Genomic DNA, 72,089 nt, shown 5'->3' with positions numbered 1-72,089 from the left:
TAATTGTGGTGATGCACAGCTGTATGATGGCACTGTGGGCAATTCATTGTACGCTTTGGATCTTTGGATCATTTTATGGTATGTGAACAATCTCAACTAAAAACAGAAAAAAATATATTCTACACATAACTTGGTGAATATGTAAAATATATTTCTTGCAATGAATGACAGTTAAAAAATGAACACCAGGACACTGGATGATGCAAAGTTAGATAACCTCAAGAAAGCAGGACTCCACACAAAATCACACTGCTCAGCTTTTATCATTTTTCAAAACAAAACCCTCTGAAGTCTAAGACCGCCTGGTGCAGACACCTCACGGGAAGGTGTTTGTGTTCTTGGACAGTCCCCACCTGTCACGAGCAGGGGAGCTCCCCCTCTAGCATCCAGGCTGCAACCCAGAGACATTGTCTGCAAGGCTCCCTGGATGCAAACACCCAGAGCAGGCAGGGGCAGGGGGAGTCTGCCAGGGAACATGGAATCAAGGAGACAGGAACCAAGCTAAAGACCTGCATGAGTGAGCACTGAGGTGTCACCCACCCAGCTCCCCTGCTGTCGGCCCTGGGAGACCCCACCCCCACCCCAGTCTGAGGGGTCAGGACTTCACCTGAAGGGAGACTCAGGTCTCAGAGGGAGGGGACAGGGAGGATTCGGGGGGGGGGCTGAGTGAGGATTGAAGGACCACCCACCCAGAAAAGAGGGACCCCAGGATCCAGCTCCCCTGCTGTCGGCCCTGGGAGACCCCACCCCCACCCCAGTCTCAGGGGTGAGGACTTGACCTGGGGGGAGACTCAGGTCTCAGAGAGAGGGGACAGGGAGGAGTCTGGGGGGGGAGACCCTGAGTGAGGACTGAAGGACCACCCACCCAGAACAGAGGGACCCCAGGATCCAGCTCCCCTGCTGTCGGCCCTGGGAGACCCCACCCCCACCCCAGTCTCAGGGGTGAGGACTTGACCTGGGGGGAGACTCAGGTCTCAGAGGGAGGGGACAGGGAGGAGTCTGGGGGGGGGGACCCTGAGTGAGGACTGAGGGACCACCCACCCAGAACAGAGGGACCCCAGGATCCAGCTCCCCTGCTGTCGGCCCTGGGAGACCCCACGCCCACCCCAGTCTCAGGGGCTCGGAGGTGAGGACTTGACCTGAAGAGAGACTCAGGTCTCAGAGGGAGGGGACAGGGAGGAGTCGGGGGGGGGGACCCTGAGTGAGGACTGAAGGACCACCCACCCAGAACAGAGGGACCCCAGGATCCAGCTCCCCTGCTGTCGGCCCTGGGAGACCCCACCCCCACCCCAGTCTCAGGGGCTCAGGGGTGAGGACTTGACCTGGGGGGAGACTCAGGTCTCAGAGGGAGGGGACAGGGAGGAGTCTGGGGGGGGGGGACCCTGAGTGAGGACTGAGGGACCACCCACCCAGAACAGAGGGACCCCAGGATCCAGCTCCCCTGCTGTCGGCCCTGGGAGACCCCACCCCCACCCCAGTCTCAGGGGCTCAGGGGTGAGGACTTGACCTGAGGGGAGACTCAGGTCTCAGAGGGAGGGGACAGGGAGGAGTCGGGGGGGGGGGGACCCTGAGTGAGGACTGAAGGACCACCCACCCAGAACAGAGGGACCCCAGGATCCAGCTCCCCTGCTGTCGGCCCTGGGAGACCCCACCCCCACCCCAGTCTCAGGGGTGAGGACTTGACCTGAAGGGAGAATCAGGCCACAGAGGGAGGGGACAGGGAGGAGTCGGGGGGGACCCTGAGTGAGGACTGAGGGACCACACACCCAGAACAGAGGGACCCCAGGATCCAGCTCCCCTGCTGTCGGCCCTGGGAGACCGCACCCCCACCGCAGTCTCAGGGGCTCAGAGGTGAGGACTTGACCTGAAGGAAGAAACAGGCCACAGAGGGAGGGGACAGGGAGGAGTCGGGGAGGGGGGGGACCCTGAGTGAGGACTGAGGGACCACCCACCCAGAACAGAGGGACCCCAGGATCCAGCTCCCCTGCTGTCGGCCCTGGGAGACCCCACCCCCACCCCAGTCTCAGGGGTGAGGACTTGACCTGAAGGGAGAATCAGGCCACAGAGGGAGGGGACAGGGAGGAGTCGGGGGGGACCCTGAGTGAGGACTGAGGGACCACACACCCAGAACAGAGGGACCCCAGGATCCAGCTCCCCTGCTGTCGGCCCTGGGAGACCGCACCCCCACCGCAGTCTCAGGGGCTCAGAGGTGAGGACTTGACCTGAAGGAAGAAACAGGCCACAGAGGGAGGGGACAGGGAGGAGTCGGGGCGGACTCTGAATGAGGACTGAGGGACCACCCACCCAGAACAGAGGGACCCCAGGATCCAGCTCCCCTGCTGTCGGCCCTGGGAGACCCCACCCCCACCCCAGTCTCAGGGGCTCAGGGGTGAGGACTTGACCTGGGGGGAGACTCAGGTCTCAGAGGGAGGGGACAGGGAGGAGTCGGGGGGGGGGGGACCCTGAGTGAGGACTGAGGGACCACCCACCCAGAACAGAGGGACCCCAGGATCCAGCTCCCCTGCTGTCGGCCCTGGGAGACCCCACGCCCACCCCAGTCTCAGGGGCTCAGAGGTGAGGACTTGACCTGAAGAGAGACTCAGGTCTCAGAGGGAGGGGACAGGGAGGAGTCGGGGGGGGGGGACCCTGAGTGAGGACTGAAGGACCACCCACCCAGAACAGAGGGACCCCAGGATCCAGCTCCCCTGCTGTCGGCCCTGGGAGACCCCACCCCCACCCCAGTCTCAGGGGCTCAGGGGTGAGGACTTGACCTGGGGGGAGACTCAGGTCTCAGAGGGAGGGGACCGGGAGGAGTCTGGGGGGGGGGACCCTGAGTGAGGACTGAGGGACCACCCACCCAGAACAGAGGGACCCCAGGATCCAGCTCCCCTGCTGTCGGCCCTGGGAGACCCCACCCCCACCCCAGTCTCAGGGGTGAGGACTTGACCTGAAGGGAGAATCAGGCCACAGAGGGAGGGGACAGGGAGGAGTCGGGGGGGACCCTGAGTGAGGACTGAGGGACCACACACCCAGAACAGAGGGACCCCAGGATCCAGCTCCCCTGCTGTCGGCCCTGGGAGACCGCACCCCCACCGCAGTCTCAGGGGCTCAGAGGTGAGGACTTGACCTGAAGGAAGAAACAGGCCACAGAGGGAGGGGACAGGGAGGAGTCGGGGAGGGGGGGGACCCTGAGTGAGGACTGAGGGACCACCCACCCAGAACAGAGGGACCCCAGGATCCAGCTCCCCTGCTGTCGGCCCTGGGAGACCCCACCCCCACCCCAGTCTCAGGGGTGAGGACTTGACCTGGGGGGAGACTCAGGTCTCAGAGGGAGGGGACAGGGAGGAGTCTGGGGGGGGGGACCCTGAGTGAGGACTGAGGGACCACCCACCCAGAACAGAGGGACCCCAGGATCCAGCTCCCCTGCTGTCGGCCCTGGGAGACCCCACGCCCACCCCAGTCTCAGGGGCTCAGAGGTGAGGACTTGACCTGAAGAGAGACTCAGGTCTCAGAGGGAGGGGACAGGGAGGAGTCGGGGGGGGGGGGACCCTGAGTGAGGACTGAAGGACCACCCACCCAGAACAGAGGGACCCCAGGATCCAGCTCCCCTGCTGTCGGCCCTGGGAGACCCCACCCCCACCCCAGTCTCAGGGGCTCAGGGGTGAGGACTTGACCTGAGGGGAGACTCAGGTCTCAGAGGGAGGGGACAGGGAGGAGTCGGGGGGGGGGGGACCCTGAGTGAGGACTGAAGGACCACCCACCCAGAACAGAGGGACCCCAGGATCCAGCTCCCCTGCTGTCGGCCCTGGGAGACCCCACCCCCACCCCAGTCTCAGGGGTGAGGACTTGACCTGAAGGGAGAATCAGGCCACAGAGGGAGGGGACAGGGAGGAGTCGGGGGGGACCCTGAGTGAGGACTGAGGGACCACACACCCAGAACAGAGGGACCCCAGGATCCAGCTCCCCTGCTGTCGGCCCTGGGAGACCGCACCCCCACCGCAGTCTCAGGGGCTCAGAGGTGAGGACTTGACCTGAAGGAAGAAACAGGCCACAGAGGGAGGGGACAGGGAGGAGTCGGGGAGGGGGGGGACCCTGAGTGAGGACTGAGGGACCACCCACCCAGAACAGAGGGACCCCAGGATCCAGCTCCCCTGCTGTCGGCCCTGGGAGACCCCACCCCCACCCCAGTCTCAGGGGTGAGGACTTGACCTGAAGGGAGAATCAGGCCACAGAGGGAGGGGACAGGGAGGAGTCGGGGGGGGACCCTGAGTGAGGACTGAGGGACCACACACCCAGAACAGAGGGACCCCAGGATCCAGCTCCCCTGCTGTCGGCCCTGGGAGACCGCACCCCCACCGCAGTCTCAGGGGCTCAGAGGTGAGGACTTGACCTGAAGGAAGAAACAGGCCACAGAGGGAGGGGACAGGGAGGAGTCGGGGGGGGGGGGGACCCTGAGTGAGGACTGAGGGACCACCCACCCAGAACAGAGGGACCCCAGGATCCAGCTCCCCTGCTGTCGGCCCTGGGAGACCCCACCCCCACCCCAGTCTCAGGGGTGAGGACTTGACCTGAAGGGAGAATCAGGCCACAGAGGGAGGGGACAGGGAGGAGTCGGGGGGGACCCTGAGTGAGGACTGAGGGACCACACACCCAGAACAGAGGGACCCCAGGATCCAGCTCCCCTGCTGTCGGCCCTGGGAGACCGCACCCCCACCGCAGTCTCAGGGGCTCAGAGGTGAGGACTTGACCTGAAGGAAGAAACAGGCCACAGAGGGAGGGGACAGGGAGGAGTCGGGGCGGACTCTGAGTGAGGACTGAGGGACCACCCACCCAGAACAGAGGGACCCCAGGATCCAGCTCCCCTGCTGTCGGCCCTGGGAGACCCCACCCCCACCCCAGTCTCAGGGGCTCAGGGGTGAGGACTTGACCTGGGGGGAGACTCAGGTCTCAGAGGGAGGGGACAGGGAGGAGTCTGGGGGGGGGGACCCTGAGTGAGGACTGAGGGACCACCCACCCAGAACAGAGGGACCCCAGGATCCAGCTCCCCTGCTGTCGGCCCTGGGAGACCCCACGCCCACCCCAGTCTCAGGGGCTCAGAGGTGAGGACTTGACCTGAAGAGAGACTCAGGTCTCAGAGGGAGGGGACAGGGAGGAGTCGGGGGGGGGGGGACCCTGAGTGAGGACTGAAGGACCACCCACCCAGAACAGAGGGACCCCAGGATCCAGCTCCCCTGCTGTCGGCCCTGGGAGACCCCACCCCCACCCCAGTCTCAGGGGCTCAGGGGTGAGGACTTGACCTGGGGGGAGACTCAGGTCTCAGAGGGAGGGGACAGGGAGGAGTCTGGGGGGGGGGACCCTGAGTGAGGACTGAGGGACCACCCACCCAGAACAGAGGGACCCCAGGATCCAGCTCCCCTGCTGTCGGCCCTGGGAGACCCCACCCCCACCCCAGTCTCAGGGGCTCAGGGGTGAGGACTTGACCTGAGGGGAGACTCAGGTCTCAGAGGGAGGGGACAGGGAGGAGTCGGGGGGGGGGACCCTGAGTGAGGACTGAAGGACCACCCACCCAGAACAGAGGGACCCCAGGATCCAGCTCCCCTGCTGTCGGCCCTGGGAGACCCCACCCCCACCCCAGTCTCAGGGGTGAGGACTTGACCTGAAGGGAGAATCAGGCCACAGAGGGAGGGGACAGGGAGGAGTCGGGGGGGACCCTGAGTGAGGACTGAGGGACCACACACCCAGAACAGAGGGACCCCAGGATCCAGCTCCCCTGCTGTCGGCCCTGGGAGACCCCACCCCCACCCCAGTCTCAGGGGCTCAGGGGTGAGGACTTGACCTGGGGGGAGACTCAGGTCTCAGAGGGAGGGGACAGGGAGGAGTCTGGGGGGGGGACCCTGAGTGAGGACTGAGGGACCACCCACCCAGAACAGAGGGACCCCAGGATCCAGCTCCCCTGCTGTCGGCCCTGGGAGACCCCACCCCCACCCCAGTCTCAGGGGCTCAGGGGTGAGGACTTGACCTGAGGGGAGACTCAGGTCTCAGAGGGAGGGGACAGGGAGGAGTCGGGGGGGGGGACCCTGAGTGAGGACTGAAGGACCACCCACCCAGAACAGAGGGACCCCAGGATCCAGCTCCCCTGCTGTCGGCCCTGGGAGACCCCACCCCCACCGCAGTCTCAGGGGCTCAGAGGTGAGGACTTGACCTGAAGGGAGAATCAGGCCACAGAGGGAGGGGACAGGGAGGAGTCGGGGGGGACCCTGAGTGAGGACTGAGGGACCACCCACCCAGAACAGAGGGACCCCAGGATCCAGCTCCCCTGCTGTCGGCCCTGGGAGACCCCACCCCCACCCCAGTCTCAGGGGTGAGGACTTGACCTGAAGGGAGAATCAGGCCACAGAGGGAGGGGACAGGGAGGAGTCGGGGGGGACCCTGAGTGAGGACTGAGGGACCACACACCCAGAACAGAGGGACCCCAGGATCCAGCTCCCCTGCTGTCGGCCCTGGGAGACCGCACCCCCACCGCAGTCTCAGGGGCTCAGAGGTGAGGACTTGACCTGAAGGAAGAAACAGGCCACAGAGGGAGGGGACAGGGAGGAGTCGGGGCGGACTCTGAGTGAGGACTGAGGGACCACCCACCCAGAACAGAGGGACCCCAGGATCCAGCTCCCCTGCTGTCGGCCCTGGGAGACCCCACGCCCACCCCAGTCTCAGGGGCTCAGAGGTGAGGACTTGACCTGAAGAGAGACTCAGGTCTCAGAGGGAGGGGACAGGGAGGAGTCGGGGGGGGGGACCCTGAGTGAGGACTGAAGGACCACCCACCCAGAACAGAGGGACCCCAGGATCCAGCTCCCCTGCTGTCGGCCCTGGGAGACCCCACCCCCCACCCCAGTCTCAGGGGTGAGGACTTGACCTGAAGGGAGAATCAGGCCACAGAGGGAGGGGACAGGGAGGAGTCGGGGGGGACCCTGAGTGAGGACTGAGGGACCACACACCCAGAACAGAGGGACCCCAGGATCCAGCTCCCCTGCTGTCGGCCCTGGGAGACCCCACCCCCACCCCAGTCTCAGGGGCTCAGGGGTGAGGACTTGACCTGGGGGGAGACTCAGGTCTCAGAGGGAGGGGACAGGGAGGAGTCTGGGGGGGGGACCCTGAGTGAGGACTGAGGGACCACCCACCCAGAACAGAGGGACCCCAGGATCCAGCTCCCCTGCTGTCGGCCCTGGGAGACCCCACCCCCACCCCAGTCTCAGGGGCTCAGGGGTGAGGACTTGACCTGAGGGGAGACTCAGGTCTCAGATGGAGGGGACAGGGAGGAGTCGGGGGGGGGGACCCTGAGTGAGGACTGAAGGACCACCCACCCAGAACAGAGGGACCCCAGGATCCAGCTCCCCTGCTGTCGGCCCTGGGAGACCCCACCCCCCACCGCAGTCTCAGGGGCTCAGAGGTGAGGACTTGACCTGAAGGGAGAATCAGGCCACAGAGGGAGGGGACAGGGAGGAGTCGGGGGGGACCCTGAGTGAGGACTGAGGGACCACCCACCCAGAACAGAGGGACCCCAGGATCCAGCTCCCCTGCTGTCGGCCCTGGGAGACCCCACCCCCACCCCAGTCTCAGGGGTGAGGACTTGACCTGAAGGGAGAATCAGGCCACAGAGGGAGGGGACAGGGAGGAGTCGGGGGGGACCCTGAGTGAGGACTGAGGGACCACACACCCAGAACAGAGGGACCCCAGGATCCAGCTCCCCTGCTGTCGGCCCTGGGAGACCGCACCCCCACCGCAGTCTCAGGGGCTCAGAGGTGAGGACTTGACCTGAAGGAAGAAACAGGCCACAGAGGGAGGGGACAGGGAGGAGTCGGGGCGGACTCTGAGTGAGGACTGAGGGACCACCCACCCAGAACAGAGGGACCCCAGGATCCAGCTCCCCTGCTGTCGGCCCTGGGAGACCCCACCCCCACCCCAGTCTCAGGGGCTCAGAGGTGAGGACTTGACCTGAGGGGAGACTCAGGTCTCAGAGGGAGGGGACAGGGAGGAGTCGGGGGGGACCCTGAGTGAGGACTGAGGGACCACACACCCAGAACAGAGGGACCCCAGGATCCAGCTCCCCTGCTGTCGGCCCTGGGAGACCGCACCCCCACCGCAGTCTCAGGGGCTCAGAGGTGAGGACTTGACCTGAAGGAAGAAACAGGCCACAGAGGGAGGGGACAGGGAGGAGTCGGGGCGGACTCTGAGTGAGGACTGAGGGACCACCCACCCAGAACAGAGGGACCCCAGGATCCAGCTCCCCTGCTGTCGGCCCTGGGAGACCCCACCCCCACCCCAGTCTCAGGGGCTCAGGGGTGAGGACTTGACCTGAGGGGAGACTCAGGTCTCAGAGGGAGGGGACAGGGAGGAGTCACGGGAGGAAAATAGAGGGCAGAGGGCCCACCCACTCCGGAACTGAGGGACACGCGGGATCCATTTCCGCCCCTGCCATCAGCCTTGGGAGACCCCGGGCATGGGACCGGAAGTGCGCCCTCTGACTTCCGTCCGGAGCTTTCTCAGGGAGCTGAGGCCGCCATGTGAAGGCTGCAAGGGTAAGCACAGGACAGAGTCCCAGCCCCGGTCCGGAGTCCAGGTGGGATCCGAGGGAGCCGTGAGCCGCGCCCACAGCCTGGGAGAGTCGGGCTTGGCCCCGCCCGGCTCTGCGATTGGCCCCGGGAGGCCCGGGACAGTGTGGACACGTGGCGCCTCCTGCCTTCGATCTTGGCAGCCGGAGGGCGGGGAGGTTCAGTCTCAGAGGTCGGCCTAGGCTGGGCAGTGGTTAGAGTCTGAGGCCCAGGCAGGCATCAAGGAGAGGACGAGTGAAGATCCCCTACCCCCTGGTCCAGAGCTCAGCCAGCCCTTGCTGCCCCCTTAGGAGGCCCTGGGCAGGGGTGGCCGGTCATGGGGCCCCTTCCCCTCACACTCGTCAGGGTCAGGGATGTGGGCACCTGTGGGAGACCCCAGCCCTGCCAGGGGAAGGGGAGGACCCTGAGGGAGCACCAGAGCAGCATCCACCGAGGAACAGTGGGGACCCCCCCAGAGTCTGCTCTTCCCTCCTGTCAGCAAGTGGAGGAGAGGGTCCAGGCCTGGGCTGGCAGTCTATAGCCCGAGGTGCCTCAGTTCCCCTTACAGGGGCTGTGGGATCTGGGAGGGGAGCAGGGACAGAGGGGACCCCATACCCCCTGAACGGGAGCAGGGACAGAGAGGACTGACACCCCCTGAAGGGGAGCAGGGACAGAGGGGACCCCACACCCCCTGAAGGGGAGCAGGGGCACAGGGAGGGGACCTCACACCCCTCTGAAGAGGAGCAGGGACAGAGGGAGGGGCCCCCACCTGCCCTTCTCTCAGCCCTGGAAGTCCTGGGCTGTGCTGGGGAGCGGAACCGTAAGGAGTCACCTCACTTCTTCTCTCAGACTCTTCAGGGACAGACATGCCAGGAGGACTAGAGCCCTGAGGCCCTTGAGTGCACACACCGTAAGGAGAAGACCCGTAAGTTGGCCGTGGTCAGTGCCGCCACCCTGAGTTTCTCAGCTGAGGCCACTCACCCGCTCCCTCTCCCCTCAGGCATCCGGACCCCTCGCCCACCCTCCGGCTCCCACACCTGCCTGCTGCACCCACTCGCCTTGGACAAGGGTCATCATGCCTCGTGACTAGAAGAGTCAGTGCTGCCAGCTTGAGGAAGGCCTTCAGGCCCAAAGTGAGACCAGGGCCCCTTGGGTGCAGGTTCCAGGGGCTGAGGGGAAGGCTCCTCTCCTTCTCCTCTTTTTCCTCCTCTTGTTCTTTTCTTGTCCCAGGCAACACGGAGGAGGTTCCTGCTGCTGGGACACCGTGTCCCCCCCAGAGTCTTCAGGGAGCCCGCTCCTCCCCCGCTGCCCTGGCAGCTGCTCCGTCAAGCCCATCAGGTGAGGGATCCAGCCGCCCAGAAGAGAAGGGCCCAAGCACGTCACAGGCCCAGCCCGATGCTGAGTCCTTGCTCAGAGATGCCATCAAAGATAAGATGGTTGATTTGGTGAAGTTCTTGCTTCTCAAGTTTCGAATAAAGGCGCCCATCACCAGCAATGCTGAGCATCCTCATGGAAAACTACAAGGAGCACTTCCCCGTCATCTTCAGGGAAGCCTCTGAGTGCCTGCAGCTGGTCTTTGGCATAGACTTGAAGGAACTGGACCCCGACGGCCAGTGCTATGTCCTCGTCAGTGCACTGGGCCTCACCCATGACAGGATGATGAGTGACAGCCAGAGCATGCCCAAGACTGGACTCCTGGTTACCATCCTGGGCGTGATCTTCATGGAGAACAACTGCACCCCTGAGGAGGAGATCTGGAAAGCCCTGAATGTGATGGGGGTGCATGTGGGAAGGGAGCACCTCATCTACGGGGAGCCCAGGAAGCTTCTCACCAGAGAGTGGGTGCGGGCAAAGAACCTGGAGTACTGCAGGGTACCCGGCAGTGATCCTGTGTGCCATGAATTCCTGTGGGGTCCCAGGGCCCACGTGGAAACCAGCAAGATGAGGGTCCTGGAGTTTTGGGCCAATGTCAGTGGCAGTGACCCCAGGTCCTTCCAGTCTGCTATGCAGAGGCGCTGAGAGACGAGGAAGAGAGAGCCTGGGCCAGGCTGAGCACCACCAGAAATGGCAGTGCTGCTGGGGCCAGGGGGAGGACCAGGGCCTCGTCCAGCTTTCTCCCATCCTGAGTGAAGCCTCAGGCCGAGTCGTCTCCCAGGGTTGAAGGGGGCGTTCGGCCATCGAAGTCGTGGAGGGCCAGGCTGGGGCTTGGGCTCACGGTGTGTAACATCTTCCAGATCCTGTTCTCTCGGGGCAACTTGGAGCTTTATCTTTCATTTTCTCACTGGTGTTCTTCAAAAGTTCCATTTAAGACACAGTTTAATTAGCTTCGAAAGCTAAGTTTACAAATGACATTGATCCCTCATTTATTGCTGGTTATCCAGTGTAAGAACAAGAGTTTTGATATTTTGGAAAACTGATTGGGACTCTTTCCACCTTGTGTTGTGATCTGCAACGAGATAACAGGCATTGGAAGAGGGATTTCCTTGGAAAGGTGAAGGAACCCAGCAGTAAGCTAGATGAGATAAGGAAACAGAGGGACAAGGGTAAAGATGGTTAATTCTTCGCTTTTCTTACTGTTTTTATTCTGTTCAGTAAACTTGAAAGACATGCACGTGGATTTGCTTGTCTCATTCCAGAATATTGTAGACATTAAGCCTTTAGAAATAAGACCCTTCTGCTGACTGGCTCATTTGTTCCCCACACATGCATTTAGCATCTTGTCTTTGGACGGCCCTGTGTTAGGCTTAGTGGCTAGTAGTGGGGCTGCTGGGCCCGCAAGACACCCCCCTACCCTGAGAATGTTGGCCTGTAGCAGCCGCAGTCACTGGAGGACGGCGCAGAGATATTCTCCCAGTCCCGAAGAATAAGTACAAGGGGAGTGAGGAGGTGGGCTTCCAGAGGGGAGCAGGCCAGTGTCAATGCCCTGAGCTAAAGCATTCTGGGGCTCTGGGAATCTACATTTCCTGCTGTGGGAGATAACTGTCATCAGTCTGGGTGGTGGCAGGACCAGAGCTTCACATGCCATGTCTCAGAGGGGCGGGAGAAACACCTGCCTTGGAAAAGGGCTCTGGGCAGTTACTTTTCGACCAGGGCTAATCCGGAGGGGATTTTTCACCTCGGGCAAGGCTGACAGGTGTTTTGCACTCGGGTCCCAGTGCACTTGAACACGGCGCATGAACAGTGTGTAAATGCACATCATCTGTGTGGATTTCCCAAGAAAATCAGGGTGAGTCTCCCTCGAAGTGTCGCCCAGAAGCCACTGGGCTGCTCTTTCTTCCCTGGCTGGGGCGAGTCAGAGCACACGCGTGAAACAGACATGTAATTAGATTAGAGTGTTGTGTGGTCAACTCTAAGCAAGGAAGCAGGTGCTGGATTTTTGTTGGGGCTATACTTAAAGGAAATTGTGGTTTGGATGGAAGAGCAGCTGGGAGGGACGGAAGGAGGTGGTGTTCGATTCAGATTCTAGGAGGTTCAAGTTAGATCGGTTGACAGCCAAATTAAATGATATATCCTCTAAGAGGGAGATGTTGCTGAATTTTATTTATGAAGCAGCATTCTTGGCTGATTTGCCATTCTGTATCCTGTTGAGCTGCATATTCTCTGAGGTGTCTGGAAAAAAAAAATTCCCAGAGAAGGTGGTAAGGCATAGGGTTAAAATCTTAGAAATGATAGCCATGTATTAAAAATCCAATATGTAGGAAAATGTTGGTAATGGATGGTGTTGATGGTAGAAGAATGTTGTGAAAATATTTAACACCAGTGAATTGTATAGTTGAAATTGCTTTCTTTTCTAAGTTGAATGCACTTCATAATTTAATAGTCAAGACAGTGCAGCTGTTTCTCTGGAGTATGATTCAATGCTGTGGTCTCAGTCATTTCATATTTAAGGGTCCAAAATATATCATGTTCACAAAATAATATTCTCTGAATATCAACTGGTTTTCAGTGGGAGTGGCTACACCTCCATGAAAATACTGAACCAATAGGTTCCATCTTAATCCACACTAATACGCCTGCCCCTACAAGAATGCGTTAAAGATATGGCTTTTTCTGGGTGAGATAATATATGCAAACTGGCACAGCAGTATTTTAGAAATCTGGTCCCAAAGGTTCTAAAAAACAGTAACCCAGCAAAAGGAAACAACTTCTCTGTAAACAGTGATTGTAAAGATGTGTGTTGAGGGAAAGAGCTTTGTCATAATTGTTGATTAGGGAAGCACTGCCACAGCTGTAGAAATTTTTAGATAAGTTGGGTGCTAATATCATTCTACAAAACTCTTCTTTACACCAGTTGTAAACAAGACAGGTCTTATTGCTACTGGAGCTTGCTGCCCCAGTCTGTTCCAGCTCCACTGAAAAATGTTTTTTTTTAAATAATTCATAGGAAATATCTCTGTATTTATAAAAATTCACTGCCAATGTATCATTTTTTGGTTAATTGCTGATTGCCTTATGTATACAGAATACAATATGCATGTCCTTGGCACCAAGTACAGAAAAACAGCTTAGAAAAGTAGCTTTATCAAAGTTCAGTTCAATTAGGAAAAAACATGAAAAAGTACAATAATATGTACAGTTCCTGGCAGTTCTTATATGTCATTATATGTCTTATATGTCATTATATGTCTTATATGTCATTTTTCTTACTACAGACCAAAAAAGTTTACATTTGTATAATAAAATTACAGTAGATTTCACTTCATTGTTAATATACAAGTTTTTGCTTCAACATGTGTACTTTATCTTAAAAAGAGAAGATTGAGTGGGTTGCGTGAACTTTTTCTTAACAGATCCAAGTCATGTGATCTCCTCCTTCCTCTTCCTGTGGTGCAACATGGCATAGCAGCCTCATCGTAAAGGTCTGACTTCAAAAGATGTTGCTGAAACCTCACCTACAGCAGCACTCTAGGAGTCTGTGCCAGTTTGGATGTATTGTGTCCTCCCAAATGCCATTATTTTTGATGCAATTTTGTGTGGCAGATATATTAGTGTTGATTAGACTGGAATCCTTTGATTGAGTGTTTCCAAGGAGATGTGACTCAATCAACTGAGTGAAATGTTTGATTGGATAATTTCTAGGGAGGTGTTACCCCTCCCATTCAGGGTGGGTGTTAATTGTATCACTGGAATATAAAGGGGTTCACAGACAGAAGGACCTCAGAGCAACTGAGAGTGATATTTTGGAGCAGCTGCAGCTGAGAGACAGATTTTGAAGATGGCCATTGGAAGCAGATGCTGACGTTTTGGAGAATGCCATTTTGAAATGCAACCTGGAGCAAGCAGACACCAGCCATGCGCCTTCCCAGCTAACAGAGGTTTACAGACACCATTGGCCATCCTCCAGTGAAGGTACCCAGTTGTTGATGCATTACCTTGGATACTTTATAGCCTTAAGACTGTAACTGTGCAACCAAATAACCCCCCTTTTATAAAAGCCATTCCATTTCTGTTGTTTTGCATCTGGCAGCATTAGCAAACTGGAACAGGGTCTCTGCAAATACTTTTTAATTTTAAGCCCAGAATACTCTGGGATTTATCAGGGCATGACATAAACCTATACAGAATAAGAAAATCTCATCCTCTATTCTAAGTTCCATGTAATTGTGTTTTTAAGATAAACTGACCAGACAGGTTAAATTAGATAGTATGCAACAGGAAATTTAAATTTTAGACAAAATAAACATTTTCATTGGATTCACACAGAAATTGAGGTTTTAAAATATACACAATATCATCCTTTATCCTTTATTCTGATTTACCTTAGTCCTAATCAGGTCCATTTTATTCATATCTCTAATTGTAGTGTGATCTCTTTCTCATCTTATTTAATATTTGCTGTATGGGGTAATGCTGACTTTCATAGCTTCAGAACTCTAGCTTTGAGTCTCAGGTGTCACAAAGATACCCAAAGTTCCAGGGAATAACCAGGTTATACACAAAGAGCTCAGCATCTCAGAATTTAGAAATAACATTTAAAATTCAGGAGTAGAGGTGACTGCTTAAGAGCTTACAATCTAGGAACCTTACAGTAAGGCTTACTGAACATTCTGTACTCCATAATCACCAATTGTCCAATCTCTGCCCACTTCCTATTCCTTGATAAACTATGCTCCCAGAACTAAAATTCTCAATTTGCTCAGTATAGTTAGTTTATATTAGTGACACCATATAATATTTGTCCTTTTGTTTCTGGCTTATTTCACTCAACACAATGTCCTCAAGGTTCATTCACCTAGGTGCATGCCTCAAGACTTCATTCCTTCCTGCAGCCACTCAGTATTCCATCAATATGTATACACCACACTTCCTTTTATCAGTAGATGTACCCTTAGGCCACCTCCATCCATTGCAAATCTTGATTACTGCTGCTAGAAACACCAGTGTGCAAATGTCTATTCATGTTCCTGCTTTCAGTTCTTCCAAGTACATACCCAATAATGAGGTTGGATGATCATATGGCAACCCCATAATTATCTTCCTGTGGAACCACCACACTGCCCTTCAGATGGGCTGCACCATTCTACTTCCCCACCAACAGTAAATAGCTGTATCTCTCTCTTCACATCTTCCCCAGCACTTGTATTTTTATGTTTATTTCTTAAACAGTTTAATTCACAGACCATAAAATCCATCCTAAGTGAACCATCAATGGATCTCAGGATAATCACATGGTTATGCATTCAGCACCACAATCTATATGAGAACATTCTCATTTCTTCTGCAAAGAAAGAAGAGAGAGAAAAAAATGAGAAACAACAAGTATCCCATATCCCTCCCTTAAATCCCCCTGTCATTGACATTTAACTTTGGTATATTGCCTTTGATACAAGTAATGGAAGCATATTACAATCTGTCTGTTAAATATAGTTTGCCTTGATTGTATTTTTTCCCCAATACCATCCCATCCTCAACACCTTGCAATGTTGACATTCATTTTTTATCCCTCATGTAAAAGCATTCTTACATTTGTACATTTAATCACCATCATTGACCACTCTAGGCTTCACTAAGTTATACAGTCCCAGTCTTAATCTTCTATCTTTCCTACTGGTGTCATACATGCCCCTAGCCTTCCTCTTTCAACCGTACTCACACGCAACTTTGCTCGTTATTCTTACTATATTGTGCTACCATCACACAGTATTGTGCTATCCATTTCTGAATCTTTATAATCAATCCTACTCCTTCAGCATCAAATGCCCAATCTCTACCCTCTTTCTATATCTTGATAACCTGTGTTCTCAACTTTAACTCTCAGAGTTTGCTCATTGTAGTTAGTTCATATTAGTGAGATCATACAATATTTGTTCTTTTTTTTCTGGCTTATTTCACTCAAGATAATGTCCACAGTGTTCATCCACATTGTTACATGTGTCATGACTTTATTCTGTCTTACAGCTGCATAATATTCCATCATATGTATATACCACATTTTGTTTATCCACTTTTCCATTGATGAACATTTGGGCTGTTTCCATCTCTTAGCAATCATGAATAATGCCGCTATAAACATTGGTTTTCAAATGTCCATTTGTGTCTTAGTTTTCAGTTTCTCTGATTATACACCTAGTAATGGAATTGCTGGATCATATGGCAATTCTATGTTTAGCTTCCTGAGGAACTACTACACTGCCTTCCAGAGTGGCTGCACCATTTTACATTCCCACCAACAGTGAATAAGTGTGCCACTTTCTCTACATCTCTTCCAGCACTTGTAATTTTCTTTTTTTTTTTTTTTCATAATGGCCATTCTGGTAGGTGTGAGATGATAACTCATTGTGGCTTTGATTTGCATTTCCCTAATAGCCAGTGAAATTGAGCATCTATTCATATGCTTTTGAGCCATTTGTATTTCCTCTTCAGAAAAGTGTCTGCCCATGTCTTTTACTCATTTTTAAATTGGGTTGTTTGTTTTTTTGTTGTTGAGTAGTAGGATCTCTTTATATTCTAGATATTAAACCCTTTTTCTGGTTCGCTAAAGCTGCCATTATGCAAAATACCAGAAATGGATTGGCTTTTATAAAGGGGATTTATTAGGTTATAAATTTACAGGTCTAAGGCCATAGAAGTGTCCAAACTAAGGCATCAACAAGAGGACACCTTTGCTGAAGAAAGGCTGATGGCATCCAGAACACCTCTGTGATCTGGGAAGGCATGTGGCTGGTGTCTGCTGGTAACTTGCTCCCAGGTTCTGGTTTCAAAATGGCTTTCTCCAAAATGTCTCTGGGCTTCTGTCTCAGCCTCTCTCAACTCTTTGCTTCATTCTCCTGGGGCATTTCTCTCTACACATCTGGGAGGCCTCTCTTAGCTTCTCTGAGGCAAACTCTGAGCTTCATCTTCAAGTGTCATTCTATCTGCATCTCCAAGCATCTCCAAGCATCAGTGTTGGCTCTTAACATCTCTCCAAAATGTCTTTCTCAGCTTCTCTGATCTTCTCCTCTCCATGAGCTCTTTTAAAGGACTCTGTGATTTAATTAAGACCCATCTGGAATGAACAGGGTCACATCTCTATGGAAATAATTTAATCAAGGTCTCACCCACAGTTGGGTGAGTCACATCTCCATGGAAACACTCAATCAAAAGGTTCCACCCAACAAGATTGGATCAAAAGATAATGGCTCTTTTGGGGTCAATAAGTTTCAAACTAGCACAACCCTTATCTGATATGTGGGTTTCAAATATTATCTCCCATTGCATAGGCTGCCTTTTTACTTTTATCCTGACAAAGTCCTTTGATGCACGAAAGCATTCAATTTTGAGGAGATCCCATTTATTTATTTCTTCTTACATTGCTTTGGGTGTAAGGTCTAGGAAACCACCTCCTATCACAAGATCTTTAAGATATTTCCCTACATTTTCTTCTAAAAGTTTTATGGTCTTAGCTCTAATGTTAAGGTCTTTGACCCATTTTGAGTTAACTTTTGTATAAGATGTGAGATAGGGGTCCTTTTTCATTCTTTTGGATATGAATATCCAGTTCTCTGAGCACCATTTGTTGAAGAGGCTGCTCTGTTCTAGTTTAGTCAACTTGGCCACCTTATCAAAAATCAATTGTCCATAGATGAAAGGGTCTGTTTCTGAACACATTTATTTAAATAAGTGATTTCTTTTAGCATTGTTTTTAGTTTTCTGTGTATAGATCTTTTATATCCTTGTTTAAATTTGTTCCTAAATATTTTATTATTTTGGTTTCTGTTGTAAATACTGATTTTTGAGTGTTGATCTTCTCTCCTGCCACTTTGCTGTACTCGTTTATTGGCTCTAGGAGCTTTGCTATAGATGTTTCATGATTTTCTACATACAGGATCATGTCATCTGCCAACAGTGAAAGTTTTACTTCTTCCTCTCCAATTTGGATGCCTTTTATTTCTATTTCTAGCCTAATTGCTCCAGCTAGAACTTCCAGCACAGTGTTGAGTAACAATGGTGATGGTGGGTATCCTTGTCGTTTTCCTCATCCTAGAGGGAAAGCTTGAAATCTTTCCCCATTTAGTATGATTTTAGCTATTGGTTTTTCATATATTCCTTTTATCATGTTGAGGAAGTTTCCTTCAATTCCTATCCTTTGAAGTGTTTTCATCAAGATAGAATGCTGAATTTTGTCGAATGCCTTTTATACGTCAATCGAGATGACCATGTCGTTTTTCACCTTTGATTTATTGATGCAATGTATTACATTAATCTATTTTTTTATGTTAAGCCTCTCTTGCATACTTGGAATAAAACCCACTTTGTCCTGGTGTATAATTCTTTTTATGTGCCTCTGGATTCAATTTGCAAGCATTTTGTTGAGGATTTTTGCATCTGTATTAATTAAAGAGATTGGTCTATAATTTTCTTTTCTTGTAGTATCTTTGATTGGCTTTGGTATTAGGGTGATTTTGGCTTCATAGAATGAGTTGGAAGCTTTCCCTCCTCTTCAATTTTTTTGAAGATTTTGAGTAAGATTAGTAAGAGAGGAGGCTTGGTAGAATTCACATCTGAAGCCATCTGTTCCTGGAATTTTCTGTTTTGGAACATTTTTGATGACTGATTCAATTTCTTTACCTGTGATTGGTTTGTTGAAGTCTTCTATTCTTGAGTCAATGTTGATTGTTCATGCTTTTCTGGGAAGTTGTCCATTTCATGTAAGTTGTCTACTTTACTAGCATATGGTTGCTCATATTATCCTCTTATTATCTCCTTTATTTTTGTGGGATCAGTAGTTATGTCTCCCTCCCATTTCTGACTTTATTTATTTGCATGCTCTCTCTTTTTTTCTTTGTCAGCCTAGCTAAGGATCCATCAATTTTATTGATTTTCTCAAAGAAACAGCTTCTGGTTTTGTTTATTCTCTCTATTGTTTTCACATTCTCAATTTCATTTATTTCTGTTCTAATCTTTATTATTTCTTTCCTTCTGTTTCCTTTGCAGTTTGTTTGCTGTCTCTCTAGTTCCTCCAGGTAAGCAGTTAATTCCCCAATTTTTCCTCTTTTTTTTAAATATATGCATTTAGGCCAAAAAAATTCCCTCTCAGCACTGCCTTCACTGTGTTCCATAATCTTTTAATGTTGTGTTTCCATTTTCATTTGCCTCAAGGTATTTACTGATTTTTCTTGTAATTTCTTCCTTGACCCACTTGGTTTTTAAGAGTTTATTGTCTGTCTTTGATTTCCAACTTCATTCCATTATGACCCAAGAAAGTGTTTGAATAAGTTTGATCTTTTTAGATTTATTGGGGCTTGCTTTGTGACCCAACATGTGGTCTATTCTGGAGAATGATCTATGAGCACTTGAGAAAAATGTGTATCCTGTTGTTGTGGGGTTCAATGTCTGTTAAGTCTACTCCATTTATCTTACTTTTCAAAATCTCTGTTTCCTTATTGACCTCTGTCTAGATGTTCTATCCATTGATAAAAGTGATGTATTGAAATCTCCAACTATTACTGTAGAGGTGTCTTCTTCTCCCTTCAGTGTTGTCAGGGTTTGCCTAATGTATTTTGGGGAACTCTGGCTTGGTGCATAGACATTTATGATTGTTATGTCTTCTTGATGAATTGTCCCTTTTATTAATGTGTAGTGTCCTTCTTTGTCTCTTTAAATTATTTTACATTTGAAGTCTAATTTGTCTGATGTTAGTATAGCGACTCACACTCTTTTTCTGTTTCTTGTTTGCATGAAATATCTTATTTCAACTTTTAACCTATTTTGTCCTTGGGTCTAAAGGGAGTCTATTGTAGACAGCATATAGATGGGTCCTGTTTTTTAATCCATTCTGCCAGTGTATGTCTTTTGATTGGGGAATTTAATTCATTAAGATTTAATGTTATTACTAGAAAGGCAGTAATTTCTTCTCTCATTTTATCTTTTGGATTTTGTATGCCAAATTTTATTTTTTTCTGTCTTCTTACACTTACTGATAATCTTCATTTCCACACTCTTCTTCAAACCTCTCTCTCCTGTCTTTTCCTATCTGTCTGTAGCACAGGTCTCTTGTTCACAAACTCTCTCAGTGTCTGTTTGTTTGAAAATATTTTAAACTCTCTCTCATTTTTGAAGGACAGTTTTGCTGGATATAGAATACTTGGTTGGCAGTTTTTCTCTTTCAGTATCTTAAATATATCCTACCACTGTCTTCTCACCTCCGTGGTTTCTGGTGAGAAATCCACACATAGTCTTATCAAGTTTCCCTTGTATGTGATGGATTGATTTTCCCTTGCTGCTTTCAGAATTCTCTCTTTTTCTTTGGCAGTTGACAATCTGATTAATAAGTGTCTTGGAGTAAGTCTATTCAGATCTATTCTGTTTGGAGTATGCTGCACTTCTTGGATCTGTAATTTTATGTCTTTCATAAGAGTTGGGAAATTTTCAGTGATTATTTCCTCCGTTATTCTTTCTGCCCCCTTTCCCTTCTCTTCTTCTTCTGGGACACCCATAACATGTATATTTGTGTGCTTTACATTGTCATTCAGTTCCCTGAGACTCTGTTCATATTTTTCTATTCCTTTCCCTATCTGTTCTTTTGAGTGTGGGATTTCAGGTGTCTTGTCCTGTAGTTCACTAATCCTTTCTTCTGCCCTTCAAATCTGCTGTTATATGTCTCCATTTTGTTTTTCATCTCTTCTAATGTTCCTTTCATTCCCAAAAGTTCTGCTAGTTGTTTGTTCAAGCTTTTGAGTTCTTCTATATTATCACCCAGTGTCTTCTTTGTATCCTTCATCTCTTTTGCCATATTTTCCTTCAACTCATTGATTTGATTTAGAAGATTTGTTTGAATATCTTAATTAGTTGTTTCAGCTCCTATGTCTTATTTGAAGTGTTATTTTTTCCATTGACTAGGTCATATCTTTGTGCTTCCTAGTATGACCCATGATTCTTTACTGGTGTCTAGACACCTGTTTTCCTGGATTAGTTTATTCAGGAAGTCATATTCTCTCTTTTACCTAGGGTTTTCTTGTTGGTTGGCTTTGTTTTCTATCTGTTCTTTAACATTCATTTCCACTTATTCTAGACCTCTTGCATAGCTTCTGTTTAACTGAACAGAATTAATCAGCTCTTGGTATTCTGGTTCTTGACCTGCCTATACAGAACCTTTTTTTGAGAGTCTACCCAGATATGATCAACCCAGAGTCAGATTTTCCCATAACAGACAGACCCAGGCCACAGGAGGAGGGTGTAATCAGTATCAAGTTTCAGTGAGGATGAGACCCAGAATGTTGTCAGACTTTCCTGTGAGGCTTCTAGACTCTGTAGTTTTCCTGTCGTGTCCATTCAGTGGTGCTTGTCAGCCTGCAGTTCCCTACTGGAGTAAAGAGGTGCAGTGTCTTTAATTCTCAGCAGACCCAGCTCCCACCAGGGGTGTCATTGAGATAGAGGCTGAGGCAGAGTAGGGCTTAAACTCTTTCTGTTTTCCAGCCCCTGGGGCCTGAATTCTCTGAACGAGTGCTGCCACTTTTGCTGAGCCCTGTCCCCCCCCCCCCTTTCTTGGGGAAGATAAGCCCTTCAGGGAATTAGCTCCTTCACCTGACTAGTTACTTTTTCTCTCAGATATTCCTTAAATCCATCCTTGCCTGGGGCAATGCTGAAAATTGAAAATGCCTGCCACTTTCTTTAATGGGCTGCTAAAATGGTTTTGTTGTTGTTGTTGTTGTTCTGTTTTTTTTTTAAATCTCTTTCAGAGGCTGTCCCCAGCCCCCCTGTGATTGCTAATCAAGGGCCAGAGTTTGTATCTGGTTCCATGTGCCCCTTTTCTTAGGGTACAGCCCTTTTCCAATATTCTGGGTTTAGCCAACTCCAAAAGCCTCTGTTTTTTTCTTCTGTCAGCTCTGCCTCCTCTCTGCCAGGGAGAGACCACTGGGATTCTTTTGAACTTTCTTTGTATTTTTATCTATACTTGGAGCTGGTATTCAGCAATCTGAATTTGTTAATCAAATCTGCAGTTGGAGCTTGGTTGAACTTTACTTCCCTTGCTCCTAATAGAGACTTCTTCTGTTTCCAACAAGGAAGTGACTCCAAAACAGCCTGCCATGCTAGTCGGGGAGGGGTGCCAGCCTCCACAGATTGGGAGACTTTACTTACAAATTCTGTGCTGTGATCTCAGCCCTTCCACCCATTCCAGGCTGGTGTACAATATGTGTCTGGTCTCAGAAGTCTCCCAAAGAGTTGTTGTAGACAGTTCCTGGCTATTTACTAGCTGCCCTGTGGACAAAATAAATTCCATAACTCCCTAGGCTGCCATCTTGCCCCAATTCCCTCCTCACCCTGAAAATAGTGGTAGGATTTTAAAGGAATGACTTACTTGAAACTGGCCACTGAACACCTACACAGATGCATGAGCTTACCTGTTCCACCCACTGAGACTGGTCACTTTACATTTCATGACATCTTAGTAGCAGCATCACCTAGACCCGAAGCCAACCCTGACCAGGGCAAGGCAGAGTGGACAGGAGGTGCCCCATCCCCATCAGTGGGATGGGTCTGGCATTCTCCAATGCCCTGAGCCTGCCCACTGAGAGGTTGGTGTGAGGCCTCTTGGCCATGGTCCTGCTCTCCAAAGAAGCACCACCATCCTCCCAGCCAGGGCTAAAGTCTTTGTCTGATCTCCAGCCTTCTTGGCAAAGGGCTGACCTCCTGCCTGCCTCCTGGCAGCCCTTCCTGTGGCAAATATTGATTGCCCTTGGTGACTAAGTGTGAGGTCCCCGGTCCAGCCTGGCCTTGGGTCCCAGAGCTGGGGTGGGGCAGAGGGATAGGGCTGGGCTGATGGCTGCATGCAGGATATGAAGCCAAGGGAAATCCACAGGACAGCATCAGGGCAAAGCCAAGGGGACTGAGCAACATGGCTGAGGGTCAGTCCAAAGGGGCCTCCATAGACACTGATACCCATGTGGACACAGCAAGAGTCCACCTGCCCCTTGGGCACTGTGCTTCAGACTGGTGACCCTGTTGTGTGCCTGATGGCCAGCCTGCCCTGCACAGGTAGCTTGTCCCAAGGGCCCCTGTGATGGTGCCACTGCAGCACTCACTTCACTAATTCACCCTGAGCACCTGCTTTCTACCAGGCCCCAGGGATGCAGGGAGATAGAGGGAGACTTCATGGGACCCCTGAGCTGAATCCTCAAAGCACAGAGGCCTAAGAAAGCACCCACATGACTGCAAGCAGGCCTGGGCCAGGCAGACATGGTAGTCAATGGGGCTGGAGAGGCATACCAGGAGTGACCGCATGTGGCTATGATGGATAGGCCTTGGCCTCAACATCAGGGTTATCTCTTCCGCTTTGGGTGACTGGGATTCCCTGAAAGGCTTTATGCATAGGAATCACCTGATCACAGTTCTGAGCTGGAAATGTCACTTGGTAGACTGCCTGGAGCGCAGATGTGAGGTGGGCCTTTTAGGGGGCTCCTGCCTTAGTCTTGGTGAGGTGTCTTGTGAGGCTGAATTAGGGTGGTGAATGGATTCCAGAGATGTTTAAGAGGCAGAGGTAGCCAGGCAGTTCAGCTTGGAGGCTGAGGGAGAGGGAAGACCTGGAGATCATTCAGGAATATCTTGCTTCACATAGCCTGGTTCTGTATACTTGTGTTTGGCTTACTTTTTTTTTTAATAAATACCTCATCCTCCAAAGTTTCCTCATCTCCCTTTTATTATTTTATTTTAATGGACGATGTTTGAACAGGTTTTGGTTTATGAAAAAATTTAGAAGGCAGTACAAAGTTCGTATATACCCTGCACCTATTTTCCTGTATTGTTACCTTTTTAGTGTGGCATATCTGCTAGAATTAATGTGCTAGTATCAATGCATGATTATTAATTAAAATCCATATTTTTTCCATTTAATTTATACAGATTTCTTTAGTTTTTATCTAATGTCCTTTCTTTTTCTGTTCCAAGATCCCATCCAGGTTACAGCATTATTTTAGTTGTCATGTGTCTTTAGGCTTTTTAGTCTTCTTGGCTATGACAGTTAACCAAACTTCAACAGTTTTGAAGAGTACTGGTCAGGTATTTTGAAGGACGTCTGTCTACTGCAATTTGTCTGATGTCTTTCTTATGACTAGACTGGGATTATGGGATCTTTGGGGGGAAGAACACAGCACTGAAGTTCTATTTTCATCACATGATATCAAGGGGACATTTACAGCTTCTGGCTGCTTCCTGTCGTATCCTCTCAGGGTCCAATTTCCTTTGCATAGAAGGACTTCTAGCCATGTTGGATGAAGACCCACCCTCATTTGGTCTGGGCACACCTTAACTAGTAACATCTTCAAATGCACTATTTACAAATGGGTTCACACTCACAGGACAAGGAGTTGGGACCTGAACATGCCTTTTATGAGGGACACAATTCAATCCCCAATAGGCACATACTATCAATATGACTTATTTTTGATGTTGACCTCAATCACTTCAAAGAGGAAGTGTCTGTCAGGTTTCTCCCCTGTAAAGTTACTCTTTTATTTCCCTTTTTAATACCTCACTGTTTTGGAGGACCATCGCTATGCACAGCCAACACTTAATGAGTGGAGAGTTGTGCTCCATCTTCTTGTAAATTGTTTGGCATTCTTCTCCAGGGTAGATTATTCTCTGTTTATTTGTTTGCTTGTTTCATCATTTATTTATATCAGTATGGATTCATATATGGGCTCCTTTGGTTGGTGATTGTAACATTCCTTTTACCTCCACTCAACTCACCTGCCTCCTACCCTTCCGCCTCAGAAGTACTGGGGATGTGTCATTTGTATTGCTTTGTCCCTTTCAATGCCAAGTCCTAGCCTGACTCATCCCTTTTCCCTCAGCTGCATTCCTGAGGCAGCATGTTGTTAGCTGTTGGTATAGCTTCTCTCCTTCTGTGTTCTTCAAGGTTCCCTGGTGCAATGATTCTGTTGCTCTCTGTCCTTGCCAGCCTTAAGACTGTCTCACTCAGCTGGGACACATCACATTTCCAGAACAGGTGTCTTTGAATACCAGATAGCTTAGTCAGTCAGGTTGTTCTGGTTTGCTAAAGCTGCTATTATGCAAAATACCAGAAATGGATTGGCTTTTTTTTTAAAACAAATGGAAATTTATTCTCTTGGTCCTGGAGACTGGAAGTCCAAAATCAAGGGGTGGGCAGGGCTTCACTGCCTTTAGAGGCTCTCAGGGACAATACTCCTGGCCTCTTCCAGCTTCTGGATGTGAGGACTGGATGAGTTAATGCAGTGTAAGTAGAGAGCTTAGGAAGCATCGACACATGCTGCCAATTATGATGCTCACACTTTGCCAAAGTCCCCCACCACTCCCTAGTGTGCTCCTGGCTAAGCTCAAACTGGAAGTGACCTGCTGTCACTGCTTGACCCAGCAATTGGAGTGGTTATATCAACCTACTGTCCCTGAAGGTATGTTGTAACTCCATTCAATCCACTCTGGTCTCCTTGGCTTTCTGGAGCCTTTACTTTTTTTCTCTCTCTTTCTTAAATAGCTTTTCTTAAATGGTAGAATATAACATATTTACATAGAAGTGATAACTTTCCAAGTTCAATTTAACAAGTAGTTAGAGAGGACATTTCAAAGAATATAATGGTTACAGTACCATAGTTTCAGTTATTTCCTTGTTGTGAAATATAACATATATACAAAAGGGTGATAACTTTTAAATTACAATTTAACAAGTAGCTATAGAGCAAATTTCAAAGAATTTTATGGGTTACAGTTCCACCACTTCAATTCTTTCCTTCTAGCTATTCTAATACTCTAGAAGCTAAGAAAAAGAAAATTATATAGAGATTCAGTATTCATAATCCTTTGTTAAATGGTCAGCCAGCTTATGATGGCAATGTTAGAGTGCATCCAGGATTTCATCCACAATTCGGTCAGAGAGGAAGGAGGCCACTTGTCAAGTTCACTTCACTAATTTTGTTAAGGATATCTAACTCTAGACTGCTCCAGTAGGACATTTTTAACAAAGGTACGTGGAATGGAAGTCTTCAGTGCTGGTATGAGTCAGGTCTTGTTGACTGTGGGCTTTTTTCATCACATTGGGACAAAGATTCTCAGCAGCATCAACCATGGACTCAAGCAACACCTTTAGTTGCTCATCTACAACTCTAGTAACTTCTCCAGCCACTAATTCCACGCTATCCTGAATTGGGCTGGATAACAAGCCACTGGCTGCCACCCAAGATGCACTACCAGGATGGTATAAATTTGATTACAATGTTTTAGAATTCTTAGCATCACACATGAGCCTCTCTGCTGACTTTAAGTCTCCCTGGACAGCATCTCCCCCTCAGTTTCATAAAGAGTTGAGATGGTCTTGTATTTTCACACATATCCTGTCAATCATCTGCTGGGTGGTGCTGGTGACAATTTCCTGTTGTATGCAGCAGGCCTGCTCTTGGAGGTATTTCCTAGTCTCATGATTCCAGAGCGGATAGTTTTCTATCTTCTACAGAGCCTCTTCTATTTTTTTCAGGGTTCGTTTTCAGGGCTTGAGAAGCATCACACATAGGAATTGGCGTAAGTCTCAAAGTGTAATTTTTTTCCATGACAACTGCTATATCTTGAAAGCCTTGTGCAGTGACATTGCTCTTGTCCTGTATCATGGTCCTGAGCTTGGTGTGGATCTGCAGTGCTTTGGCCAGCATCTTCACCCCCATGTCCCCCATTCCATTTCCACTGATGTCCACTTTTGTCAGGGAGGTATTGCTTCCCAGTATGTTGATGATGATAGTGACCTCAGTCTTGAGTTTTGAGTCTGTCAGGGACAGCAACTGCAGAGGCGATTCTTCATCTTGAATTATCTGGAGTAAGTTGTCCAATACAGGTGTCAGATTTTTGGATTTCATATTATTAAAATTTTTGCCTCATCCAGGTGTTGTATTGATCTGTTTTTACCAAGCCACACTATTAAGGTAGATAGGTCAGATTCTAGACCATTGTCAGAGATGTCTAGGCTGGTGATGTTGTGGATATCAGCGATGCAGCCTTCTAATACCTGTGCACCTCCTGATCTCGGCTCACAGTCACTGAGATCAAGAGAAACCCCCTTCAGAACTTTTAAGGGCTCAGGTGACAGTTTTGTGCCTGCAAGGCTGATTAGTGTCAGAGCCAGAGAGCTACTAAAAAAATGTATGAAAGATGGGGGTACTTCTTCTCATATCTGGTGGGCAAAGTCCGCTCGGTTGAGATTGAGCATAACTAAGTGTTGAAGGCATCCATGGAGAAGCGCTCCACAGACCATGTCCAGGAAACATTCTGTATTGGATAAATCCAGGTGACTAATGGCATCTGGCTGGGCCAAAAAACTGTACAGGTACAAGAGGTCATCTCCATGAAGGACGTTCCCTGAGGGTCTAGGTGGTTAAGGGTGGTGGTGGCCAAGGGGTTGGCACTGAGTGACCGAGAAATGCTATTCACCCCTTTAGGTGATAATGAGGTTTTGGATAAACGTAAATGCTTTAATTTCTTTGGGAGTTTGGCAAACTGAATACTTAAAGAGGACACACCTCTATCCTCCAGTGGGTTGCCAGCAAGGTTAACCATGTGGAGTCCTGAGTTGGGATTATGCACAAGAGCACTGGCCAGTTTTCGTGCAAACTCTGTTCTAAGTCCAGCATTTTCCAATACCAATTCTTCCAGTCGACTGGACCTCCCCACCACCCTCGAGATCTGTTCACAGACATCGGTGGACAGTTTTAGATCATGGTGTCTTGCATCAGATAAATTGTATCCACGTCCCATTGTACTTCTTCCCTGTATGAAAATCCAAGCCAGTTGCAAACATAGGCATATATCTGAGAAAGTCCACCACATGGGCCCCAGACGATGCCATCTTTGTGGAGATGCTGCACTTGTCAGTTTCTACAACCATCAGAGCTGGCTTGCTGCAGATGACACCTTGAATCTCAAAGTAGCTGAAGGTTAACTCGAGCTTGGTTACAAGGAGGCCTTGGTGTGATGTCAGCAGCAGCACTTTGTTTTCGACTTCGTCTCCCTTGACTTCCAATTTTACTTTCTCCTTCAGTGCAATTTTTGTCTTTCTGCCCATAACATCCTTTATGCTTTCTGTCATCTCTCTGGGAACCTCGGAGCTCTCCTTGGTCAAGGCTGCCCTCTAGGTGCCAGGGTGTTGCAGGTCCAACTCGGCCTACTTGTCTTGGAAAGGCCAGGAATGTGCCCCCATCTAAATGCTGTGAACCCACGCTGCTCTCTGCATCTTGTTGTCTCACCAAGGAACTTGGTTGTTTTGGGCTGAGAGCAGGGTGTGTGTGTGGCGGGGGAGACCCTAGAGTCAGCCTGAACTGCCCAGTTTGCAGAGTTCTGATTCACTTCCTAGCATTCCCCCCATAAAGCTTCATGATCCATCTCATATTCATTTTCTTTCACGGAGAACTTGCTCTTCAAAGTACTAGGTAGTGTCAGTCAACAAGCTAAGCCCAGTTTGGTAAAAATACTTGATGTTTTACTGTAGACTCATTTCTTAGATTTAGCGGCACCACTGAAATGTTTGTTTGCCAGCTGCAGATTAGCCATTTCACTAGAGCTCTGAAGAGTCTTTCAAACTTGCAAATCCTATAATCATGTATTTTAATGAGCCCAAACACCTCCCTGAAATAAAATTCCTACCAGGAACATTGAGTCTGTTGTCACCGGGCTCACCTGAACTTATCCTCACATTTACCCAATTTCATCATATTTACCAAAATGTCTCCATTGCCTTTTTTTTTTTTTTAAGTAGAGAATTTAAGGTTTATTAGAGGAAGAAAGCAGAAGAAAGCAGGTGGGAGCCATCAGAAAACAAAGAAAGGAAAAATAGCTCCGGCCCTCTATCTGAGAGCAGCATTTTTTAAAGGAAAAACCCACATTGGGTATTGAGGGGGAAGATCCTGCTGAGTGTGTTCTGGGCCTCGATTGGGTGAGTGCTTCTGCTGAGTGTGTTCTGGGCCTCGATTGGGTGAGTGCTTATCAGTTTCTGCTGACTGGTTACTAGGGTTTTAACACACTACTCTTCTTTGTTGTGCACTATATTATCTATGTGGAGGAAGCAGGCCTTTTGGCTTGTTTGTGGTCATTCATCTTTATGGGGATCTGATCTTGCCTTGTCTGACCCCTGGAGTCTAGGTGCCACTGTGACTGGGATTCCTAAAACAGCCTTCAACCCTTAGTTTATGGCACACCTGGTATTTATGAGATAAGCATCAGGGCCCACGCATCAGACATTCCTTCTATATGTTAGGCTCTTTTTCTGGGGCCTGACATTCCCGCCTTTTTTTTTTTTCCATACAAAACAAATCGTACTTTCGATTCTTTACAGTACCATTACATAGTTGTACATTCATCACCTAAATCAATCCCTGACACCTTCATTAGCACACACACAAAAATAACAAGAATAATAATTAGAGTGAAAAAGAGCAATTGAAGTAAAAAAGAACACTGGGTACCTTTCTCTGTTTGTTTCCTTCCCCTACTTTTCTACACATCCATCCATAAACTAGACAAAGTGGAGTTTGGTCCTTATGGCATTCCCAATCCCATTGTCACCCCTCATAAGCTACATTTTTATGCAACTGTCTTCGAGATTCATGGGTTCTGGGTTGTAGTTTAATAGTTTCAGGTATCCACCACCAGCTACCCCAATTCTTTAGAACCTAAAAAGGGTTGTCTAAAGTGTGCGTAAGAGTGCCCACCAGAGTGATCTCTCGGCTCGTTTTGGACTCTCTCTGCCACTGAAGCTTATTTCATTTCCTTTCACATCCCCCTTTTGGTCAAGAAGATGTTCTCCATCCCACGATGCCGGGTCTACATTCCTCCCCAGGAGTCATATTCCACGTTGCCAGGGAGATTCACTCCCCTGGGTGTCTGATCCCACGTCGGGGGGAGGGCAGTGATTTCACCTTTCAAGTTGGCTTAGCCAGAGAGAGAGGGCCACATCTGAGCAACAAAGAGGCATTCAGGAGGAGGCTCTTAGGCACAAATATAGGGAGGCCTAGCCCCTCCTTTGCAGCAACCATCTTCCCAAGGGTAAAACTTATGGCAGAGGGCTCAACCCATCAAACCACCAGTCCCCTATGTCTGTGGTCATGTTAGCAACCATGGAGGTGGGGTAGGCGAATACCCCTGCATTCTCCACAGGCTCCTCAAGGGGGCTCTACATATTTTTTTCATTGTTTTTCTTTTTTTTTTTTTTTTTTTTTAAATTTTCATTCTTTTTTTAAATCAACTGTATGAAAAAAAAGTTAAAAAGAAAACAAACTTACAATAAAAGAACATTTCAAAGAGACTATAACAAGGGAGTAAGAAAAAGACAACTAACCTAAGATAACTGCTTAACTTCCAACATGTTCCTACTTTATCCCAAGAAAGTTACATAATATAGCAACATTTCTGTGAACTTGTTCCTACTATATCCATCAGAAATTAACAGACCATCGTCATTTCTGGGCATCCCCAGAACGTTAAATAGCTTATCTGTTCTTCTTGGATTATTGTTCCCCCTTCCTTAATTGCTCTCTACTGCTAGTTCCCCTACATTCTACATTATAAACCATTTGTTTTACATTTTTCAAAGTTCACATTAGTGGTAGCATATAATATTTCTCTTTTTGTGCCTGGCTTATTTCGCTCAGCATTATGTCTTCAAGGTTCATCCATGTTGTCATATGTTTCATGAGATCGTTCCTTCTTACTGCTGCGTAGTATTCCATCGTGTGTATATACCACATTTTATTTATCCACTCATCTGTTGAAGGACATTTGGGTTGTTTCCATCTCTTGGCAATTGTGAATAATGCTGCTATGAACATTGGCGTGCAGATATCTGTTCGTGTCACTGCTTTCCGACCTTCCGGGTATATACCGAGAAGTGCAATCGCTGGATCGAATGGTAACTCTATATCTGGTTTTCTAAGGAACTGCCAGACTGACTTCCAGAGTGGCTGAACCATTATACAGTCCCACCAACAATGAATAAGAGTTCCAATTTCTCCACATCCCCTCCAGCATTTGTACTTTCCTGTTTGTTTAATGGCAGCCATTCTAACCGGTGTTAGATGGTATCTCATTGTGGTCTTAATTTGCATCTCTCTAATAGCTAGTGAAGCTGGACATTTTTTCATGTGTTTCTTGGCCATTTGTATTTCCTCTTCAGAGAACTGTCTTTTCATATCTTTTGCCCATTTTATAATTGGGCTGTCTGTACTATTGTCATTGAGTTGTAGGATTTCTTTGTATATGCAAGATATCAGTCTTTTCTCAGACACATGGTTTCCAAAATTTTTTTCCCATTGAGTTGGCTGCCTCTTTTCCTTTTTGAGAAATTCCTTTGAGGTGCAGAAACTTCTAAGCTTGAGGAGTTCCCATTTATTTATTTTCTCTTTTGTTGCTTGTGCTTTGGGTATAAAGTCTAGGAAGTGGCCGCCTAATACAAGGTCTTGAAGATGTTTTCCTACATTATCTTCTAGGAGTTTTATGGTACTTTCTTTTATATTGAGATCTTTGGTCCATTTTGAGGTAATTTTTGTGTAGGGGGTGAGGTAGGGGTCCTCTTTCATTCTTTTGGATATGGATATCCAACTCTCCCAGCCCCATTTGTTGAAAAGACCATTATGGCTCAGTTCAGTGACTTTGGGGGCCTTATCAAAGATCAGTCGGCCATAGATCTGAGGGTCTATCTCTGAATTCTCAATTCGATTCCATTGATCTATATGTCTATCTTTGTGCCAGTACCATGCTGTTTTGGCAACTGTGGCTTTATAATAAGCTTCAAAGTCAGGGAGTGTAAGTCCTCCCACTTCGTTTTTCTTTTTTAGAGTGTCTTTAGCAATTCGAGGCATCTTCCCTTTCGAAATAAATTTGATAACTAGCTTTTCCAAGTCTGCAAAGTAGGTTGTTGGAATTTTGATTGGGATTGCATTGAATCTGTAGATGAGTTTGGGTAGAATTGACATCTTAATGACATTTAGCCTTCCTATCCATGAACATGGACTATTTTTCCATCTTTTAAGGTCCCCTTCTATTTCTTTTAGTAGAGTTATGTAGTTTTCTTTGTATAGGTCTTTTACATCTTTGGTTAAGTTTATTCCTAGGTACTTGATTTTTTTAGTTGCTATTGAAAATGGTATCTTTTTCTTGAGTGTCTCTTCAGTTTGTTCATTTCTAGCATATAGAAACATTACTGACTTATGTGCATTAATCTTGTATCCCGCTACTTTGCTAAATTTGTTTATTAGCTCTAGTAGGTGTATCGTCGATTTCTCAGGGTTTTCTAGATATAAGATCATATCATCTGCAAACAATGACAGTTTTACTTCTTCTTTTCCAATTTGGATGCCTTTTATTTCTTTGTCTTGCCGGATTGCCCTGGCTAGCACTTCCAGCACAATGTTGAATAACAGTGGTGACAGTGGGCATCCTTGTCTTGTTCCTGATCTTAGAGGGAAGGCTTTCAGTCTCTCACCATTGAGTACTATGCTGGCTGTGGGTTTTTCATATATGCTCTTTATCATGTTGAGGAAGCTTCCTTCAATTCCTACCTTTTGAAGTGTTTTTATCAAAAAGGGATGTTGGATTTTGTCAAATGCTTTTTCAGCATCTATTGAGATGATCAATTGATTTTTCCCTTTTGAGTTTTTAATGTGTTGTAATACATTGATTGTTTTTCTGATGTTGAACCATCCTTGCATGCCTGGAATGAACCCCACTTGGTCATGGTGAATGATTTTTTTAATGTGTCTTTGGATTCGATTTGCAAGTATTTTGTTGAGGATTTTTGCATCTATATTCATTAGGGAGATTGGCCGGTAGTTTTCCTTTTTTGTAGCATCTTTTCCTGGTTTTGGTATTAGATTGATGTTAGCTTCATAAAATGAGTTAGGTAGTGTTCCATTTTTTTCAATGTTTTGAAAGAGTTTGAGTAAGATTGGTGTCAGTTCTTTCTGGAAAGTTTGGTAGAATTCCCCTGTGAAGCCATCTGGCCCTGGGCATTTATTTGTGGGAAGATTTTTGATGACTGATTGGATCTCTTTGCTTGTGATGGGTTGGTTGAGGTCTTCTATTTCTTCGCTGGTCAGTCTAGGTTGTTCATATGTTTCCAGGAAATTGTCCATTTCTTCTACATTATCCAGTTTGTTGCCATACAGTTGTTCATAATAGCCTCTTATAATTTTTTTAATTTCTTCAGGATCTGCAGTTATGTCACCTTTTTCATTCATTATTTTGTTTATATGGGTCTTCTCTCTTTTTGATTTTGTCAGTCTAGCTAGGGGCTTGTCAATCTTGTGGATCTTCTCAAAGAACCAACTTTTGGTGATATTTATCCTCTCTATTGTTTTTTTTGTTCTCTATGTCATTTATTTCTGCTTTAATCCTTGTTATTTCTTTTCTTCTACTTGGTTTAGGATTGGTTTGCTGTTCATTTTCTAGCTTCTTCAGTTGATCCATTAGTTCTTTGATTTTGGCTCTTTCTTCCTTTGTAATATATGCGTTTAGTGCTATAAATTTCCCCCTTAGCACTGCTTTTGCTGCATCCATAGGTTTTGGTATGTTGTGTTCTCATTTTCATTCGTCTCTATATATTTAGCAATTTCTCTTGCTATTTCTTCTTTAACCCATTGATTGTTTAGGAGTGTGTTGTTTAACCTCCAGGTATTTGTGAATTTTCTAAGTCTCTGATGGTTATTGACTTCTAATTGTATTCCATTGTGGTCAGAGAATGTGCTTTGAATAATTTCAATCTTTTTAAATTTATTGAGGCTTGTTTTATGTCCCAGCATATGATCTATTCTGGAGAAAGTTCCGTGAGCACTAGAAAAGTATGTGTATCCTGGTGATTTGGGATGTAATGTCCTGTAGATGTCTGTTAAATCTAATTCATTTATCAGATTGTTTAGGTTTTCAATTTCCTTATTGGTCTTCTGTCTGGTTGATCTATCTATAGGAGAGAGTGATGTGTTGAAGTCTCCCACAATTATTGTGGAAACATCAATTGCTTCCTTTAGTTTTGCCAGTGTTTCTCTCATGTATTTTTTGGCACCTTGATTGGGTGCATAGACATTTATGATTGTTATTTCTTCTTGCTGAATTGCCCCTTTTATTAGTATGTAGTGGCCTTCTTTGTCTCTCAAAACATCCCTGCATTTGAAGTCTATTTTATCTGAGATTAATATTGCTACACCTGCTTTCTTTTGGCTGTAGCTTGCATGAAATATTTTTTTCCATCCTTTCAATTTCAGTTTCTTTGTGTCCCTGTGTCTAAGATGAGTCTCTTGTATGCAACATATTGATGGTTCATTTTTTCTGATACATTCTGTGAATCTATATCTTTTAATTGGGGAGTTTAGTCCATTTACATTCAATGTTAAAACCGTGAAGGCATTTCTTGAATCGGCCATCTTATCCTTTGGTTTATGTTTGCCATATTTTTCCCTCTCTCTATTAATATTCTTTATTGTACCCATACCGAATCTCTTTAGTACTGAACCTTTCTCCAAGTCTCTCTGTCCTGTCTTTGTTTCTCTGTCTGTAGGGCTCCCTTTAGTATCTCCAGTACGGCAGGTGTCTTGTTAGCAAATTCTCTCAGCATTTGTTTGTCTGTGAAAAATTTAAGCTCTCCCTCAAATTTGAAGGAGAGCTTTGCTGGATAAAGTATTCTTGGCTGGAAATTTTTCTCAGTCAGAATTTTAAATATATCGTGCCACTGCCTTCTCGCCTCCATGGTGGCTGCTGAGTAGTCACTACTTAGTCTTATGCTGTTTCCTTTGTATGTGGTCAATTGCTTTTCTCTTGCTGCTTTCAGAACTTGCTCCTTCTCTTCTGTGTTTGACAGTGTGATCGGTATATGTCTCGGAGTGGGTTTATTTGGATTTATTCTATTTGGAGTTCGCTGAGCATTTATGATTTGTGTATTTATGTTGTTTTGAAGATTTGGGATGTTTTCCCCAACAATTTCTTTGAATACTCTTCCTAGACCTTTACCCTTTTCTTCCCCTTGTGGGACACCAATGAGTCTTATATTTGGACGTTTCATATTATCTATCATATCCCTGAGGTCCATTTCGATTTTTTCAATTTTTTTCCCTATTCTTTCTTTTATGCTTTCATTTTCCATTCTGTCATCTTCCAGGTCACTGACTCGTTGTTCAGCTTCCTCTAGTCTTGTACTATGAGTGTCCAGAATCTTTTTAATTTGGTCAACAGTTTCTTTAATTTCCATAAGATCATCCATTTTTTTATTTAGTCTTGCAATGTCTTCTTTTTGCTCTTCTAGAGTCTTCTTGATTTTCTTCATATCCCGTACTATGGTCTCATTGTTCATCTTTAGTTCTTTGAGTAGCTGCTCTAGGTGCTGTGTCTCTTCTGGTCTTTTGATTTGGGTGCTTGGGCTTGGGTTATCCATATCGTCTGGTTTTTTCATATGCTTTATAATTTTCTGTTGTTTTTGGCCTCGTGGCATTTGCTGAACTTGATAGGGTTCTTTTAGGGTTTGTAGACCTATTGAAGTCCTTATCTCTAATTTATCAGATCTACAGCTTCGTGGAGTACACTTTCTCTAACTAACCAGCAGGTGGCGTCCACGAGCCACCTGTTCTCCACAAGCCAGTTATCCCCTGCTTAGCCTTTTTGGTGAGTGGGGGAGTGAGTCTTGTGGGGCCCAATTGGTGTACCAAGCTTGCGTGTGTAGTTGGTGTTGCCTGCCCTGTATATGGGGCGTGTTTCTGGGCAGTCGGGGAGGGGGGGGTGGCCCTAACAATCAAATCTCCCTGGTGATCCTAGAGTTTTAAAGCTGCTGCAATAGTCTAATCCTTCAGTTCAGTCCTGCCACAGTTTGTCTCTGCCACTGACCCACAAGTCTTTGGTATTGGCGTATGGCTCCTGAGACTTGCAAGTGGGCCCCTCTTCCAGGCTGTGCACCCCGGGTCCTGTGTTGAGGGATGACTGTGCTATGTCACAGGTGAGTGCCGTCCCCCCAGGGCAGTTCTGGGCTGCTGGGCTGTGTAGGGAGGCTCCCAGTCTGCTCAAATGATAGCTGAATGGGGCTTTGTTAATACACACTGCTCCACCTTCCCAGCTCTGGGACAATCAGCTGAGGTTGCAGGGAAGGCTAATGTCCACACCCAGTTTTGTGGTGTGTGCCTGTTATTTGAAGCACTTCCGTCACACTGGGTTGTCTGGGGCAGCTCTGGGCTATGGGGCTGGCGATGGGCAGGAGTGTTTCCTGTCCACCAGGATGGTGGCTGTGAGCGGACACCCCCCTTTTCTTGGGAAGTTGTGGTGTTTAGTGAATTTTCTCAGCCACTGGATTATTGCCTTTTGTCTCAGAGCTCTCTTAGTTCTGCTCTTGACTTGACGTGCCCAAATTGCAATTCTTTGAAGCTTTCTGTTTTGGGCTTCTTAGAGTAATTTTTTTAGAAAAAGAAAAAAGGATTAAAAAAAAAAAAAGAAAAAGGGCCCTCCTCAGAGATCTAATGGACAAAGCAACCAGGGCCATTAAGGAAAGGTCCACAGGGCAGAGAGACCAGCTTTTCTTCGGGATTTGCATATGCGCCTCAGGGCCTGAGCTCCGCCCTTCCCCTTTCTATGTTCACCAGAACTCCAAAAATCCTCCGCTTTTATTTTGGAGTTTTTTGTGTTGTTTTTTACTATGCCTGTCTCCTCTCTGGGAGCTGACTGCTCTCAGATTCTCTGGTGTCTGGTCTCCGTCTATCTATGGTTGGAGTTTGGATCAGTAGAATGAGTTTCCGATAAGGGCTACCACTGCAGTTCTCCCTTCTCCTTCCCGGAGCTGACAGCCCCTCCTCCCACGGGACTGAGCCTGGCAGGGAGGGGCGCGGGTCCCCTGGCTGCAAAAACTTACAGATTTCGCTGATCTCAGCAGTTCGACATTTTCATGAGTGTTGTATGAAGTATGCCCAAAGACAGATTGCTCTGTGGTGTCCAGTCCACGCAGTTCCTGGCTTTTTACCTACTTTCCTGGAGGAGTAACTAAAACTTACAGCTCACCAGTCTGCCATCTTGCCCCCCCCCCCCGCCTCCATTGCCTTTTATATTTGGTAGGGGAAGGATGAGTTGTTTTCTCTCAATCCTGTCTTGAAAACTGAGTACTCTCGTTGTGTGGCACCTATGTGGAAGGAGGAGAGATGAGAGGACGCAGGGTCTTTCCACCGTGGCACTGTGCACATTTGGGGCTAGATCATTCTTTGCTGTCAAGGGCTGTGCTGGGCGTTATGGGATGTTTAGCAGCATCCCTGGCCTCAACCCAGCAGCACACTGTCCCACCAGTTCCGGCAGTGTGTGTGTGTGTGTGTGTGTGTGTGTGTGTGTGTGTGTGTGTGTTCCACATCATACAAGGAAATCAAAATCACCTGGCTATACTATTTTAGGAATTAAATGTCACATCTTACACTTTGGAGCACATTTTGTGCAGCTCTATTTCTGGAACCCCTTATAGTTGAATCACATTTTATACTTTTCTGAACAGCAGATTTCATTTAACTAACGTTACGTTCAAAAGGTAAAGATGATTAAGTGGTAGGAAAGAAGTAGGGAATAGCTCTGTTACTGATGTCATGCAGTCTAGATTTTGCAAATAAAACCATGCCCTTTAAGAAAACCTTTTTGGAAAGCAAATAGCCTGACATCACATTTTGGAAATCTGCATCTTTCTTTATATATTCATATGTAAACAAGTTTTGAATGGTTAAAGTTTCTAGGAAAGTGGTTTCTAAGTAGTAGCATCTCCCTGTGAGTTAAGTAAAGACCAGGAGGCATCTAGAAGTTCAAGATAAAGATGAGAAAAATGTACTTCTTTAATTTAAGGAGTTCACAAATTAATGAAACTTACAAAGATCATTAGCACCCATTTCCAAATGAGCATCAATTTGTAACTGAGCAGGCTGAGTCAGGGAGATTTACCTGCAGATCAGTGCTAGACCCTGGTTTACCAATTCTGTAAGCCAGTCCCATGTTTTCCTTTTCTTATTAACTCTTCCCATTTCTCACACAACTCTCCTGCCCCTTGTCAAATTAAAAATAAAGGAGAGTAATATCTTTTGGTTCTGGTGTACTGGTGTCTGGGCTCGCTGTGCCACTTGATTTTGGAGCTCTTTTTGCGGCTAAACCCAAAGATTTTTAAAATAAGAGCTTAAAAACTTCTTTCTTAGACTCCTTAAGACAGATCACTCTTTAAAGAGGCTCAATGATAAGAGCATGTTATAAATTAGACAGACCAAGCAACCAGCAATGACTTAAAAAGAAAAGCTGTCATCAGTTTGTCTCTGGAAAGTTTCTTAAGTTGAAGCATTAAATCAAGGAAAGGAAGAAGGGAAGAAGGAAGAAAATGTCCCCAGATCTAGTACCTGGAACAAAGCCAAATGTAAACCTCATAATGCAGATACTAACGGGCACTATCTAAAATGAAAATCTCTAGGACTCATTGGCAGTGACTGTTGAATCCACCCCTGTGTACAGGAGAATGACGAGGGCACTTTTTAGTCTTCACATAAACTGAGAATTGATCATTTCTTCTCTGTAAAATGGAGATATGGGTAAACAAAGGCACCAATATGACTGGGAATTATGTCTGGACGGCCAGAAAAAGTGTCATTGTTATCATTAGGCCAACAACACTAGGATTTTGTACTTGTCAAGGATTTAAAAATATATATTTTAAATGACTGGACACAATATCTGAAGGGCTTGATTAAAACTAAAACCTGTTTGAGCATCTACTAGACAATGGCTTTTTGCTGGGGATTCATGTTGTTACATTTAATTCTTTACCATGCAAGCAAAATGTATATGAGGAAGCTAGATGACTACAAAAAAAAACAAAATTGACGGAAAGATGAAGACATTTACTCAGACAGATAATTACTCATTTTCTGGTACTGTTTATTGACTTGCACATTTTCAGAAACCATGACTACCTTTATCTGTGATAATCTCTACACTCTGGGCACACAGGTGGCATGCAGTCAGAGTAGTGGCAGTTGGCCCAGTAGTGGTACGTTGCTGGGGGAGGAGGAAACACAGACATGGAGGCAGGGGACCCAAAAGCCATGACAGGCCCAGGCATCCAGGGACTGCAGAAGGGCAGCAGGCTGGCCAAAGGAAGTGGCATGGTTGGCATACCAGCGTACCTGGGAGAAACAGCAGGAAGGCCCATTACAGGCTGGTAAGAATTCACCTGTGTGGAAGACGTGGCACCACAGACAAAGGGGGCCTCAGCCAATTCAGTGGCATCTGTGTCATGTGGAATAACCGTAGCCTGGCCAGTCTCTGGCTGGCCTTGAAACTCAGTCGACTGGTTTACCGTAGCCTCGTGACTCGCCATGGTTGGCTCCAGTTCCATCCCTGGAGTTGCTGTGTGAGCAGAGTCATCAAGTTCTTCATTCTCCAGTATTTCTTGCTGATTCTCATTCTCATTTGGAGATGTGGGACCTTGTTGCTCAGTGGCTGTGGTTGCTGGAAGAGATTTCGGGGATTCTGGTTTGCTCTCCATCTGGTAGCAACCCTTTTCCAGAGCTTATTTTAAAGCCGTTTTAACGCTCACTCTTCTCTTCATCCTTGTAAGAAGGTGAGGGGAGTCTCTTTTAAAGTAGGGACTGCAGTAGAACTCTGCCTAAGATTCAGAATTTAAAAAAAAATAGAAAATTGAAGTCACAAAATAATTGACAGCAACTAACAGCAATCCACGCCCCCGTGCAATGTAACTCAGGTGGTCCTGGGCTTCCTGATAAAAGGTCACAGTGCTAAATGGAAGCTGTGGACTAGTTTTCAAATCCTCAAGATTCACCAAGTTATGACTAGCATTGTGCCCCTGGAAATTGATTAAAAATAGCAAATTTAGCAAGTATACAAGTCCAGTGAAAAAGGACTTTGAAATTGTGGACTGGGAGTGAAGAAGTTGGGTACCTTCCAAATGAAATGCCAGCGGGCTACAGAACTAGCCCCTTGCTGGGAGTCACCGGCTCACCAACACCTTGGACAGTCTTTGCCAAGTGCTTTAGGGATCACACTTCCCCAGCTACAAGCTAATGGTACCCTCATATTTTAACAGGAAAGGCACCAAAGACACATCTAAGTTACAATTTAAAGGGTAATGGGAGTCATGGGTACACATAAAGTCTAGCTAATATTTGAGCCCGAGTCGGATGAAGTGAAGATACAGTGATTTAACAGCCATCATCCTGGAAGCACTTGCCAATGGCTTGACACTGTTCTGAGCAATTCCCTGTATTAATGCATAAGCCTTGTCACCACCACCCAGAGAGGGTAACAAGCATACAAACCTCACCCACGATCACTCGATTCCCAAGAGGCAATCTTGGGATTTCAACCCAGCCTGATCCCACAACCCACCATCTCAGCCCCTGTGAGGTTTGTCAGTCATTACCCTGCTCATGATGCACACTGGTCTTTCTTCTGTGAAAAACTTAGTGAGGCAGACAGATCTATGCATGTCCTGACGCATTTTGCTGAAGCCGTAGAGATTGAGCTGGCGGATGAAACTCTTCATACAATCTGTTTCAAACATCTTGTTAGGACCAACCCTTTCCAAAATCTCTTTTTCAAACAGCTTCTCATTTATCCCTATGCAAGTCCCATCACGGTCCCACCAAATTGATGCAAACTGATTGTTATTGACGATTTTCCAGAGTTTTTTTGGAAAGGGGGGGGAAAAGATGACAATCTCTCAACAAAAGTATGTCATAGGTAAGGCGTGGCCTTTTGAACAAAGGCCCCTGAGTCAAAGCTTGAAAAGCAGTTTCTTCAGGCAGAAACCTGAGTTTGAGGTCCTCAGCTGATGATGGGTCATTCCAGGTAGAAGAAGGAGCTACTGAATGAGTGTAGTTGTCTGAGCCAATTTGGGGAGCCCAAGTTTCTGAAGGAAAATGGGCCATTTCAAAGCTGTGCCCCCAGCTTCTTGGATTAGTGCCCACATTTCTAGCCATGCTAAGCAATGGCTTGTCCTTCATTCTTGCAAACGTGAGAGTGCAGCGTTGCCAGCAGCACCCTTTGATAATGCCAGCTTCAGGGTATCACAAAGGGGCTCAGGTTGCTGGGGTGACATCATAAAACATCTAGCACATGATCTAATAGAAGGACAAGCCAGACAAGTGACCTGTCAGCATGTGACACATTGTGGTCCACACATATCCATTTTAATGCAAAAGCTGACATTAATATATGTGTTTAAGGTGATATGCCAAACCTCAGCTACAAACCATGAACTGCCTTCCAGTTCCTAGAGCTCCTGGGCCAGGTAGAACCAGATGGAAGTAACTGACTCTAGAGGTTTGGAGGTTCTTCTCTGAATCCATTGGTCTTTATGGCACTGAACATGATTAATGTTTTTAAACGCTGAGAAAAGTCTAGGATGGGTATCCACAGTTAAGGCTGGAGACAAACCACTTATTTGACACTGTCATAACCAGGAGGCAGCAACGCCCTCCACAGGGACCCTCCTACCACGCCCATGCCATTGGTCATGAGAAGGCAAATCACAACTTGCCACTAAGGCCAATGGGCTCCCTAACTGACCCCCACCACTTAGCAGCCAGATGAGGAGTGGAAGGTGTCCTTTCTCCCACCTCTCCTCAGCCTGGACTTGTGCCCCCACCAAGCAGACACCACACACACCTTGCATCTTTGTGGACACCCCGTGACAGGGCATTTGCTCACTGGCCTTCACACATATCTTATTTTTCTTGACAGCATCACCATAATGGCACATCTTGGTTTCTGTCCTCATGTTTCATCTCTGATGTGGTTCTGTTGTAGTGTGATGCTGGGAGATCAAGCAAGAGGTGCCCATTCAAAGCAGTTTCTATGTCAAATTCTCTTCATATGCAGGGTCACCTCTCCATGGACTCCCCAACCTGATTCTGGGCTCAGTGCTAGACAATCTTACAGAGATGTCTGTGAACCAGAAATGCCTCCACACCTGAGGCATTATTCACACTGAGCCCCAGACACTGTAGCACAGTGGGTAAAAGAGAGTATTCTGCTCTCAGATTGCCAAGGTTGGCACCAGCCTCGCCATTTCCTAGCTGTGTGATCTTGTGCACATTACTTAACCTCTCTGAGCCTCAATTTACTCATGGGAATAATAGCAGTAGCATCTGCTTCACAGGGTTGTGAGGACTCAATGAGATATACAGAAGGTAGTGAAGGACCTGGCAATAAGCAGTAGTTACTGTTACCTAAAAGGGTGTTCTGTTTGACAGCCAATCTGAAATCTAATAAGCTTCAGAAATGGTCCATCTGTGGTCCTTGGCTGTTACAGGAAATAATTCAGTCAACAGCAAGTGGTGGATTTTCTTGTTAATTGGTACAAACCATGAACCAAACTCCACTTGAGTGAAGTTCCTATTGAACTGGAGAGACAGCTAGGGTGAGCTAGACAGAAAATACCACTAGAGTATCTTGTTGAAATATAAGCAAAACTCAGCTTATATGTGTATTATATGTGGCCATGACCTGACAATGCATTGGGACCAATAAAAAGCAGCCATCAGTTTTGGTCTGGGTTGGAACACTGATCACCCTAGAAGGTGGATAAACTGTAACAATTGTGGCACGGAATCACCTGGCCAACAGGGGACTCCTGAGGACAGCCCTATTGCCCCCCATACACTGTTCAGATAGTACCTTGAAGGATTTTAACCAAGTTTCATGACCCTCAGCTGCCCGTGGTGTTGGATTCCCTTTGTTGCTGCCTGCGGATAATTTGAGTTTCCCAGAGCATATATAAAATATGCTACACACAATGCACATGAAAAAGGAGGAACCAGTTTATTGAACAGCTAATGGGGGCAAAAATAGTGAATTTAGCTAAACTTTTTACACACCAAGCAGGAAAGACTACATCACTCAGCTCTCCCTTTTTACTCCCACACAAAACAGGGACGGTGGGGTTATTTACATGACTTACATTAAGCCCGATTCATACAAGTTAGCAGGTGCCCACCTGGCCAATCCTATACTCTTCTCCTGGGTGAGAATATCAACACTCCTTTTTACCCTCCTTTTAAAAAATTACTTATTTGTTTTCCGGCGAAAGGACATTACACTTGTAGGATCTGGTTTCTTCCCCTTTGATCCATGGCTATACCCCCAGTGCTTGGAGAAACTGCCGTGATATTTAAAATAAAGGAATCTACTCTAAAGCTTTCTTGTTGCTGGCAGACAAAAAGCTTCAGATTTTAACATAAACGTAATTCCATTGGCCATTGCTTGTCTTGGCAGCGTTCTCCAGTATTCCAGTTTTAATAAGTGCTTTATAGGATTTGGGCAAGCCAAAATTCCCAGAATCTTAGAAATGCACAAACCATTTCTTGCTGATTGTGACTGTTCTGGCCTACTACATACGTGGACAAATTCAAGGGGGTAAATGGCAAAGTCCTGTCAGGTGTGGCACCCCGTGAGCCACCAGATTCTATTTCAGCAACAGAACATGTACATCTCCAGCACAAGCTTGTAAAAAAATATTTTAACAGAATATACTGTACAGAACTAGGATTTAACACCATATATTACAATGCTAAAATATTCATATAAATACTATACAGGCATGGAGTCACTCTATTAGAAAGGGCTCACCAATGAGGCACCAATGAGGCTATTAAAAACTGCTGTCAGCATGCCCAAAGAGAAGCTACTTCCACAGTAGGAACTCTAAAAATAAAGACTGTGATGTATATAAACAAGTGGTGCAACAGAGACGTATTTACAGTTCCTACTGACTATGCCACAACAGGAGAAATCCAAGGTACACACTGAGGCTGGCATGGTTTAAAAATACAGTTTCAAACAATACTTTTGATTGGAATTTTAGTACTTTAAAAACAGCAATGCAGATGTACCTTCTGTGGGCCTAATCAGCCAGTCCCCGATGGGCACGGACAAGCTCCTCAGGCGCCCAGCTGGAAATTGGTTTCACCTCTCACCCACTCTCCCTGGCATCCGTGACTGACACACACCCAACACCACACCCCTGTGCTCCAGTCACCTCCCGCCTCTGGGACACACAGTAATGAGTCACTGCTAGGCATTGACTGCAAACCAGGCGTGAGACAGAAGTCCCTGGAGACCCAGCTCCAGTTCCAGTTCCAGTTTTGGGTGGACAGAGGCAGAGGAGGGCAGAGAAGAAAGTGGGTCCAATTCCATTTACATTCTGTCCCGGGAAGTGGAGCTTAATCTGGCATTTCGATATTTAATTTGGGAGTTGGAAGGACATACTTTTCAGGGCTCTGTGTAATAACTACCCTGGTATTCTTTTGAAACATCGGAGCAATTTTAGGAGGCTCTGGAACTGGAGTTTCTTCGGTTTCTTCATTATCTTCATGATGGAGATCATATGAGATGTTTCCATATTCTCTTAAAAATGGGAAAATCTCAAGCAGAAACTGACAGAAATCTTTGAGAATACCAAACCACCCTGAAAAATAAGAATTTGCTTTTTCAAAAACTATATTCAACTGAATTTCATATAAATTTTCTTTCCTGAACAAGAGCTTTTATTCGTCTACGGTAAAGCTTTATCCCAGTATCTTCGAAATGAAGACTGAACAAGGTCTGTGTACCCGAGCCCTGAGCCCCTGAATCAGAAACTGTGGGGTGGGATGGGGCTGAGCAGTCTGCTTTAACAGGCCTTCCAGGGAATTCTGATGGGCACTCAAGTTTGAGAATCACTGTTCTGGCGAGTCACAAATACCTGTGGACACCTGAACTACGTTGCGATTCTCTAATCTTTCCTGGTCCAAATAAACTCATGCATACTAAAGAATGTCATCCAAGAACAAGAATTCTGTCATCCCCTGGGATTAGGCAGGACAACAGGTATATGTTGATCCAGGCAGGAATAGTCAGCTTGTGGGGCCACCTCAAAGCTACTTCCACGAGGTGTACTTTTCCTCTCTATTTACTACAGGATCGTCAGTCAGCTCAACGGTGGCTCTCTTGGTATACAACCAGCAAGGGGACCTGGGTCCCTCCCCCTGCCATCCACTGCTCTGGGATTACATACAAGGGAGCTCACAGCCTTGGGAAGGAGGTTTTCTAGATCCTCGTTTTGCAGAGGAGGGAACGGAGGCTCAGAGATGCTATGCCCCATGATTAGTCATACCACAAACAGCAGTGGTGCACTGCTAGAAGAGCCATGGTGTGGGACATTAGAAAGCACATCTTTCCCTTTGGAAGGTCTGAGATGTTCGTCAGCCCTGAATTGGGGCCTTCAGGCTCATCCTTTCACAGAGTGCAGACACACATGTGCACATGCACGCACATGCACACATACACACTTCTGAAGGGCTTCTGAAATGCTGTGTACATACAGTGATTTCCTCCCTTCTGTCCAAATGTAGTTGCCATGAGAGTGATCAATGAAAGCCAAAGTGGGATGAATATTGGTATACAAGAGAATGTGTTGTGGCCATCCAGCCTGTGAACCAGCAGAATCTAAAGAACGAGAAAAAGTCAAGGTCATGTTGGTGCAACATCTGAAAGTGGACAGACAAGTCTGAAGCTTGAGCCGCATTAGAGAACTCCTCCCTTGTCTGGTCTTATAAAAGGGAAAGTGAGTGCTAGAAGAAAGCACAGAAAGTCATCCACTGCTGCAGGAAAGAACAAGATGGGCTTCCACATCCCCCTCCAGTACTAAGAAAAAGTACATCCACTTGAAAAGTTTCCAGTGCCAGTATTTGTCCTCCTGGTGTTGGTTCTCTTGCACATTCAGGATGCTGTCAGTGGGAAGGGTGTGCTGGGGTCGGGGGAGTTCTCCCACAGAACACTTACCTCAAAGGTAAGAAGAAGCACAACAATGGTCATCCAGCTTAGTGCCATCGTTATGTGTGTCCTTCGCTGCTCCGCAATCACATCCATGGAGCACAGGAACAAGATGGACCACACGATATAATAAAGGACAACCAGGCACAGGAAGGACATGAGAATCCACAGGGGGATGCACACTACCTGAGGGAAGAAGCAAGATCTCCTCAGAGCTGCCACCCCGGCACCTGATGGGAGGCATGCTCTATACCGTGCTGGGCCTCTCCAGTTAAGACAGCACGAGACTGAGTAAGGACAGGGCTGGCTCAGCGATGGCTATGGGCACAGCACAGGAAAGAAAACATAGTATGTTTGTTTGCTATGGGCCTGCCACACGGGAATGGCTTAGTCATCCAGGCACCCTTCAGGCACACATGCCTGGCACTTGGCCACATGCCCGAAGCTTCATCAGAACCGCCAGCAGCCTCAGCTGACTGCTGCCATCACACCCTCCACAGGCACTGCTACCACAGAGATCATCTCACCCGGATGTGCTCTCTCTACCAGCAACATTTCTGCAGCCCACCAGAGGTACTTCGGCAGTATTTGGTAACATGTTCCCAGGAAACTTCAGCTGCCCAGGCTTCTGCAGACCCCCTGCTAACTTGGCAGACTGAGGCTGGATGCATAATGCTGCCCCTGTCCGTGCCACCGTGCCCATATGGGTTCTGAGTAGGCTGCTGTAGTTCCAGAAAGACCTTGTCAAGACCTTCTTTCACCCCTACACAAGCCTGCAGGATGAGCCTGGGGGCTGTCATCCAGCCAGGTTCTGCTGTGTGATCTTTTCTCCCTTCTGCACTGCCCCTTAGCCTACTTTCTCAGTTGTCCCTTTTACAAATTATTGCACAGTAAAATCCACCTTTGATTTTGGTGTACAGTGACTTTTAACACGTGTAGCTTTGGGTAACCACTGCCACAGGCAGGATACAAAACAGTTCTGACACAGCAGAAAACTCCCTCCTGCACTTTACTGACACATCCCCAACGCCATTCCTAAAACCCCCTGGCAACCACTCATCCATTCTCTATCACTATATTTTTGTCTTTTCAAGAATGTTACATAAATGGAATCACACACACATAACCTTTTGAGAATGGCAGTCTGTGATCACAGTGTCACTCTGGTCTCACTGGAGTTCCATTCTTGAGTGGAATGTCAGTGACCTTAACTACCTCACTCTCTCTCTCTTGATCACTGTGGAAAACATGATGACTCACTTCGCTTCATGTGCTAGGACCCACACAAGATCAGGACTTGAAAACTTCCTCTCTTCATTTACAGGAAACATTCAAAATTCCTACACTTTTTTACCTGATTGTACCTTAGACTAAAACTTGGGTCTTATCCAGATTTGTTGCCTCCATGTCAATGCAGAAACATTCTTGGACCCAATTATCATTCTTCAGATACAGCACCCAGAAGACACAGGATATTTTTGATCATGAATGTTTTATCAAAGACTGTGGGCAGAAGTTATGAACCCCATCTTTACTAATTATGGTGACTACTTATGTTCACTTATTTTCTTCCCTGCCTCCAAATTAATACTTTTTTTAAACCATACTTTTTATTTTGCTTTTTAAAAGGCAACTTGTCATTTCAGAAAAGAAAGAAAGAAAAAAAAGCCACTGGCATGACCCTACCTCCCAGAGGCAACATAACTCTTCTGCCTTTGTTCTCAACCTTCTTTCTGTGCATTTAACAGATAAAATCACATCTCCAAGTTGTAGTTTGCCACATATCCATTCATACATTTATTCACAGTCAATGTTTTTATAAGCCAAGTTGTAGATTTATGGAGAAATCATGCAAAAAATAGAAGTCCCATATAACTCTCCCCATCTTCCCTATTATTATTAACACTTTCCATTAGCAATATTACAATTATACTATTAACTATAGTTCACAGTTGACATCAAGGTTCAATGTGTGGCAGTCTTATTTTTTTTAAAGTTTTTATTCTAGTAACATATATCCAACCTAAATTTTCCCCTTTTAGCCATGTTAAAATACATAATTCAGTGTGGTAATTTCAGTCAAATTGTTTGCTACCATCAGCACCTCTGTATCAATTAAGCACTAACTCCTGATTCCCTACCCCACCTGAGCCCCTGGTAACCTGTATTCTAGTTTCTGACTCTATGAGTTTGTTTATTCTATTTCATATCAGTGAGATCACACAATATCTGTCCTTTTGTGTCTGGCTTATTTCACTCAACATGATGTCTTCAAGGTTCATCCATGTTGTCGCATGCATCAGAACTTCCTTCCTTTTTACAGCTGAATAATATTCCACTGTATAGACCACATTTTGTTTCTCCATTCATCTGTTCATGGACACTTGGGTTGCTTCCACCTTTTGGCAATTGTGAATAATGCTACTATGAACATTGGTGTATAAATATCTGTTCAAGCCCCTGCTTTCAATTCTTTTGAGTATACACCCAGAAATGGGATTGCTGTACCACCAGCAATGAATGAGTGTTCCTATTTCTCCACATCTTCTCCAAAACTTATTTCCCTTTTTTTTTTAATAGTAGCCATTCTAGTGGCTACTATTTCTAGTGAAATGGTATCTGTATTAGTTAGGGTTCTCTAGGGAAACAGAACCAACATGAGATATCTGTAAATATAAGACTTTATATAAGTGCCTCACACAACTGTGGGGATGCACGAGACCAAATTTCATAAGGCAGGCAGCAAACTGGAACTCCAATGAAGGCCTTCGATGAACTCCCCAGGAGAGGCTGGCTGGCTGAAGAAGAAATGAAAGTTCTCTCTCTTCTCCCTTAAAAGTCTTCAACCAATTGGATTAAATCCAGCTGACTGAATGCTCTCATTCAGAAGACATGCCCTTTATTGATATAATCAGTCACAGCTGCAGCCACTTGACTGATTTTTTTCAGTTTTTTTTAATCTTCATTTTATTGAGATATATTCACATACCACGCAGTCATACAAAACAAATTGTACTTTCGATTGTTTACAGTACCATTACATAGTTGTACATTCATCACACTTGTCTGGGTCAGCAGGGAATTGAGGATGCCTAAGGCTTTCTCTAATGGGCCGCTTAGAATGAGAGAAAAAATGGGAAAAGAGCAAAAGCCCCTTTTCAGAACCAGCCTCTGGTCCCTCATTTTTGGGGGAGACATAGCTGTCTTCCATTATTCTTAATAATCTGTTTTTTTTTTTTTTTTGATTTCACCAATGTCTTTATTTTTTTTTTTTAATCTTCATTTTATTGAGATATATTCACATAGCACGCAGTCATACAAAACAAATCGTACTTTCGATTGTTTACAGTACCATTACATAGTTGTACATTCATCACCTAAATCAATCCCTGACACCTTCATTAGCACACACACAAAAATAACAAGAATAATAATTAGAGTGAAAAAGAGCAATTGAAGTAAAAAAGAACACTGGGTACCTTTGTCTGTTTGTTTCCTTCCCCTACTTTTCTACACATCCATCCATAAACTAGACAAACTGGAGTGTGGTCCTTATTGCTTTCCCAATCTCATTGTCACCCCTCATAAGCTACATTTTTATACAATTGTCTTCGAGATTCATGGGTTCTCTATTAACCAGCCACAAACGTCCTTGCAGTAAGGGTTAGGCCAGTGCTTGCTTGACCGGACACCTGGACACCATCACCTGGCCAAGTTGACACATGAACCTACTATCACAGTATCTCACTGTGGTTTTGATTTGCATTTCCCTAAATGGCTAATGATGTTGAGTATTTTTTCCTGTGCTTTTTGGCCATTGGTAAATCGTCCATGGAGAAATGTCTATTCAAGTTTTTTCCCCATTTTTAATAGAGTTGTTTGTCTTTTTATTGTTGAGTTGTAGGATTTCTTTATATATTCTGGATATTAAACCCTCATAGGATAAGTGGTTTCCAAATATTTTCTTCCGTTCTGTAGATTTTCTTTTTCCTTTCATGATGAAGTCCTTTGATGCACAAAAGCTTTTAATTTTGATGAAGTCCCATCTATCTATTTTTCCTTTTGTTGCTCATGGTGTTGGTGTAAAATCTAAGAAACTACTGCCTAAAACAAGGTCCTGAAGATGTTTCCCTATGTTTTCTTCTAGGAGTTTTATAGTTTTAGCTCTTATATTTACTGTTTGATGCATTTTGAGTTAATTTTTGTATACAGTATGAGGTAGTGGTACACCTTCTTTCTTTTGCACATGGCTATCCAGTTCTTTCAGCACCATTTGTTGATGAGACTATTCTTTCCCTACTGAGTGGACTTGGCATCTTTATCAGAGATCAGTTGGCCAAACGAGTGAGGCTTTATTTCTGAGCTCTCGATTCAATTCCCTTGCTCTTTATGTCTGTCCTTGTGCAAGTGCCATGCTGTTTTGATTACTGTGGGTCTGAAATAAGTTTTAAAGTCAAGAAGTGTGAGTCCTCCAACTTCATCCTTCTTTTTCAAGATGGTTTTAGCTTTTTGAGGCCCCTTATGCTTCCATATAAATTTGATGATATGCTTTTCCATTTCTGCAAAGAAGGCTGTTGGAATTTTGATTGGGATTGCATTGAATCTGTAAATCATTTTGGATAGAAATGACATCTTAACAATGGTTAGTTTTCCAATCCATGGACACAGAAAGTCCTTCCATTTTTTTAGGTCTTCTTTGATTTCTTTTAGCAAGGTTTTGTAGTTTTCCAGGTACAAGTCCTTTTCATCCTTGGTTAGGTAAAACTTTCATGGAGTCTTAGATAGTGCCCAGGGTATTCTTTAGCGTTTTCAGGAAGACTGTTGGTTGCGGTTTGGCATACTGTAGCAATTTGCAATATCTGGCTGAAGCTTGCATAAGAGTAACCTCCAGGACAGCCTCTTGATTCTATTTAAAATCTCTTAGCCACTGAAACCTTATTTTGTTACCTTTCTTTTCCCCATTTTGGTCAAGAGGGCATTCTCAATCCCTCGATGCCATGGTCAGGCTCATTCCTGGGATTTGTGTCCCACATCGTTAGGGAGATTCACTCCCCTAAGAGTCATAGCTCACATAGTGGGTAGGGTAATGTAATGTGTTTTTAAAAGCTGTGTTTTCTTGATTTGGTACTCACCCGGTTACGTAACCCTTTAACTGTTTTCCAGAGTTCTGAGGAAGATGGATCTGCCAGTTTTTGTTAGCTGTTCAAAGTTTCTGGGGGGATGGCAACCTGGAGCCTCTTATGCTGTCATCTTGGTAACCATTCCCAGTCAATTTTAACTGAAATTTAACTAATTTTAACTTCCATTGACTGAAGCATGACTTACACTCCATCACTGGCAGGAGTGCAAATTGGCACAATTTTTTTTGCAAAGCAATCTGGCAATGCAGTACATGTACTGAAGAACCTCAAAAAGTTTCCACCTGCTGACCCTGTAATTCTGTTTCTGGTGTGGAAAAAAATTTTATGCACAAAAATATACATTGCAGCATGGTTTATAACTGTAAAACACTGGCAACAACCTGATATTCAGAAATAATGGGATGGTTTGGTAAATGCATTTGAGTAATATTTTGTATCAATGACAGCTTAAAAATTCATGTTTATAGAGACCCTTTACTGACATGGAAAAATAATTATATTAAAACAAAACAGCAGGATACAGAATTATACTCTGATCTCAACTATAAAACAATAAACACCAAACAAGGAACCAGAAACCATGACCCAAGATATTTCCCAGCAGAGAGATTATCGACAATTATTTTATTACCTATGCTTTCCTGCCTTTTTCAAGTTTTCTAAAATGAACTTGGGTTACATTTATAGCAAAAAAAGAGAGAAAAGTTTATTTAAAGATTTTAAAAGGCAGAAACATAACAAATTTACATACAAGCCACGGCCAGTGGATGATCTTGTCCAGTCTTAAGGCGATGAAGATAAACTGGAGAATGTTGACAGAGCACAGGATTTCTAACTGAAAATAAAGAGAAGAATTACTTAAACAAAGTAAAAGTTGAAATTACTTGGTTAATACACTAAAAGGCCTTGCAAATTATAACAAAGTAAAACTTTTATTATTTTACACAGGAAACTCCTGATTTTTGGCACTAGAAGAACGAAGCAGTACTGTGTCAAAGAGGAAACCGCCCCGTCCTCCTGCCTTTCTGCTCTGCTGGATGACTGCCCTCCCCGTTGTGCCACTCAAAGCCTAGGCACTGCCAGGACGATGACCTCGTTTCCTAGTTCACCAAAAAAACAGCCAATCTGAAGGGCTCTCCTGCCCCTACCAACAAACATCTCTATTTGTAACCACCCTTGTACTTCCTTCTTCTCCTAGACTTGGCCCTGTATCCCAGTATACTCCTTCCTTTCTGACTCCTCAGAAACTGTCACATCAAGCCATCAATTACAGATTCTTTACTGCATCTTTAACCCTGCCTATTCTACTGATCCTTCCCAGCAGCAGAGAATTAAAGTCAACTTTCCCATTAAAAACCAAAAATATAACCCCTAAACTAGATAAAACCACCCGTCTCTTGATCCTGTACACCCTCTAGCCCTAGCTCTTTTCCTCTGTTACAGCCAAGCTTTGTGAGATGGTCACAGATACTTAAGACCCTACTGCCCCACCTCCCATTCGGAGCCTCCACCCCCATGACCACATGGAAACAGCTTTCATCAAGCCCACCATGGCATCAGAACACTTTGCAGTCCACATCCTACTGGCGTTTCTGTAGCATCCGATTTTGTTGACCACTTCTTTTTTTATAACCCTCCTTAGGCATCTACGGCACACCATGCAGTCTTGGTGTCTTCCTACTGCTCTGACAGGTTCTTCCCGGTCTCTGTTGCTGGCTCCTTCTTTTCCTTTCCTTAAAGGGTGATGTTCCCCAGAGCTTTGAACTCAAGTCTTCTTTTCTTCCCACTAGAGTTATTTACATAAACACACACACTGTCACTCACCTGCTCTTCCCTGGGGGGTGGAGGAGATTACATTTCATCTACACTAATGGCTTGCATTACCTCCTATTGGTTGGTTCTCAAATCCGTCTACATGCCACTTAGCTGGCTATCCTATAGGCACCTCAAATGAATCTAGTCCCAGATTGAGTTCATTATCCCCTTGTACCGTTAACCCTTCCCTCCCATTTTTATATCCATCCATCTCAGTGTCAAGTACCACAACTGTCTTATTACCCAAACCACGAACCTGGAAAGTGTCCTACACTCGTTTTACTGAACTTTCATATCCAGTCACCAAATTTTTGTCCACTCTGCCTTCCAAACTTCTCTTGAATCCCTCTGCCCGCTCTCTATCGCAATTACAATTGCTGAAATCAGGCCCTTCTCACCACCACTTCGATGGCCCCCTTACTGGCCTCCCTGTTTCAGGTCTTGATGACCCTCTGCTCCTAAAGGCCCTCTAAGTTGCTCATCCTTCTGGTCCCATTACTTACCATTGTTCAATGGCTCTCCATTGCATGCAGAATGAAAATCTAAACTTTTAGCATGGCCCTGTGATTTGGCCCAGAAGTTCTCAGAGTTTTTGTTCACAGGGTGCTTAGTGACTCAGTAATTCTTTCATAAGCCCCTAGGCCAAAAGAAATACCTAACAGTTCAATTGAATTAATTAGGTCTACACTTAGTAAGTATTTAGGTCCTAAATAGCCATTTGAAAAAATAATTCCCATAAATCAAAAGAAAAATATTATTTTGTGTTATTCTTAAATAACCACAACTAATTCTTCATGAGATGTATGCTAGTTTTGCACAGAACTTGCTTTTTAGCATAACTAAAAACCTTGCTAAAAACCAAATTTCACAAAGATGTGACATTACTGGAAGGAATGAGGTGTGATATAATAATGAAACCGTAAACTACTTTGAAACCGTAAACTAGTCTGCACGGTGTCCCAGGAGATGTCAGGTATCACTGTTTCCCTCCGAAGTGGGAACGACCCCAGACTCCTCCTGTGAGCTCACCGGGGTGCCCTGGCACAGCTCCGTGCATGCTGGAACTGTGGCTCTGGCCCTCAAGCAGACCAACTCTTCCCCCCAACTCCCACAATTTCCTCCTTTCCCCTTTATGCTCCCATCATATCTGAACTACCTGCATGGTGCTCAGCACGACAGATTTCCTCACGCCCCTATGCCTTTTCCTGGGTTATTCCCTCAGCCTGAAAAATAGCACCCCCTTGCCCACCCACCCAGTGCTGTCAGACCCCTACTGCCTCACATCTCTGTGTGAGCCTATCCCCAATTACCCCCTACAAACATAGATACCCCTCCTACAATACAAGAACCAAGAGGGAGTGCAACTCCCAGCACAATGTTTCTTTTTATGGGAAGATGTAAAAGAGTTACTTTCCATAGCTTTGCATTAGGAAAATACAAGTTGCATGCCCAAAACAGTCCTGGCCCTTGTGTATACTTTGCTTTCTAAGAAACAGAGTTCCAAATTTTTACAGGTTTCTTATACTTCCTTCCCAGCAGTACTGAGGCAGCTCTTTCAGTGCTTCTCAGTCAGGGCAATGCTGCTTTGCTTGCTGGGTGGGGGTGGCGGTGGGTTGAAAACATGCAGGGGCACTTGTGCATGGCACAGATACCTGTGGGGGGTGGGGGAAGGAGGGTCACTGCCAGTGTTTAGTGAGCAGGGTTCAAGAATGATTAACTGTCCTGCAATGCACAAGACAGTCCTAGTCAACAAAACTTTCTCTACCCAAAACACCAGTAACACATCCCCCTCCTCTACTGAGAAACACTGAACCAAGTAGGTAATAACTAGAACTTGCTGATCTCAAGTGATTTTTTTTAATGTAAACCTTTGAAAATGATGCTAATGCTTGGTTTTCCTTCATGTGTTCAAGTAATAACAAAACAAACATGCAAAGCAACAGAGGAAAAGTAGAAAGGTTTGGATGACTGGGTGGAAATGGTGCCTTTGAGCAACACAGGGAGTGCAGACTCTGGTGAAGCTGGATAAGGAGTCTGGTGCCAGCGGAGAAACCTGAGTTTACAGACATGAACTTAGAGAAAGTAAGTGCAGTGAGATCGGAAAATGGCCAAGACTTGTAAGGAAGAACTCAGCAAAGGAACCTAAGACAGAGGTGGCCAGATAGGGCAAAGGACAGGAATGAGGGGAGGCTCAGAAGCCACGGAAAGAAATGCTTCAAGAAATGCCTAACGATACCAGAGGCTACAGAATGGCTGATGGTCAGAAAACATGGGGCCTGAAAAAAGTCCACTGGAATTAACCACAGGGAGGTCACTGCCCGTTTCTGGAGAAGAAAGGAAGTAGAGGCTGGACTGCAGCATGCTGAGACAAGAAGGAAAGGGAAGGAAGTGGAGACAGGAAACAGAGTACTGATTCAAGGAGCATTTTCGTGAACAGGAGTAAAAAGCACAAGAGCTAACCGGAAGGTTGAAAAGGTTTTGCTACTATCATTTTGTTTTCTCTTTACAATGAGAAAGACCAAAGTTACAAGGGAGAGCACAGATAAGTTCAGAAGCAAATGGTCTGAGGAACCAGAAGAGGATAGATCTGAAACCCGAGTGTGACTGGCCTCCGTCAGGAGGGAGGATAGGCAGTGAAACTGCAGCACAACAGGGCTGGGTCTTTAGGAGCGGCAAATGGAGGGGGCACCAGGAAGAGACAGACAGACAACATGTCGCAGAGGGGCAAGGAGGGGCCTTTCTTCTAACTGCCACCCTCCCCCACCCACCAAAGAGCCTTTTTAGACATATTTTCCCAATCACCCCTCCCCTATTACATTTTAATACCACGGATATTTTATATCTTTGTTTATGTACGACATGTATACCTGTGCTTTATTCATAAATGGAGTTAAGTCTTTGCCCATAGCCCCCCACCCAATCCATTTTTGCTGCTTAGAGGTGGGCACTACGGCTCCCTTCAGGAGGCCTGGACTGGCTGCAGCTGGAGACCATAAACCTGTGGTGGCCTCGTCCATGGGTCACATGACTTTCTTCAGCAGCTAGTGTGCAGCAGAGCTGAGGATGAGTGGCTGGATTGCTGAAGGCTTAGGGAATTGTGGGAAGGGGGTAACTGGGCCATCAGAGGTACTCTCCTTCCATGCTACTTCCCTGCCTCCTAGCCATACCCACTGGTGGCCTCTCCTCCAGAACTAGAGTTATTGAATGACAAAATAAACAGAGGGGCACACCAGGATAAGCTAACCAGAGTGCTTAAGGTACTAGATCATGAGTCTAAGGTGGATGGGGAATGATGTGCACCTGTTAGAAGGCTGCTGGCCTGGGTGAAAAGACAATGCTCCAAGCTAAGAAAGAAAAACATGATTATTTCCATCATCTTGTTTCCTTCTATAGAATGATCTAGAGTTGATGGTAAATCTCTTCCTAACACATGGCAAGAAATTTACACCAAAATAACTGACCAAAATATTTTACTTTTTAAAAAACATTCTTAAATATATGAAATATCACCTCTAATGACCTGTCATGTCGAAACCCCCAAACACAGGCTGCAACTGATACTGGAGAAACAAAGAACAGTGGCATGAAGACCAGAAGCCAGAAATGGCTTCCTCTCTCAATCCTGTCACAGACGAGAACTTCAAACATCAACAGTAGCAAGTGGATGCCCACTGCAATTAGCATGGCTTTAAACTCCACACATGTTTCTCCTTCTGCTCTAAAAAGGGACATAAAGAAGAAGAAAACAACAGCCTCAGTTCAGAATCTCCATTACAAGCAAGCAGTACAGTTGACAGTAGTGTCAACTGTTGACACTATGAATTTTATTTGTAAATTTGGCAAAAAGTGAAGGAAAATCAGGTAGAAATCTTACTTAAACCTAATATTTAATAGGCAATCTTTAGAACATCAAAGAAAAGCAACATGACAGAAAACGAATATTGCAACCAAACTGAACTTCAATTTCTTAACTGTATAAGGATTTTCACAAGTAATAACCAGTTATTATTTTCCTGACTGCATACAAGCACTTTTTCCAAGACTATTCAAGTCAATTGCTTGTACTGCTTAAAACTGACAAACAATCCTTAAATCTCAGGATCCTCATGTTTCAACAAATTAAAAAGCATACAAATTACATTTCATGCAATACTATTAAAAAATAATTCTAGCTTTATGAACAAGTGTAGGCTAATTTCAAGAATATATAATAGCTATTGTTAGGTGATATTTTAAATGCAACTGAAAAGTATAAATGCCTTTTATTTTCCTTTCTATTCCTTTAGGATGAGTTAACACCTGTAGATGCAAGATAGAGAGCAAAATAGTTAAAGATAATCTCAAACAAAATCAGCTTAATTAGCAATTTTAAGTACCATGTATGAATGTAAAAGATTAGTAATTGAAAAATAAGGCCACTAATCAGGAAAATGCTTAAAAAGGCATTTAAACGTCTCCAACGTTCATTCGAAATACAGACCAACGATTATGATATGTCTTGTTGGGGATCAATATACCTGTGCTTAGGACACAAAGCAAATGAGGTCGGTGTTGACACCAGAGCTACCTCATCTGCATGATCAGCACATTCAGCCACACACATGGAATTCCTTCCCTTGCTCTAAAAATCTTAAATCACACCAACAAAGCAAAGTTCAAATAGTTTCTAAATGCCACTTAGGGGAACTGAAAATATTGAGTTATTTAACTTGTCATTATTTGAGTTTCAAACAGTTATCTGCAAATATCTCATAAAAAAGAAAAGACTTGCCTCTACACAGGCAATCTTAAGAAAACATCTAAGAACTTTAAAATAGCTCTGCCTTATAAAGCAGAGATGAGTAAAACTGACATGAAAGTGCATGGCCTGTCCAGCCCAGACTGCATTCTACCCTCTTCGTGACATGAAAAGTAAATCAGAAGTAGTAGCTAAGCAGAAGACATCTAAAGAAATTGTTAATTTATATGTGATACGTAGTTTATGTGATCTAACTCTTAACTTGTTTTTAAAGTTAAAAACCGAGAATTAAACCAGTTGAGGTGGCCCTGCCTTCTACACGTCTCTCCCAGGAGCAGCTACCCCAGGCAGCTGCTTATATCCCCCTCTTCTCTTCCCACCCGCCCACTGGGAGTTCCTGCACTCCCCTGTCTTCCCAGAGCAGGGTTAGTATAGACCCCTGCCCACACCCCAGGCTCAAACTCCCCTTTTCTCCTTTCTGTAGTTCCAGCCAGTGTGAAGGAGAAAGGAAAGAAATTGAGGAATGAAAAGCTTTTACACTGGCTCTCCCAGGTCCCAGCAGCAGCACGCTGCAGACTGGAGTGAGCCAACTCCCAGGAATTTGGACCAGCCGAGACATCCAAGAAGAAAGGGGTAGTGTTAGAAAGGGTAATTGTTATCCCTCTCCCCTGCCCCCAAAGGCTCTGCTATCCTTCTCAGCCCTCATCTTTCCTCATGTCCCAGCCTCTGTCTCAGGGACTCACTGTGCCTGGCCAAGCTACCTCCCCCACACCACTAACAGTCCTGAAACACCAGGACTAGGAGACTGGGACAGAGCAAGCCCCAGTTCCAGGACTGAACTGGAGAAGGCCACAGCCCTGATGAGCAAGGCTAGAACTACGAATACATTCTCCTAAAAACATGAAAGTTTTACACCTCTAAGCCTAGCATGGTATAACACTTTGATATTTTGGGTACACTTTGGATTGTATAGGTTTTTCTGCACTGGCTAGGAAACTGAGTACCCAAAATAACACTGCTTCTGCAGGAAAATGCATCTGACATCTAATTTTTAAACACTAAGAATTAAGTTTGCCTGTACTATCATTCTTATAAATGCACCCCCCCCCCAGAAAGACAGAAAAGAAAATGGTCCCCACTTTATCAATAAAAGTGAAAAAACAGAAACAAAAACCAAGTTACAGCGCTCTCAGAATGGAACCCAAAAGATTTTATAAAGCAGTGTTACCGATACTGGGGATTCCAGGCCCAGATGCCAGTTCCAACTGAGGCTCCAACAATGACCATTAACTTCCACAGCCATATTGGAGCAAAGACAGCCCAGTAACTCCACTGAATGATGCCATCCAGATGAAGGACCAACAGCACAGAAAACAGCAGCAGACAGGCATAGATGAGGAATTTACTAGAAGAAAAGCAAAATAATTAAAGAAGTCCTTTTTTACAACCACATGAGACTGATATGGGGAGTAATAGAGGCAATATTTTTCAGCACATTAAAAGAGAAGTTCTATGTAATAGATACATGGTGCTGGTAGACTAAACTAAGTTTCCTGGCTTTTCAGGGCTTCTTGATGGGAGAGAGAACACACAGACACACATAATGTAGCATGACACATGACAAGTGCTGTACTGGTGTCATGGGCAGAGTGCAACAGAAAGCCACGAGAAGAAATTGGGATTCTGTAGTGGGGGCATTGAGAAGCCAAGCAGTGGTGACCCTGGCACTGGTTCTGGGAGGATACACAGGGAGCTGCCAGACAGGAAAGGCAGTGACATGAGGAAGCATTCCAAGCCGAAGGGACTAACCAGACCAACACAGGGAAAAGGGACAAGGCTGACATGTTCAGGATATGGTCAAGGTCTGTCACTGACTAATTATTTCATTTTGAACATTCGTCATGTTCACCTACAGTGACATTTTAGTACATTGATTATACTTCCATGACTGAATGAACTATATACACACACATGCACATACACACACACATTCACATTCTCATATGTCACATAAAAGGGAATTCCTGAAGGGGATATCCTTAATATATTAATTAGACATTCCATTGTCAAAGACTTCTTTCTTCTTCCAGCCTTACGCTAATAACAGGAACTGGATTTATAATCCCACCTTAAACAAAAAACTGAGCATAATATATAAAACAACAGTTTCCGGACATTGGACAACAAATAGCGATGGGCTGTGGTGCCAGGAAGAGGGACAACAAAGGAGGTAAGCCCTACTGTCGCCCCAGCTTACTGCTTAGAGGCAGTTTCCAGGCTGCAGCACAAGGAGAGGGAGTCCAAACAGACCAAGGCAGTCTTGTTGAGATCTTCTGGCCCACAGAGATAGGAGGAAAGCAAGGACAAAGCAGTCAGAAGCTGTATCACAGAGCACTAACACTAGGGAAATGCAGAGAGAGTACCCTGGAGATTGGCAGAGTGATGCCCTGGACTCTTGGGCTAAATACTGCTTTGTGTACATGTGAGAGGAAGCCACCCGAGGACAGAGAAAGGAACTACTGCAAAGCAGTAAGCTGAAAAGCTGCTGGAGCTCACACAAGACTGATAATGGTTCATGTTCCCACCAGACAGAGGAGAAAAACCTCACAATACACAATACTCAAAGAGTCCTCAGTGGTATTGCCTTAGTAGTAGGGCAAAATTAGCCCTACATGGAAGACTACTCTGAACATGCCCTAACAAAAGCTTAAAAGCAAGCCTCAAGAGGATGCAACTGATTACAAGTAACTCAACTACATGCTGAAACAAAGTCTAGCACTCTTTAAAGGAACACAACAAAATCCAGCACCTGACGATGTAAAATTCAAAATGTCCTGCATCTAAAAAAAAAAAAAAAAAAAAAAATCACCAAGCATGCAACAAAGCAGGAAACTGTAACACATTAACAGGAGAAAAATCAATGAATAGAAAAAGACTCAGAAATGACTAAACCAATAGCGGAGTTAGAATAACATCATACAAAATATACAATCAAAAAAGAAAACAAGAAAATAGGGAAAATGCAACAAAAACAGGACAGAGAGAAAACAAATAGTGAGAACTTAGCTTAAGTCAAACCTATGGATAATTACATTAAATGCAAATGGTCTAAATACCAATTAAAAGATAGAGGTTGTCAGATTGGATAAAAAAATGTAAGACAACTATATGCTGTCTATAAGAAACCCACTTTATCTATAAAGTCACAGATAGATTAAAAATGATGGAAAAAGTTATGCTAAGCAAACACCAATCAAAAGAAAGGGGGAGTGACTATATCAATATCTGTTTTTGTCTTCTGTTGCTGCTGTAACAAATTAGCACAAACTTAGCAACTTAAACCAACACATAGTTATTATCTCACAGTTCTATAGGTCAGAAGTCTAGGTGGGCTCGGTTGATTTCTCTACTTCGAGTCTCACAAGGTCAAAATCAAGATGTCAGCTGGCTGGGCTCTTATCAGGAAGTGCAGGGAAGAATCTGCTGCCAAGCTGATTCAGGTTGTTGGAAGAATCCAGTTTTTGTGGTTGCATGACCAAGTTCTCATTTCCTTGCTGGCTGTCAGCTGAAGGCCACCCTTAGATCCTAGAGGAGTCTTTCCAGTCCTCTCACGTACAACCCTACACCTCAAAGCCAGCAACAGCATATTGAATCCTTCTCACACTTAGAATCTCTCTGACTTCTCCTGCCATACTGCTCCTGCTCTCAGCCAGAGCAAGTTCTTTACTTTTAAGGGCTCACATGATTAGACTGGCACAACAGGACAATCCAGGATACCATCCCTATCTTAAGGTCCATTACTGTGGTGGGCAGAATTCTAAAGATATTCTGCAAGATTCTTGTCTCCTAGTTTTTCAGTCAGACACTAATCTTGCTATTGCTGTTAAGGGAATTGGCAAGTGGAATTAAGGTTACTGAGCAGCAGACCCTAAAATATGTTATGCAGATGGACCCAATGTAACCACATGAGCCTTAAAAGCAGAAGAGGAAGGCAGAGAAGAGATGAGGCAGAACAGAAAGTAGAGAGATTCCAAACATGAGAAGGACTCAACCTGTCATTGCTGGTTTTGAAGACACAGGAAGGGAGCCATGAGCAGGAATGCGGGCAGTCAGGAAACGTGGACTGCAGCTCTGCAACAGCAAAGAACTGAATTCTTACAACCACCTGAATGAACTTGGAAGGATATTAATTCCCAGATCCTCCAGAAAGGAATACTGCCCTTCTAGCATTTTTATTGTGACTCTGTGAGATTTTAAGCAGAAGATCCAACCAAGCCATGATGTACCTGGATTTCTTATCTGCAGAACCATGAGCTAGAAACTCTACATAGTTTTAAGCCACATTTAAGTTTGTGGTAATTTGTCATGGTGGTAATGGAAAACTAATACTGCAACCTTAATTACATCTGCAAAGACCGTTTTGCCATGTGACATAACATATTCACAGGTTCTAGGGTTTAGGGTGTGGATATCTTTGGGAGGTCATTCTACCTATCACAATATAAGACAGTGTATTTAAGAACATGGAATATTACCAGGGACAAACAGGGGCATTTCATAATTTTCTACATATTAAAAATATTAATCAAACCAAAAGGAGAAATAGAAAGATCCACAATTACAGTTGGAAATTAACATTCCTCTCTCAATAATTGATGGAACACATAGACAAAATTAAGGACATACAAGACTAACTATACTGTCAACCCGCTTTAGCTAATTGATATTGATAAAACATTTCTCCCAATAACAGCAGAATACAAATTCTTTTCAAGTTCACATGGAACATCTACCAAGATAGACTGTATTCTGGCTAAAAAACAAGGTTCAACATTTAAAAGGATTGCAGTCATAAAAGTAAACCTATAGGGAGGCGGGGCAAGATGGCGGACTGGTGAGCTGTATGTTTTAGTTACTCCTCCAGGAAAGTAGGTAGAAAGCCAGGAACTGCATGGACTGGACACCACAGAGCAATCTGACTTTGGGCATACTTCATACAACACCCATGAAAAGCTGGAACTGCTGAGATCAGCGAAATCTGTAAGTTTTTGTGGCCAGGGGACCCACGCCCCTCCCTGCCAGGCTCAGTCCCGTGGGAGGAGGGGCTGTCAGCTCCAGGAAGGAGAAGGGAGAACTGCAGTGGCAGCTCTTATCGGAAACTCATTCTGCTGATCCAAACTCCAACCATAGATAGACAGAGACCAGACACCAGAGAATCTGAGAGCAGCCAGCCCAGCAGAGAGGAGACAGGCATAGAAAAAAACAACACGAAAAACTCCAAAATAAAAGCGGAGGATTTTTGGAGTTCTGGTGAACACAGAAGGGGGAAGGGCAGAGCTCAGGCCCGACCTCAGGCCCTGAGGCGCATATGCAAATCCCGAAGAAAAGCTGATCTCTCTGCCCTGTGGACCTTTCCTTAATGGCCCTGGTTGCTTTGCCCCTTAGCATTTCAATAACCCATTAGATCTCTGAGAAAGGCCTTTTTTTTTTTTTAATCCTTTTTTCTTTTTCTAAAACAATTACTCTAAGAAGCCCAATACAGAAAGCTTCAAAGACTTGCAATTTGGGCACGTCAAGTCAAGAGCAGAACTAAGAGAGCTCTGAGACAAAAGGCAATAATCCAGTGGCTGAGAAAATTCACTAAACACCACAACTTCCCAAGAAAACGGGGGTGTCCGCTCACAGCCATCATCCTGGTGGACAGGAAACACTCCTGCCCATCGCCAGCCCCATAGCCCAGAGCTGCCCCAGACAACCCAGTGTGATGGAAGTGCTTCAAATAACAGGCATACACCACAAAACTGGGCATGGACATTAGCCTTCCCTGCAACCTCAGCTGATTGTCCCAGAGTTGGGAAGGTGGAGCAGTGTGAATTAACAACGCCCCATTCAGCCATCATTTCAGTAGACTGGGAGCCTCCCTACACAGCCCAGCAGCCCAGAACTGCCCTGGGGGGACGGCACTCACCTATGACATAGCACAGTCATCCCTCAACAGAGGACCCGGGGTGCACGGCCTGGAAGAGGGGCCCACTTGCAAGTCTCAGGAGCCATACGCCAATACCAAGGACTTGTGGGTCAGTGGCAGAGACAAACTGTGGCAGGACTGAACTGAAGGATTAGACTATTGCAGCAGCCTTAAAACTCTAGGATCATCAGGGAGATTTGATGGTTAGGGCCACACCCCCTCCCTGACTGCCCAGAAACACGCCCCATATACAGGGAGGGCAACACCAACTACACACACAAGCTTGGTACACCAATTGGACCCCACAAGACTCACTCCCCCACTCACCAAAAAGGCTAAGCAGGGGAGAACTGGCTTGTGGAGAACAGGTGGCTCGTGGACGCCACCTGCTGGTTAGTTAGAGAAAGTGTACTCCACAAAGCTGTAGATCTGATAAATTAGAGATAAGGACTTCAATTGGTCTACAAATTCTAAAAGAACCCTATCAAATTCAGCAAATGCCACGAGACCAAAAACAACAGAAAATTATAAAGCATATGAAAAAACCAGACGATATGGATAACCCAAGCCCAAGCACCCAAATCAAAAGACCAGAAGAGACACAGCACCTAGAGCAGCTACTCAAAGAACTAAAGATGAACAATGAGACCATAGTACAGGATACAAAGGAAATCAGGAACACCCTAGAAGAGCGTAAAGAAGACATTGCAAGACTAAATAAAAAAATGGATGATCTTATGGAAATTAAAGAAACTGTTGACCAAATTAAAAAGATTCTGGACACTCATAGTACAAGACTAGAGGAAGTTGAACAACGAATCAGTGACCTGGAAGATGACAGAATGGAAAATGAAAGCATAAAAGAAAGAATGGGGAAAAAAATTGAAAAAATAAAAATGGACCTCAGGGATATGATAGATAATATGAAACGTCCGAATATAAGACTCATTGGTGTCCCAGAAGGGGAAGAAAAGGGTAAAGGTCTAGGAAGAGTATTCAAAGAAATTGTTGGGGAAAACTTCCCAAATCTTCTAAACACCATAAATGCACAAATCATAAATGCTCAGCAAACTCCAAATAGAATAAATCCAAATAAACACACTCCGAGACATATACTGATCACACTGTCAAACACAGAAGAGAAGGAGCAAGTTCTGAAAGCAGCAAGAGAAAAGCAATTCACCACATACAAAGGAAACAGCATAAGACTAAGTACTGACTACTCAGCAGCCACCATGGAGGCGAGAAGGCAGTGGCACAATATATTTAAAATTCTAAGTGAGAAAAATTTCCAGCCAAAAATACTTTATCCAGCAAAGCTCTCCTTCAAATTTGAGGGAGAGCTTAAATTTTTCACAGACAAACAAATGCTGAGAGAATTTGCTAACAAGACACCTGCCGTACTGGAGATACTAAAGGAAGCCCTACAGACAGAGAAACAAAGACAGGACAGAGAGACTTGGAGAAAGGTTCAGTACTAAAGAGATTCAGTATGGGTACAATAAAGGATATTAATAGACAGAGGGGAAAAATATGACAAACATAAACCAAAGGATAAGATGGCTGATTCAAGAAATGCCTTCACGGTTATAACATTGAATGTAAATGGATTAAACTCCCCAATTAAAAGATATAGATTCGCAGAATGGATCAAAAAAAATGAACCATCAATATGTTGCATACAAGAGACTCATCTTAGACACAGGGACACAAAGAAACTGAAAGTGAAAGGATGGAAAAAATATTTCATGCAAGCTACAGCCAAAAGAAAGCAGGTGTAGCAATATTAATCTCAGATCGAATAGACTTCAAATGCAGGGATGTTTTGAGAGACAAAGAAGGCCACTACATACTAATAAAAGGGGCAATTCAGCAAGAAGAAATAACAATCATCAATGTCTATGCACCCAATCAAGGTGCCACAAAATACATGAGAGAAACACTGGCAAAACTAAAGGAAGCAATTGATGTTTCCACAATAATTGTGGGAGACTTCAACACATCACTCTCTCCTATAGATAGATCAACCAGACAGAAGACCAATAAGGAAATTGAAAACCTAAACAATCTGATAAATGAATTAGATTTAACAGACATATACAGGACATTACATCCCAAATCACCAGGATACACATACTTTTCTAGTGCTCACGGAACTTTCTCCACAAGACATCATATGCTTGGACATAAAACAAGCCTCAATAAATTTAAAAAGATTGAAATTATTCAAAGCACATTCTCTGACCACAATGGAATACAATTAGAAGTCAATAACCATCAGAGACTTAGAAAATTCACAAATACCTGGAGGTTAAACAACAGACTCCTAAACAATCAGTGGGTTAAAGAAGAAATAGCAAGAGAAATTGCTAAATATATAGAGATGAATGAAAATGAGAACACAACATATCAAAACCTATGGAATGCAGCAAAAGCAGTGCTGAGGGGGCTATTTATAGCACTAAACGCATATATTAAAAAGGAAGAAAGAGCCAAAATCAAAGAACTAATGGATCAACTGAAGAAGCTAGAAAATGAACAGCAAACCAATCCTAAACCAAGTAGAAGAAAAGAAATAACAAGGATTAAAGCAGAAATAAATAACATAGAGAACAAAAAAACAATAGAGAGGATAAATATCACCAAAAGCTGGTTCTTTGAGAAGATCAACAAGATTGACAAGCCCCTAGCTAGACTGACAAAATCAAAAAGAGAGAAGACCCATATAAACAAAATAATGAATGAAAAAGGTGACATAACTGCAGATCCTGAAGAAATTATAAGAGGCTATTATGAACAACTGTATGGCAACAAACTGGATAATGTAGAAGAAATGGACAATTTCCTGGAAACATATGAACAACCTAGACTGACCAGAGAAGAAATAGAAGACCTCAAGCAACCCATCACAAGCAAAGAGATCCAATCAGTCATCAAAAATCTTCCCACAAATAAATGCCCAGGGCCAGATGGCTTCACAGGGGAATTCTACCAAACTTTCCAGAAAGAACTGACACCAATCTTACTCAAACTCTTTCAAACATTGAAGAAAATGGAACACTACCTAACTCATTTTATGAAGCTAACATCAATCTAATACCAAACCCAGGCAAACATGCTACAAAAAAGGAAAACTACCGGCCAATCTCCCTAATGAATATAGATGCAAAAATCCTCAACAAAATACTTGCAAATTGAATCCAAAGACACATTAAAAAAATCATACACCATGACCAAGTGGGGTTTATTCCAGGCATGCAAGGATGGTTCAACATAAGAAAATCAATCAATGTATTACAACACATTAAGAATTCAAAAGGGAAAAATCAATTGATCATCTCAATAGATGCTGAAAAAGCATGTGACAAAATCCAACATCCCTTTTTGATAAAAACACTTCAAAAGGTAGGAATTGAAGGAAACTTCCTCAACATGATAAAGAGCATATATGAAAAACCCACAGCCAGCATAGTACTCAATGGTGAGAGACTGAAAGCCTTCCCTCTAAGATCAGGCACAAGACAAGGATGCCCGCTGTCACCACTGTTATTCAACATTGTGCTGGAAGTGCTAGCCAGGGCAATCCGGCAAGACAAAGAAATAAAAGGCATCCAAATTGGAAAAGAAGAAGTAAAACTGTCATTGTTTGCAGATGATATGATGTTATATCTAGAAAACCCTGAGAAATCGACGATACACCTACTAGAGCTAATAAACAAATTTAGCAAAGTAGCGGGATACAAGATTAATGCACATAAGTCAGTAATGTTTCTATATGCTAGAAATGAACAAACTGAAGAGACACTCAAGAAAAAGATACCATTTTCAATAGCAACTAAAAAAATCAAGTACCTAGGAATAAACTTAACCAAAGATGTAAAAGACCTATACAAAGAAAACTACATAACTCTACTAAAAGAAATAGAAGGGGACCTTAAAAGATGGAAAAATAGTCCATGTTCATGGATAGGAAGGCTAAATGTCATTAAGATGTCAATTCTACCCAAACTCATCTACAGATTCAATGCAATCCCAATCAAAATTCCAACAACCTACTTTGCAGACTTGGAAAAGCTAGTTATCAAATTTATTTGGAAAGGGAAGATGGCTCGAATTGCTAAAGACACTCTAAAAAAGAAAAACGAAGTGGGAGGACTTACACTCCCTGACTTTGAAGCTTATTATAAAGCCACAGTTGCCAAAACAGCATGGTACTGGCACAAAGATAGACATATAGATCAATGGAATCGAATTGAGAATTCAGAGATAGACCCTCAGATCTATGGCCGACTGATCTTTGATAAGTCCCCCAACATCACTGAACTGAGCTATAATGGTCTTTTCAACAAATGGGGCTGGGAGAGTTGGATATCCATATCCAAAAGAATGAAAGAGGACCCCTACCTCACCCCCTACACAAAAATTAACTCAAAATGGACCAAAGATCTCAATGTAAAAGAAAGTACTGTAAAACTCCTAGAAGATAATGTAGGAAAACATCTTCAAGACCTTGCATTAGGTGGCCACTTCCTAGACTTTACACCCAAAGCACAAGCAACAAAAGAGAAAATAGATAAATGGGAACTCCTCAAGCTTAAAAGTTTCTGCACCTCAAAGGAATTTCTCAAAAAGGTAAAGAGGCAGCCAACTCAATGGGAAAAAATTTTTGGAAACCATGTATCTGACAAAAGAGTGGTATCTTGCATATATAAAGAAATCCTACAACTCAATGACAATAGTACAGACAGCCCAATTATAAAATGGGCAAAAGATATGAAAAGACTGTTCTCTGAAGAGGAAATACAAATGGCCAAGAAACACATGAAAAAATGTTCAGCTTCACTAGCTATTAGAGAGATGCAAATTAAGACCACAATGAGATACCATCTAACACCGGTTAGAATGGCTGCCATTAAACAAACAGGAAACTACAAATGCTGGAGGGGATGTGGAGAAATTGGAACTCTTATTCATTGTTGGTGGGACTGTATAATGGTTCAGCCACTCTGGAAGTCAGTCTGGCAGTTCCTTAGAAAACCAGATATAGAGTTACCATTCGATGCAGCGATTGCACTTCTCGGTATATACCCGGAAGGTCGGAAAGCAGTGACACGAACAGATATCTGCAAGCCAATGTTCATAGCAGCATTATTCACAATTGCCAAGAGATGGAAGCTACCCAAATGTCCTTCAACAGATGAGTGGATAAATAAAACGTGGTATATACACACAATGGAATACTACGCGGCAGTAAGAAGGAACGATCTCGTGAAACATATGACAACATGGATGAACCTTGAACACATAATGCTGAGCAAAATAAGCCAGGCACAAAAAGAGAAATGTTACATGCTACCACTAATGTGAACTTTGAAAAATGTAAAACACATGGTTTATAATGTAGAATGTAGGGGAACTAGCAGTAGAGAGCAATTAAGGAAGGGGGAACAATAATCCAAGAAGAACAGATAAGCTATTTAACGTTCTGGGGATTCCCAGGAATGACTATGGTCTGTTAATTTCTGATGGATATAGTAGGAACAAGTTCACAGAAATGTTGCTGTATTAGGTAACTTTCTTGGGGTAAAGTAGGAACATGTTGGAAGTTAAGCAGTTATCTTAGGTTAGTTGTCTTTTTCTTACTCCCTTGTTATGGTCTCTTTGAAATGTTCTTTTATTGTATGTTTGTTTTCTTTTTAACTTTTTTTTCATACAGTTGATTTAAAAAAAGAAGGGAAAGTTAATTAAAAAAAAAAAACAAGGAAAAAAAAAGATGTAGTGCCCCCTTGAGGAGCCTGTGGAGAATGCAGGGGTATTGGCCTACCCCACCTCCATGGTTGCTAACATGACCACAGACATAGGGGACTGGTGGTTTGATGGGTTGAGCCCTCTACCATAAGTTTTACCCTTGGGAAGACGGTTGCTGCAAAGAAGAGGCTAGGCCTCCCTATGGTTGTGCCTAAGAGCCTCCCCCTGAATGCCTCTTTGTTGCTCAGATGTGGCCCTCTCTCTCTGGCTAAGCCAACTTGAAAGGTGAAATCACTGCCCTCCCCTCTACGTGGGATCAGACACCCAGGGGAGTGAATCTCCCTGGCAACGTGGAATACGACTCCTGGGGAGGAATGTAGACGTGGCATCGTGGGACAGAGAACATCTTCTTGACCAAAAGGGGGATGTGAAAGGAAATGAAATAAGCTTCAGTGGCAGAGAGATTCCAAAAGGAGCCGAGAGGTCACTCTGGTGGGCACTCTTACGCACACTTTAGACAACCCTTTTTAGGTTCCAAAGAATTGGGGTAGCTGGTGGTGGATACCTGAAACTATCAAACTACAACCCAGAACCCATGAATCTCAAAGACAGTTGTATAAAAATGTAGCTTATGAGGGGTGACAATGGGATTGGGAAAGCCATAAGGATCACACTCCACTTTGTCTAGTTTATGGATGGATGAGCAGAAAAATAGGGGAAGGAAACAAACAGACAAAGGTACCCAGTGTTCTTTTTTACTTCAATTGCTCTTTTTCACTCTAATTATTATTCTTGTTATTTTTGTGTGTGTGCTAATGAAGGTGTCAGGGGTTGATTTAGGTGATGAATGTACAACTATGTAATGGTACTGTAAACAATTGAAAGTACGATTTGTTTTGTATGACTGCGTGGTATGTGAATATATCTCAATAAAATGAAGATTAAAAAAAAAAGTAAACCTATAAACACAATGGAATGAAACCAGAAATCAGTAATAGAAAGATAATGGAAAATTCTCAAAATACGTGGAAACTAAACAACACACTTCTAAATAATGCATAGGTGACAGCAAAAAAAAGAAAAAAAAAGAAAAATACAGCATAAGGAAAATAAAATATTTTGAAATAAATGAAAGTGAAAACAAAACATTTCAAAATTTGTGAGATGCAGCTAAAGCAGTGCTTATAGGAAATTTATAGTATCAATTGTTTACATTAGAAAAGAAAAAAATCAATGATCTAGGAATCCACATTAAGAAATTAGAAAAAGAAAGGGAATTTAAAAAGTAAATAGAAGGAAGGAAATAGTAAAGGTAAGTGCAGAAATCAATGAAATAGAAAGTAGAAAGACAATATAGAAAAATCAATGAAACTAAAGGCTGATTCTTTGAAAAGTTCAAGAAAACTGGTAAATCTATAGCCCGAGTGACTAGGGAAATAAGAGAAGACAAAAATTACCAATATCAGGAATGAAAGCAGGGACATCACTACAAACATTAAAAGAATAATAAGGAAATACAATGACTATTTCAATGCCAGTAAATTTCTTGCAAAAAAGACTTTACCAAAGTTCACACAAGAAGAAATTAACAGCCAGTATATCCCCATAGCTATCAAAGAAACTGAAACTTAAAATCTTTCTCAGAAAGAAAATGCCATGCCCTGGCAAATTCTACCAAACATTCAAAGAAGAAATAATACCAATTCTTCACAAACGCTTGCAGAAAAAGATGAGGAGGGAACATTTCCCACACTCTGCCTCCGGGGCAAACTCACCCTTTCCACATGCATGGGCTGCTCTGCTCTCCTGTCTTATTTTACTTTTTAATGTGTCACTTGGCTAGGTGGCCTAGCTGTCTGGTCAAGCGGGCACTGGCCTGACGATTGCTGTGAGGATATTTGAGGCTGGTTAATAAACCAACGGGCTGGTTTGTCAGATCATCAGTCAATTGACTGCGGCTGACTGATGACTCATCAAGGGGCGTGACTTCCACAATGAGAGAACGCAATTGGCTGGATTTGGTCCTGGTGATCAGTTGGAGGCTTTAAGATGGACGGTTAGAGAAACTTCACTTCTTCTTCAGCTGCTCAGTGAAGCATTTCCTGGGGAGCTAGTTGAAGTTGCTGGTTCATTTCCTGAGGAGTTCGTCAAAGTTGTCGGTTCGTTTCCCAAGGAGTTCGTCGGATGTCTTCCTTGGAGTTGACAGCTTGTTGACGGCTCTGCAGAATTTGAACTTGTGCACTCCCGCAGTTGCGTGAATCACTTTTACAATTTGATAATCAGAGACATCTCTCATTGATTCTGTTTCCAAGGAGAACCCTAACTAATACAACTTGGTACCGAGAGTGGTTCTTGCGAAACGGAATCTTAAAATGGGCTTTTACAATTTGTTTTCTACTCTGATTAGATTCAGAGGCACTAATGACTCTATTGCCAATAATCAAGAGGGTACTAACAGTCCATGGCAGGAGTTGGCAAAGGAAATACGCAAAATAGCACCATTGATTCTCCTAATTGTGCTCTAGTACGAAGCGAGGCTCTGGGTGACAGTGTTTTTGACACTTTCACGGAGTTTTGCGGTATTAAGAGGTATAATGATGTTGGCTGGCTGCTCTTAGATACTTTGGATAAAGTTGTAAGAGAAAGGGATGAGCTAAAGCCTTCAAATTCAAAACTTGAATGCCGTATGACAGATGTAAAGGGTTCCATCTGTGCCCTGAAAGAAAATCTTATTTCCTGTGCCCGCAGACTGGAGGTTTCTGAAAACCAGACGCAGTCTCTCATTGTGCGAGTAGCAAATTTACAATGTAAACTAAAATCTCAACCTCTCCGGGTGTCTGCTGTTAAAGTAAAGGCAT

At 44.8% G+C, this 72,089-nt stretch overlaps 2 protein-coding genes and 1 pseudogene across 2 annotated transcripts; all 3 read right to left on the bottom strand.

The window, feature by feature from the left end:
- Nucleotides 1-25,821: 25,821 nt before the first annotated feature.
- Nucleotides 25,822-39,366, bottom strand: LOC119524143 (annotated as a pseudogene).
- On the bottom strand, nucleotides 38,986-40,728 carry LOC119524303 (heat shock transcription factor, X-linked-like; the record flags this gene model as incomplete). The annotated part of the gene is made up of 2 exons (XM_037822924.1): nucleotides 38,986-39,654; nucleotides 40,429-40,728. Coding segments are annotated over 2 exons (396 nt in total), but the record flags the coding sequence as incomplete, so codon positions are not given.
- A 3,412-nt stretch (nucleotides 40,729-44,140) lies between these two features.
- TMEM185A (transmembrane protein 185A) lies at nucleotides 44,141-58,925 on the bottom strand (the record flags this gene model as incomplete). Its single annotated transcript, XM_037822902.1, has 6 exons — nucleotides 44,141-44,475; nucleotides 45,371-45,494; nucleotides 45,831-46,007; nucleotides 51,714-51,797; nucleotides 56,288-56,495; nucleotides 58,744-58,925. Coding segments are annotated over 6 exons (1,020 nt in total), but the record flags the coding sequence as incomplete, so codon positions are not given.
- Nucleotides 58,926-72,089: the final 13,164 nt, after the last annotated feature.

This window comes from Choloepus didactylus, chromosome Y, assembly GCF_015220235.1.
Source record: "Choloepus didactylus isolate mChoDid1 chromosome Y, mChoDid1.pri, whole genome shotgun sequence".
NCBI lineage: Eukaryota > Metazoa > Chordata > Mammalia > Pilosa > Megalonychidae > Choloepus > Choloepus didactylus.
This window is presented reverse-complemented; position numbering and strand designations above follow the sequence as displayed.